General features: G+C 50.0%; 2 protein-coding genes, 1 long non-coding RNA gene and 7 other non-coding genes across 13 annotated transcripts; all 10 read left to right on the top strand.

Annotated features, from left to right (window-relative positions):
- Positions 1-9,034: 9,034 nt before the first annotated feature.
- Positions 9,035-30,161, top strand: KIF2C (kinesin family member 2C). Of its 2 annotated transcripts, XM_069735836.1 has the most exons (22): positions 9,056-9,298; positions 16,991-17,085; positions 17,925-18,032; positions 19,974-20,019; positions 21,576-21,614; positions 23,076-23,189; positions 23,284-23,388; positions 23,459-23,559; positions 23,879-23,974; positions 24,211-24,265; positions 24,344-24,506; positions 24,572-24,662; positions 24,865-24,928; positions 25,047-25,138; positions 25,229-25,371; positions 25,614-25,818; positions 26,250-26,360; positions 26,591-26,658; positions 26,944-27,055; positions 27,326-27,439; positions 27,945-28,068; positions 29,722-30,161. In XM_069735836.1, the coding sequence occupies exons 1-22, from the start codon at positions 9,238-9,240 to the stop codon at positions 29,805-29,807; spliced, it is 2,193 nt and encodes a 730-aa protein (XP_069591937.1). In that variant the 5' UTR covers positions 9,056-9,237; the 3' UTR covers positions 29,808-30,161. The 2 variants fall into 2 exon arrangements, with proteins under 2 accessions (XP_069591938.1, XP_069591937.1); XM_069735837.1 differs by lacking the exon at positions 21,576-21,614 and having other exon boundaries at positions 9,035-9,298.
- Positions 30,162-33,243: 3,082 nt separating this feature from the next.
- On the top strand, positions 33,244-44,365 carry RPS8 (ribosomal protein S8). Of its 2 annotated transcripts, none has more exons than XM_069735835.1 (6): positions 33,244-33,355; positions 35,032-35,138; positions 35,462-35,561; positions 35,801-35,976; positions 38,831-38,960; positions 44,194-44,365. In XM_069735835.1, exons 1-6 carry the CDS (start codon positions 33,352-33,354, stop codon positions 44,301-44,303), a joined length of 627 nt encoding a protein of 208 aa, XP_069591936.1. In that variant the 5' UTR covers positions 33,244-33,351; the 3' UTR covers positions 44,304-44,365. The 2 variants fall into 2 exon arrangements, with proteins under 2 accessions (XP_069591936.1, XP_069591934.1); XM_069735833.1 differs by having other exon boundaries at positions 33,348-33,687.
- Positions 34,886-34,964, top strand: LOC138648555 (small nucleolar RNA SNORD55/SNORD39). Its single transcript, XR_011315167.1, has one exon. It is a non-coding gene; the product is annotated as a small nucleolar RNA SNORD55/SNORD39 (small nucleolar RNA).
- On the top strand, positions 35,289-35,394 carry LOC138648500 (small nucleolar RNA SNORD46). Its single transcript, XR_011315113.1, has one exon. It is a non-coding gene; the product is annotated as a small nucleolar RNA SNORD46 (small nucleolar RNA).
- LOC138648556 (small nucleolar RNA SNORD38) lies at positions 36,020-36,091 on the top strand. The gene has a single exon (XR_011315168.1). It is a non-coding gene; the product is annotated as a small nucleolar RNA SNORD38 (small nucleolar RNA).
- Positions 44,366-44,408: 43 nt separating the features above from the next.
- On the top strand, positions 44,409-44,539 carry LOC138648512 (small nucleolar RNA SNORA35). The gene has a single exon (XR_011315125.1). It is a non-coding gene; the product is annotated as a small nucleolar RNA SNORA35 (small nucleolar RNA).
- A 6,647-nt stretch (positions 44,540-51,186) lies between these two features.
- On the top strand, positions 51,187-57,008 carry LOC138647045 (uncharacterized). 2 transcript variants are annotated; one of them, XR_011314849.1, is made up of 3 exons: positions 54,603-54,783; positions 56,509-56,556; positions 56,933-57,008. It is a non-coding gene; the product is annotated as an uncharacterized lncRNA (long non-coding RNA). The 2 variants fall into 2 exon arrangements; XR_011314848.1 differs by having other exon boundaries at positions 51,187-54,783; positions 56,509-57,008.
- Positions 56,297-56,367, top strand: LOC138648557 (small nucleolar RNA SNORD38). Its single transcript, XR_011315169.1, has one exon. It is a non-coding gene; the product is annotated as a small nucleolar RNA SNORD38 (small nucleolar RNA).
- On the top strand, positions 56,610-56,680 carry LOC138648558 (small nucleolar RNA SNORD38). The gene has a single exon (XR_011315170.1). It is a non-coding gene; the product is annotated as a small nucleolar RNA SNORD38 (small nucleolar RNA).
- Positions 57,009-57,033: 25 nt separating the features above from the next.
- LOC138648513 (small nucleolar RNA SNORA35) lies at positions 57,034-57,161 on the top strand. Its single transcript, XR_011315126.1, has one exon. It is a non-coding gene; the product is annotated as a small nucleolar RNA SNORA35 (small nucleolar RNA).
- The last annotated feature ends 12,534 nt before the right edge of the window (positions 57,162-69,695 follow it).

The raw sequence follows: 69,695 nt of genomic DNA, 5'->3' as shown, positions 1-69,695 counted from the left end.
ACAGCGCCCAAATTTTGCACATACACACTACTAACATTAGTAGTGTGGAATATGCAAAAAAAAGGGATATGAGATGGTTTACTGTGTGTAATCATGTCTCATATCATGTCGGGTTTAGGAAGGAGAAAGAAAAAGCCGGCAATTGAATTACCGGCTTTTCTGCTATATCGCGCTGAAGTAAATAAATAAATATATATATATATATGTGTGTGTGTCTCAATGAACGAAACCCGACTTTGGAGCGAAGATCGCTGACCTCTGACCCGATCCCACAGTGGGATCGGGTCGGGTTTCACTAAACCCGACTTTGCCAACAGTCGGCGACTTTTGAAATTGGCTGATCCGTTTCGCTCAACCCTAGTGAGCAGCTTCCGCCATCACGGTATTCTGGGAAGCCACAAGCTGGGAGACATAGGAAGCTGTGATTTCTACCGCATGCTGTCATACCAGAGCATTGCTGTATAGGGTACAAGGGGTCACACCATCACACGCTCCAGTCCCCACAGGATCCTAAAACATTCAGTAAATATATTCAACATTTTTTTTAATTCTTAAAAAATAAAAAAGATACAAAACTTGAAAAATAAGAGAATAAACAAAATAAATAAAATGTGCATGTCAGGTTCTGTCGCATCTGTAAAAGCGGCCAGAAGGCAAACACCAGAGAGAAGCAGAATTCTCCCCAAGAAAAAACTACCAAAAAATCCATAAATAACAACTTCAGCGAAAAACAACTCACAGAACCAAGGAGAAGAAAATATCAGAGTGGCCGGTCTCAGACAATGGCGACACTAACCATGTGATGTTTATTATGGGGGCTCTTCTGTTTTATGGGGCACTGTGGGGGCTCTTCTGTCTTTATTATGGGGTACTGTGGGGGCTCTTCTGTCTTTATCATGGGGGCACTGTGGGGGCTCTTCTGTCTTTATTATGGGGGCACTGTGGGGGGCTCTTCTGTCTTTAAGGTACCGTCACACTAAGCGACGCTGCAGCGATACCGACAACGATGTCGATCGCTGCAGCGTCGCTGTTTGGTCGCGGGAGAGCTGTCACACAGACCGCTCTCCAGCGACCAACAATGCCGGTAACCAGGGTAAACATCGGGTTACTAAGCGCAAGGCCGTGCTTAGTAACCCGATGTTTACCCTCGTTACCAGCGTAAACGTTAAAAAAACAACCACTACATACTTACCTTCCGCTGTCTGTCTCTGGCGCTCTGCTTTCCTCTGCACTGTCAGCGCCGGTCAGCCGTAAAGCAGAGTAGTGACGTCACCGCTGTGCTTTCCAGCTGGCTGGCGCTGACACAGGATGCAGGAGGAGTGCAGAGAAGCAGAGCGCCGGAGGACAGACAGCGTTAGGTAAGTATGTATTGTTTGTTTTTTTAACGTTTACGCTGGTAACCAGGGTAAACATCGGGTTACTAAGCGCGGCCCTGCGCTTAGTAACCCGATGTTTACCCTGGTTACCAGTGAAGACATCGGTGAATCGGCGTCACACACGCCGATTCAGCGATGACAGCGGGAGATCCAGCGACGAAATACAGTTTCAAACGATCTGCTACGACGTATGATTCTCAGCGGGGTCCCTGATCGCTGCTGCCTGTCAGACACAGCGAGATCGTAAGGATATCGCTGGAACGTCACAAATCGTGCCGTCCTAGCGATCAAAGTGCCACTGTGTGACCGTACCCTTATTATGGGGCACTGTGGGGGCTCTTCTGTCTTTATTATGGGGCACTGTGGGGGCTCTTCTGTCTTTATTATGGGGCACTGTGGGGGCTCTTCTGTCTTTATTATGGGGCACTGTGGGGGCTCTTCTGTCTTTATTATGGGCCACTGTGGGGGGCTCTTCTGTCTTTATTATGGGGCACTGTGGGGGCTCTTCTGTCTTTATTATGGGGGCACTGTGGGGGCTCTTCTGTCTTTATTATGGGGGCACTGTGAGAGCTCTTCTGTCTTTATTATGGGGGCACTGTGGGGGCTCTTCTGTCTTTATTATTGGGGCACTGTGGGGGCTCTTCTGTCTTTATTATGGGGGCACTGTGGGGGCTCTTCTGTCTTTATTATGGGGGCACTGTGGGGGCTCTTCTGTCTTTATTATGGGGGCACTGTGAGAGCTCTTCTGTCTTTATTATGGGGGCACTGTGGGGGCTCTTCTGTCTTTATTATGGGGGCACTGTGAGAGCTCTTGTCTTTATTATGGGGCATTGGGGGCTCTTCTGTCATTATTATAGGGGCACTGTGGGGGCTCTTCTGTCTTTATTATGGGGGCACTGTGGGGGCTCTTCTGTCTTTATTATGGGGCACAGTGGGGGCTCTTCTGTCTTTATTATGGGGCATTGGGGGCTCTTCTGTCATTATTATGGGGGCACTGTGGGGGCTCTTCTGTCTTTATTATGGGGGCACTGTGGGGGCTCTTCTGTCTTTATTATGGGGGCACTGTGAGAGCTCTTCTGTCTTTATTATGGGGCATTGGGGGCTCTTCTGTCATTATTATGGGGGCACTGTGGAGGGCTCTTCTGTCTTTGTTATGGGGGCACTGTGGGGGCTCTTCTGTCTTTATTATGGGGCACTGTGGGGGCTCTTCTGTCTTTATTATGGGGCACTGTGGGGGCTCTTCTGTCTTTATTATGGGGCACTGTGGGGGCTCTTCTGTCTTTATTATGGGGCATTGGGGGCTCTTCTGTCATTATTATGATATTGCAAGAGAGCTTGGCTGAGTAGATTACACAAGAAGGAAAACACACAGCAAGTCAGCAGGATCTAGGAGCAACATGGCAGATGTGACAACCTACATGGTGAGCTGCAGCATGTGCTACATGTTCACAGACCGACCAGAAGAAGAATCCAATTTCACCTGTCAGAAGTGTAGACTAGTGGCCCTTTTAGAAGAAAAGGTGCGGGGTCTGGAAGAAAGAATAGCAACTTTGAAACTCATCAAAGAGAATGAAGACTTTCTAGACAGAACAGAAGCATCTCTACTGGTCACAGAAGGTGCAAAAAGTGTCAGAGAACCTCCAAAAGCAGATGAGTGGAAGCATGTGACCAAAAGAAGCAAGAAGACCATGGAGAAACCACCAACCACACAACTGAAGAACCGATATCAAATCTTTGTAGAGGATGAAGATGGCACACCTAAGGATGAAGCAATACCAGCAAGCAAAAAAGAAAAGGGCACACAGCAACAAGTGACAGCAAAAAGTACAGCCAAGAAGCATCGAAGAGTGGTGGTGGTGGGAGACTCACTACTGAGAGGCACCGAAGCAGCCATCTGCAGACCGGACATAACTGCAAGAGAAGTATGCTGCCTTCCAGGTGCGATGATCAAGGATGTGACCGATAGGATACCAAAGCTCTTCAGCTCCAAGGACGTCCACCCATTTCTTCTGATACATGTTGGCACCAATGACACGGCAAGGAAGGACCTACCGACAATCTGCAAAGACTTTGAAGAGTTGGGGAAGAAAGTAAAGGAACTGGATGCACAGGTAGTTTTTTCTTCTATCCTTCCAGTAGACGGGCATGGCACCAGGAGATGGAACAGGATCCTTGATGCAAACAACTGGCTAAGACGATGGTGCAGACAACAAGGATTTGGATTCCTGGACCACGGTGTGAATTACTGGTATGATGGACTCCTCGCCAGAGACGGACTACACCTCAACAAACCTGGGAAACACACATTCGCCAGAAGACTCGCTACACTCATCAGGAGGGCGTTAAACTAGAAGAAGAGGGGACGGGAAGAAAAACATTAGACTTGAACAAAGACGACCCAGGAAAACATACTCAGATGGGAGGTAAGAACATTTCTAAAGCAATCCACAGTGAGGAGATTGGAACAAAACAAAATCCTCTAAACTGCATGCTCGCAAACGCCAGAAGCCTGACAAACAAGATGGAAGAACTAGAAGCAGAAATATCTACAGGTAACTTTGACATAGTGGGAATAACCGAGACATGGTTAGATGAAAGCTATGACTGGGCAGTTAACTTACAGGGTTACAGTCTGTTTAGAAAGGATCGTAAAAATCGGAGAGGAGGAGGGGTTTGTCTCTATGTAAAGTCTTGTCTAAAGTCCACTTTAAGGGAGGATATTAGCGAAGGGAATGAGGATGTCGAGTCCATATGGGTCGAAATTCATGGAGGGAAAAATGGTAACAAAATTCTCATTGGGGTCTGTTACAAACCCCCAAATATAACAGAAAGCATGGAAAGTCTACTTCTAAAGCAGATAGATGAAGCTGCAACCCATAATGAGGTCCTGGTTATGGGGGACTTTAACTACCCGGATATTAACTGGGAAACAGAAACCTGTGAAACCCATAAAGGCAACAGGTTTCTGCTAATAACCAAGAAAAATTATCTTTCACAATTGGTGCAGAATCCAACCAGAGGAGCAGCACTTTTAGACCTAATACTATCTAATAGACCTGACAGAATAACAAATCTGCAGGTGGTCGGGCATCTAGGAAATAGCGACCACAATATTGTGCAGTTTCACCTGTCTTTCACTAGGGGGACTTGTCAGGGAGTCACAAAAACATTGAACTTTAGGAAGGCAAAGTTTGAACAGCTTAGAGATGCCCTTAATCTGGTAGACTGGGACAATATCCTCAGAAATGAGAATACAGATAATAAATGGGAAATGTTTAAGAACATCCTAAATAGGCAGTGTAAGCGGTTTATACCTTGTGGGAATAAAAGGACTAGAAATAGGAAAAACCCAATGTGGCTAAACAAAGAAGTAAGACAGGCAATTAACAGTAAAAAGAAAGCATTTGCACTACTAAAGCAGGATGGCACCATTGAAGCTCTAAAAAACTATAGGGAGAAAAATACTTTATCTAAAAAACTAATTAAAGCTGCCAAAAAGGAAACAGAGAAGCACATTGCTAAGGAGAGTAAAACTAATCCCAAACTGTTCTTCAACTATATCAATAGTAAAAGAATAAAAACTGAAAATGTAGGCCCCTTAAAAAATAGTGAGGAAAGAATGGTTGTAGATGACGAGGAAAAAGCTAACATATTAAACACCTTCTTCTCCACGGTATTCACAGTGGAAAATGAAATGCTAGGTGAAATCCCAAGAAACAATGAAAACCCTATATTAAGGGTCACCAATCTAACCCAAGAAGAGGTGCGAAACCGGCTAAATAAGATTAAAATAGATAAATCTCCGGGTCCGGATGGCATACACCCACGAGTACTAAGAGAACTAAGTAATGTAATAGATAAACCATTATTTCTTATTTTTAGGGACTCTATAGCGACAGGGTCTGTTCCGCAGGACTGGCGCATAGCAAATGTGGTGCCAATATTCAAAAAGGGCTCTAAAAGTGAACCTGGAAATTATAGGCCAGTAAGTCTAACCTCTATTGTTGGTAAAATATTTGAAGGGTTTCTGAGGGATGTTATTCTGGATTATCTCAATGAGAATAACTGTTTAACTCCATATCAGCATGGGTTTATGAGAAATCGCTCCTGTCAAACCAATCTAATCAGTTTTTATGAAGAGGTAAGCTATAGACTGGACCACGGTGAGTCATTGGACGTGGTATATCTCGATTTTTCCAAAGCGTTTGATACCGTGCCGCACAAGAGGTTGGTACACAAAATGAGAATGCTTGGTCTGGGGGAAAATGTGTGTAAATGGGTTAGTAACTGGCTTAGTGATAGAAAGCAGAGGGTGGTTATAAATGGTATAGTCTCTAACTGGGTCGCTGTGACCAGTGGGGTACCGCAGGGGTCAGTATTGGGACCTGTTCTCTTCAACATATTCATTAATGATCTGGTAGAAGGTTTACACAGTAAAATATCGATATTTGCAGATGATACAAAACTATGTAAAGCAGTTAATACAAGAGAAGATCGTATTCTGCTACAGATGGATCTGGATAAGTTGGAAACTTGGGCTGAAAGGTGGCAGATGAGGTTTAACAATGATAAATGTAAGGTTATACACATGGGAAGAGGGAATCAATGTCACCATTACACACTGAATGGGAAACCACTGGGTAAATCTGACAGGGAGAAGGACTTGGGGATCCTAGTTAATGATAAACTTACCTGGAGCAGCCAGTGCCAGGCAGCAGCTGCCAAGGCAAACAGGATCATGGGGTGCATTAAAAGAGGTCTGGATACACATGATGAGAGCATTATACTGCCTCTGTACAAATCCCTAGTTAGACCGCACATGGAGTACTGTGTCCAGTTTTGGGCACCGGTGCTCAGGAAGGATATAATGGAACTAGAGAGAGTACAAAGGAGGGCAACAAAATTAATAAAGGGGATGGGAGAACTACAATACCCAGATAGATTAGCGAAATTAGGATTATTTAGTCTAGAAAAAAGACGACTGAGGGGCGATCTAATAACCATGTATAAGTATATAAGGGGACAATACAAATATCTCGCTGAGGATCTGTTTATACCAAGAAAGGTGATGGGCACAAGGGGGCATTCTTTGCGTCTGGAGGAGAGAAGGTTTTTCCACCAACATAGAAGAGGATTCTTTACTGTTAGGGCAGTGAGAATCTGGAATTGCTTGCCTGAGGAGGTGGTGATGGCGAACTCAGTCGAGGGGTTCAAGAGAGGCCTGGATGTCTTCCTGGAGCAGAACAATATTGTATCATACAATTATTAGGTTCTGTAGAAGGACGTAGATCTGGGGATTTATTATGATGGAATATAGGCTGAACTGGATGGACAAATGTCTTTTTTCGGCGTTACTAACTATGTTACTATGTTACTATTATGGGGGCACTGTGGAGGGCTCTTCTGTCTTTGTTATGGGGGCACTGTGGGGGCTCTTCTGTCTTTATTATGGGGCTCTGTGGGGGCTCTTCTGTCTTTATTATGGGGCACTGTGGGGGCTCTTCTGTCTTTATTATGGGGCACTGTGGGGGCTCTTCTGTCTTTATTATGGGGCACTGTGGGGGCTCTTCTGTCTTTATTATGGGGCACTGTGGGGGCTCTTCTGTCTTTGTTATGGGGGCACTGTGAGAGCTCTTCTGTCTTTATTATGGGGCACTGTGGGGGCTCTTCTGTCTTTATTATGGGGCACTGTGGGGGCTCTTCTGTCTTTATTATGGGGCACTGTGGGGGCTCTTCTGTCTTTATTATGGGGGCACTCTGGGGTGCTCTTCTGTCTTTGTTATGGGGCACTGTGGGGGCTCTTCTGTCTTTGTTATGGGGCACTGTGGGGGCTCTTCTGTCTTTATTATGGGGCACTGTGGGGGCTCTTCTGTCTTTATTATGGGGGCACTGTGAGAGCTCTTCTGTCTTTATTATGGGGGTACTGTGGGGGCTCTTCTGTCTTTATTATGGGTCACTGTGGGGGGTTCTTCTGTCTTTATTATGGGGCACTGTGGGGGCTCTTCTGTCTTTATTATGGGGGCACTGTGGGGGCTCTTCTGTCTTTATTATGGGGGCACTGTGAGAGCTCTTCTGTCTTTATTATGGGGGCACTGTGGGGGGTTCTTCTGTCATTATTATGGGGCACTGTGGGGGGTTCTTCTGTCTTTATTATGGGGCACTGTGGGGGGTTCTTCTGTCTTTATTATGGGGGCACTGTGGGGGCTCTTCTGTCTTTGTTATGGGGCACTGTGGGGGCTCTTCTGTCTTTGTTATGGGGGCACTGTGGGGGCTCTTCTGTCTTTATTATGGGGGCACTGTGGGGGCTCTTCTGTCTTTATTATGGGGGCACTGTGGGGGCTCTTCTGTCTTTATTATGGGGCACTGTGGGGGCTCTTGTCTTTGTTATGGGGGCACTGTGGGGGCTCTTCTGTCTTTGTTATGGGGGCACTGTGGGGGCTCTTGTCTTTGTTATGGGGGCACTGTGGGGGCTCTTCTGTCTTTATTGTGGGGCACTGTGGGGGCTCTTCTGTCTTTATTATGGGGCACTGTGGGGGCTCTTCTGTCTTTATTATGGGGCACTGTGGGGGCTCTTCTGTCTTTATTATGGGGGCACTGTGGGGGCTCTTCTGTCTTTATTATGGGGCACTGTGGGGGCTCTTCTGTCTTTATTATGGGGCACTGTGGGGGCTCTTCTGTCTTTATTATGGGGCACTGTGGGGCGTTCTTCTGTCTTTATTATGGGGCACTGTGGGGGCTCTCCTGTTTTTATTATGGGGCACTGTGGGGGGTTCTTCTGTCTTTATTATGGGGGCACTGTGGGGGCTCTTCTGTCTTTATTATGGGGCACTGTGGGGGCTCTTCTGTCTTTATTATGGGGCACTGTGGGGGCTCTTCTGTCTTTATTATGGGGGCACTGTGGGGGCTCTCCTGTTTTTATTATGGGGCACTGTGGGGGGTTCTTCTGTCTTTATTATGGGGGCACTGTGGGGGCTCTTCTGTCTTTATTATGGGGCACTGTGGGGGCTCTTCTGTCTTTATTATGGGGCACTGTGGGGGCTCTCCTGTTTTTATTATGGGGCACTGTGGGGGCTCTTCTGTCTTTATTATGGGGCACTGTGGGGGCTCTCCTGTTTTTATTATGGGGCACTGTGGGGGCTCTTCTGTCATTATTATGGGGCACTGTGGGGGCTCTCCTGTTTTTATTATGGGGGCACTGTGGGGGCTCTTCTGTCTTTATTATGGGGCACTGTGGGGGCTCTCCTGTTTTTATTATGGGGCACTGTGGGGGCTCTTCTGTCTTTATTATGGGGCACTGTGGGGGCTCTCCTGTTTTTATTATGGGGCACTGTGGGGGCTCTTCTGTCATTATTATGGGGCACTGTGGGGGCTCTCCTGTTTTTATTATGGGGGCACTGTGGGGGCTCTTCTGTCTTTATTATGGGGCACTGTGGGGGCTCTCCTGTTTTTATTATGGGGCACTGTGGGGGCTCTTCTGTCTTTATTATGGGGCACCGGTTATAAATGCACAATATCGGTTCCTCAGATGAGGCCGCTCCGCTCCGGCTCTGTCTGAGTGTCTGTCTGTGTCCTGTCCGTACCGTTCCCTAGGATGGATACCATGACTCTGCGCATGCGTTTCATCGGTTGTAGTTACGAGACGCCATGCGTCATGACGTATCAGGGGGCGTGTCTTGTTTAAAAAGTGGCGGCGGGTTTTCCGGGAGGTTACGGTGCTGCAGAGCGGCCATAGCCGTCACCGGACGAGGCAGGGGCAGGGGCAGGCGGCGGCGGACACGGTGCACGGTGTCACACGGAGCGCTCCTTGGTTCTTTCACTCTCTTCTTGCTCGCAGTTGGCGGTGTGCTGTCGGTGAGTCGTCATGGAGCTGTTGTCGAGAAGACTGGTGAACGGCCTGGTTATCAAGATTATGCGGAGCAATGGTGAGTTCTGACCGGCACCGTCTGCTCTCAGAACGGGGTGGGCGAAATTCAAACCGTGTCCCGCCCCTGTTCCCGGCGTCCATTGGCTCCCGGTGACGGACTGCAGCGCCTCTGACACCTGACTGGCTGTGCTGATACAATGGCTGCCGCCAGGTGGCGCCGTGTGCGGGAGCGGCCATAATAGGGGATACATTGTGTCCAGAGACCCCCAATAATGTGACCCCTGAGACCGGCACCTGCCCTAATAAGGGACATTGTGTCCAGAGACCCCCAATAATGTGACCCCTGATACCGACACCTGCCCTAATAAGGGACATTGTATCCAGAGACCCCCAATAATGTGACCCCTGAGACCGGCACCTGCCCTAATAAGTGACATTGTGTCCAGAGACCCCCAATAATGTGACCCCTGAGACCGGCACCTGCCCTAATAAGTGACATTGTGTCCAGAGACCCCCCAATATTGTGACCCCTGATACCAGCACCTGCCCTAATAAGTGACATTGTATCCAGAGACCCCCAATAATGTGACCCCTGAGACCGGCACCTGCCCTAATAAGTGACATTGTATCCAGAGACCCCAAATAATGTGACCCCTGATACCAGCACCTGCCCTAATAAGGGACATTGTATCCAGAGACCCCAAATAATGTGACCCCTGATACCAGCACCTGCCCTAATAAGTGACATTGTGTCCAGAGACCCCCAATAATGTGACCCCTGATACCAGCACCTGCCCTAATAAGGGACATTGTATCCAGAGACCCCAAATAATGTGACCCCTGATACCAGCACCTGCCCTAATAAGTGACATTGTGTCCAGAGACCCCCCAATAATGTGACCCCTGATACCAGCACCTGCCCTAATAAGTGACATTGCGTCCAGAGACCCCCAATAATGTGACCCCCGAGACCAGCACCTGCCCTGATAAGGGACATTGTATCCAGAGACCCCCAATAATGTGACCCCTGAGACCGGCACCTGCCCTAATAAGTGACATTGTATCCAGAGACCCCCAATAATGTGACCCCCGAGACCAGCACCTGCCCTGATAAGGGACATTGTGACCAGAGACCCCCAATAATACATAGTAACATAGTTAGTAAGGCCGAAAAAAGACATTTGTCCATCCAGTTCAGCCTATATTCCATCATAATAAATCCCCAGATCTACGTCCTTCTACAAAACCTAATAATTGTATGATACAATATTGTTCTGCTCCAGGAAGACATCCAGGCCTCTCTTGAACCCCTCGACTGAGTTCGCCATCACCACCTCCTCAGGCAAGCAATTCCAGATTCTCACTGCCCTAACAGTAAAGAATCCTCTTCTATGTTGGTGGAAAAACCTTCTCTCCTCCAGACGCAAAGAATGCCCCCTTGTGCCCGTCACCTTCCTTGGTATAAACAGATCCTCAGCGAGATATTTGTATTGTCCCCTTATATACTTATACATGGTTATTAGATCGCCCCTCAGTCGTCTTTTTTCTAGACTAAATAATCCTAATTTCGCTAATCTATCTGGGTATTGTAGTTCTCCCATCCCCTTTATTAATTTTGCTGCCCTCCTTTGTACTCTCTAGTTCCATTATATCCTTCCTGAGCACCGGTGCCCAAAACTGGACACAGTACTCCATGTGCGGTCTAACTAGGGATTTGTACAGAGGCAGTATAATGCTCTCATCATGTGTATCCAGACCTCTTTTAATGCACCCCATGATCCTGTTTGCCTTGGCAGCTGTTGCCTGGCACTGGCTGCTCCAGGTAAGTTTATCATTAACTAGGATCCCCAAGTCCTTCTCCCTGTCAGATTTACCCAGTGGCTTCCCGTTCAGTGTGTAATGGTGATATTGATTCCTTCTTCCCATGTGTATAACCTTACATTTATCATTGTTAAACCTCATCTGCCACCTTTCAGCCCAAGTTTCCAACTTATCCAGATCCATCTGTAGCAGAATACTATCTTCTCTTGTATTAACTGCTTTACATAGTTTTGTATCATCTGCAAATATCGATATTTTACTGTGTAAACCTTCTACCAGATCATTAATGAATATGTTGAAGAGAACAGGTCCCAATACCGACCCCTGCGGTACCCCACTGGTCACAGCGACCCAGTTTAGAGACTATACCATTTATAACCACCCTCTGCTTTCTATCACTAAGCCAGTTACTAACCCATTTACACACATTTTCCCCCAGACCAAGCATTCTCATTTTGTGTACCAACCTCTTGTCGCTATAGAGTCCCTAAAAATAAGAAATAATGGTTTATCTATTACATTACTTACCGTATTTTTCGGACTAAAAGACGCACTTTTTCCCCCCCAAAAAAGGGGGGAAAATGGGGGGTGCGTCTAATAGTCGCAATGCAGGCTTACCTAGGTGGCAGAGGTGCGGTTGCGGGGGTGTGGCGGCAGAGGAGGCGCAGTAAGCGGGGTCCCTATCCCCGGTATGGTGATGCAGCAGGCCCGGTATGCAGCAGAGCCGGGTGAATCCTCTTATCGGTGGTGGCGGCCATTTTCCGGAGGCCGCGCGTGCGCAGATGGAGCGCTCTGCTTCCCGGGGCTTCAGGAAAATGGCCGCCGCGATCTCCATCTGCGCACGCGCGGCCTCCCGCGGCCATTTTCCTGAAGCCCCGGGAGCAGAGCGCTTCATCTGCACACGCGCGGCCTCAGGAAGATGGCCGCGCCCACAGATAACAAGAGGATTCACCCGGCTCTGCTGCATACCGGGCCTGCTGCATCACCATACCGGGGAAAGGGACCCCGCTTCCTGCGCCTCCTCTGCTGCCACACCCCCGCCACCGCACCTCTGCCACCTAGGTAAGCCTGCATGGTACGCCAGGGACCCCTCTCACGCCATACCTCTCACTGCACCTCCTGATCCCAGCACCTCCTGATCCCAGCACCTTCTCATCCCAGCACCTCCTCATCCCAGCATCACCCCACCTTGCCTCCTGTGACCCTGCTCTGCCACCGCCATAAGATACTGTAAATTCGGACAATAAGACGGACCCCCATGTTATAAAAAAATCTTTTTTTCTGCAATTTTCACCCCAAATTTGGGGTGCGTCTTATGGTCCGGTGCGTCTTATAGTCCGAAAAATACGGTAGTTCTCTTAGTACTCGTGGGTGTATGCCATCCGGACCCGGAGATTTATCTATTTTAATCTTATTCAGCCGGTTTCGCACCTCTTCTTGGGTTAGATTGGTGACCCTTAATATAGGGTTTTCATTGTTTCTTGGGATTTCACCTAGCATTTCATTTTCCACCGTGAATACCGTGGAGAAGAAGGTGTTTAATATGTTAGCTTTTTCCTCGTCATCTACAACCATTCTTTCCTCACTATTTTTTAAGGGGCCTACATTTTCAGTTTTTATTCTTTTACTATTGATATAGTTGAAGAACAGTTTGGGATTAGTTTTACTCTCCTTAGCAATGTGCTTCTCTGTTTCCTTTTTGGCAGCTTTAATTAGTTTTTTAGATAAAGTATTTTTCTCCCTATAGTTTTTTAGAGCTTCAATGGTGCCATCCTGCTTTAGTAGTGCAAATGCTTTCTTTTTACTGTTAATTGCCTGTCTTACTTCTTTGATTAGCCACATTGGGTTTTTCCTATTTCTAGTCCTTTTATTCCCACAAGGTATAAACCGCTTACACTGCCTATTTAGGATGTTCTTAAACATTTCCCATTTATTATCTGTATTCTTATTTGAGGATATTGTCCCAGTCTACCAGATTAAGGGCATCTCTAAGCTGTTCAAACTTTGCCTTCCTAAAGTTCAGTGTTTTTGTGACTCCCTGACAAGTCCCCCTAGTGAAAGACAGGTGAAACTGTACAATATTGTGGTCGCTATTTCCTAGATGCCCGACCACCTGCAGATTTGTTATTCTGTCAGGTCTATTAGATAGTATTAGGTCTAAAAGTGCTGCTCCTCTGGTTGGATTCTGCACCAATTGTGAAAGATAATTTTTCTTGGTTATTAGCAGAAACCTGTTGCCTTTATGGGTTTCACAGGTTTCTGTTTCCCAGTTAATATCCGGGTAGTTAAAGTCCCCCATAACCAGGACCTCATTATGGGTTGCAGCTTCATCTATCTGCTTTAGAAGTAGACTTTCCATGGTTTCTGTTATATTTGGGGGTTTGTAACAGACCCCAATGAGAATTTTGTTACCATTTTTCCCTCCATGAATTTCGACCCATATGGACTCGACATCCTCATTCCCTTCGCTAATATCCTCCCTTAAAGTGGACTTTAGACAAGACTTTACATAGAGACAAACCCCTCCTCCTCTCCGATTTTTACGATCCTTTCTAAACAGACTGTAACCCTGTAAGTTAACTGCCCAGTCATAGCTTTCATCTAACCATGTCTCGGTTATTCCCACTATGTCAAAGTTACCTGTAGATATTTCTGCTTCTAGTTCTTCCATCTTGTTTGTCAGGCTTCTGGCGTTTGCGAGCATGCAGTTTAGAGGATTTTGTTTTGTTCCAATCTCCTCGCTGTGGATTGTTTTAGAAATGTTCTTACCTCCCTTCTGAGTATGTTTTCCTGGGTCTTCTTTGTTCAAGTCTAATGTTTTTCTTCCCGTCCCCTCTTCTTCTAGTTTAACGCCCTCCTGTGACCCCTGATACCAGCACCTGCCCTAATAAGGGACATTGTGACCAGAGACCCCCAATAATGTGACCCCTGATAGCAGCACCTGTCCTAATAAGTGACATTGTATCCTGAGACCCCCAATAATGTGACCCCTGAGACCGGCACCTGTCCTAATAAGTGACATTGTATCCAGAGACCCCCAATAATGTGACCCCTGAGACCAGCCCTAATAAGGGACATTGTGACCAGAGACCCCCAATAATGTGACCCCTGATACCGGCACCTGCCCTAATAAGGGACATTGTGACCAGAGACCCCCAATAATGTGATCCCTGATACCGGCACCTGCCCTAATAAGGGACACTGTGACCAGAGACCCCCAATAATGTGACCCCTGACACCGGCACCTGCCCTAATAAGTGACATTGTGACCAGAGACCCCAATAATGTGACCCCTGAGACCGGCACCTGCGCTAATAAGTGACATTGTAACCAGAGACTCCACCCCCTATAATGTGACCGCCCCTCCAATACGGTACTTGCCCTAATAAGTGATACACTGTAGCCAGAGACCCCTAATGTGACAACCCCTGATACCAGCACCTGCCATAAGTGACACATTGTAACCAGAGAAAAATAGTGGATTCTCCAGCAAAACGTCCTCCAGTAAGTAAAGCTTCAAGATTATTTTACAAAAACATTAAAAGCAGGAATAGTAGCAGACCAGACGACAGATGAAGCCAATGACTAGTTTCCGCCTCAATCATGGTCATCAATAATGTTTAGTGACCAAATAGCACATACAAGGGACCAATACAGCCTCACCATGGCTGGACCGCGTTACCACCACATAGTGACCGAATACTACAATACTGATCATTAATAAAAAAATACAATACTAAGTGCGATTATACACAGGAGCTCTGTATATAGTGTCCGTGCACAGGTAATACAGTGATCACCAGTGACATTATACACAGGAGCTCTGTATATAGTGTCAGTGTACAGGTAATACAGTGATCACCAGTGACATTATACACAGGAGCTCTGTATATAGTATACAGGTAATAGTGATCACCAGTAACATTATACAGATTAGCTCTGTATATAGTGTACAGGTAATAGTGATCACCAGTGACATTATACACTGGAGCTCTGTATGTAGTGTCAGTGTACAGATAATACAGGGATTACCAGTGACATTATACACAGCAGCTCTGTATATAGTATCAGTGTACAGATAATACAGGGATTACCAGTGACATTATACACTGGAGCTCTGTATATATTTTCAGTGTACAGATAATACAGGGATTACCAGTGACATTATACACAGCAGCTCTGTATATAGTGTACAGGTAATATAGTGATCACCAGTAACATACACAGGAGCTCTGTATATAGTGTCAGTGTACAGATAATACAGGGATCACCAGTGACATTATATAGTGTACAGGTAATACAGGGATCACCAACGACCTTATACACTCTGCATAATGTCTTATGTGAAGAGGCCTGCTTTTTTGTACAGACTGCACATCTCCGTGAAGTCTTGGACTTGCTTCCTGGTGCAGGTTCCTTGTCCCCCTACAAGTAAAGGGGAGAAGGAATAACCAGGCTCTAAAACCTGCACACAGGGAATGGATGCCCAGTGCCAGAGTACTTACTGGGATCTGCAGATGCAGAGCGAGAGGAACCTGACATCTCCATGCTACCACCATACAGGGTTGGTCCTACCTTAAGGTACCGTCACACATAACGATATCGTTAACGATATCGTTAATGAAATCATTATGCGTGACAGCGACCAACGATCAGGCCCCTGCTGGGAGATCGTTGGTCGCTGGGGAAAGTCCAGGACTTTATTTCGTCGCTGGATCTCCCGCTGACATCGCTGAATTGGCGTGTGTGACACCGATCCAGTGATGTCTTCACTGGTAACCAGGGTAAACATCGGGTTACTAAGCGCAGGTCCGCGCTTAGTAACCCGATGTTTACCCTGGTTACCATTGTAAATGTAAAAAAACAAACACTACATACTCACATTCCCGGTGTCTGGTCAGGTCCCTCGCCTTCAGCTTCCCGCACTGACTGTGAGCGACGGCCAGCCGTAAAGCAGAGCACAGCGGTGACGTCGCCGCTCTGCTTTACGGCCGGCGCTTAGTCAGTGCGGGAAGCTGATGGCGGGGGACCTGACCAGACACCGGGAATGTGAGTATGTAGTGTTTGTTTTTTTACATTTACAATGGTAACCAGGGTAAACATCGGGTTACTAAGTGCGGCCCTGTGCTTAGTAACCCGATGTTTACCCTGGTTACCCAGGGACCTCGGGATCGTTGGTTGCTGGAGAGCGGTCTGTGTGACAGCTCTCCAGCGACCAAACAGCGATGCTGCAGCGATCGGCATCGTTGTCGGTATCGCTGCAGCGTCGCTAAATGCGACGGTACCCTTAGATGTCTTCCTTGTCCAGGGCTCTTATATAGGCGACCAGACCTTGGCATCTGTCCTCTCATTAGAGGATCTCCTCCCCCTCGATGTCCAGGTGTGGGGGGCCGCCGACGCCTATCTACGCTGTAATCTCTGATGCGTTGTAGCGTGGAACGCAAGAATCCCTGCATCCGGTATAGTGAAGCCGGCGTGTGACGTCTCTTCCTGTCGCCGGCCTCAGACCTGGAAGTTCTCCTGCACGCGCCCAGTGCGACACTGGATACCGCAATGCCTGAGACGAAAGGAGGCTGGAGAGCTCTGAGAGGCCTCCAGCCGAAGAATCCCCCCAGACCTTGCCCAAAGTACAATTGTTTATTTTACTCTTATGTCGCCATTAATTCCACAGCTTCAGTCATCAGCACTGTCCCCATCGAGGCTCACAATCTACATTCCCTATCAGTATGCCCATGGCTAGCCCCTGAGCCACCGTCCAGGCAGGGCTACTTGGAATGTGTCTTCCTGGGCAGCAGACATCCCCGGAGACCCTCGTGGTCATCAGTCTGGGGGCCCTCTGCACGTCGGCCCTGACTGCAGTGTGGTCGAGGATTTCCTGCGATCTTTCTTGCCTCCACTTTGGTCACGTGTTGTCTCTTCTGTATTTCAGGGGCCGTTCACAGCGCAAACATCACATCTGTTGACCCGGACCGGCTGTCTGTGCACGTGGAATGGAAAGAAGGCAGCGCGAGTAAAGGGAAGGAGGTGCGTGTGCTGCTCAATGGCGGCCGGCGTAGTCACGGCCGGTGTAGTGCAGCAGGTTATACTGGACTCTCACAATTTCCCCGTATCCCCAGAGAGGGGTCTCGCTGCTGTAGTGTCTCATTGTGGTCATCAGCAGCTCCAGTCTTCACCAGTGTGAATGGCAATAAACTGTTTCTTTATATGACCTCTGTGACCCCAATCCTAAGACTAATGATGGGGGAAGGTTTACTGGACCCCATTCAACCCCCCCTTCCCCCCCGGGGCAGGATAAAAACAGTGAAAGGGTTCTAAAAAGCAGCGCCACAGTGTCAAAGTGCCCAGCGCCCTACAGTGTCAGCGCTGCACTGCTCCGGAGACCTCCTTTATTGTGTAGTGTACATGGACATGCAGCAGTCAGAGATTGAGCTGGCACCGCAGTGTAACTTCACTCCTGAGCTCGTGCCATACCCCCCCAGTGATGAAAATGGTCGACTGTCATTAAAGGGCACTCGCCTGTGTATCAGGAGCCGTGACGTCGGCCACCTGTGCAGGAAGCCTTTCAGGGGCAGAGTCCGTGCCCCGTGTGATGTCGGGGTGTCTGAGCGATGCTTCCTGAAATAACTGGAGGTAACAGGACACCTGCCGCGTCTCGGTTAGTTACAGATGTACTAAGATTAGCCGCCCGGATCGGAGTCCTGCGGGTGCAGAGCTGCAGACCCCGCTCTAGGGATGACTTGCCCCAACCTGTGACCCCAGGTTTATTTTCTATTTTGGAGGAACCGTCCCTGCTTTTTTTTTTTTTTTTTTTCCCTCTCTTCACCTTAGCTCCTTGGATGTTTAAAATCTTCCTGTTCTTGCAGATCTCATTTGTGGATGTGGGGAAAGTGAACCCGGAGTTACTGGAAGCGATGTACGAGCTGCCCAGTGTGAAGGAGAACATGGCCCCGCAGAGGAACGAGGCCTCCCAGGTAGAGATGCTGGTTTCAGGGAAGGTTGGTAACGTGCACGCTGTGGGGGCCACAGGGGCCAGAACTACTGTAATCTCATATTCTGTATGCAGCATCTCCTGGGGGCCGCGGGAGTACCCCCTGTCCTTTACCCTGCAGGTTCCTCCAGGTGTTGGATATAATGGAGACTCCTCATATTGGAGTATGAAATATGGGGTGATGGCAACAAGCACGGTCCGCCATTGTGAGGGTCTGTGGCTGCGCTGTAGTGGAGGCGTCCTGCTTATTCCTACATCGAGCAGAACCTAATGGAGCAGATGTATTAATACTGGGCACCATGTATGGGGGGCAGCGCACCGGTGTTCGCTCTTAGGGGGAAGGGGGCGTATGGCGCTCCAGTATTCGCCCTTGTAGTGGGGGGGGGGGGGGGCGCGGTGCGCCGGTTTTCCCCTTATTTTTTTTTTTTTTTAAATCGGATACATCTTTATTTGACCAAATTCAAGGTGCAAGGCAATAAAACAAAAATCACAATGAGAAGATTAGCAATGGTCATTAGTTTTAGAAATTCTCCCCCCCCCCCATTACATACAAGAGCAGCGAATAATGCAGGTTATAACCTAAGTTCAGGGTCATCTTCTCTCCACCCAAGGTGTCCAGTGTCTCAAATGTTCTTATGCCTTTTCTCTAACATAAATGTTTTTTTTTTTTTTTTTTTTTTTTTTATATTCACAATAGTCAGACTGTCTGAAAAATTCCCTCAACGTCAGCGGATCTTCATTTATCCAGTATCTGGCGATTAGTTTCTGTGCAATATATAATAATCTAGCTATTGCCACCTTATATTTATGTACCCGGACCTCCTCCACATATCCCAGTATACACACCACAGGATCCCTCAATTCTACAGCCATACGCTGCTCCTATGGCATTAAGCACCGCTGTCCAGTATGGGTTCAGACTCGGACACTGCCATAACGTATGGAGAATTCCAGCCCCCGGCCCCGAGGACACTCCGAAGTCTCTCAGACCCGCTCTATACAGCCATTCAGGAGTCCTATATACTCTATGGAGCACATATATCTGCGAGAGTCTGCCCGGCTCACTCAGCGATAATTGGGGTATATATTCCATAATCACTTCCCATTTATCTTCCTCCATCCTCCCCAACTCCTCCTCCCATTTCCCCTGTGCTCTAATAGGATAATTATTTATAAAAGTATGCATTAGATCCTTATAAATGCCCGACACTACCCCTTTTATTCCCCCCTCTGCGCAGACATAATCAATCAATATATCGTTGTGAATCTCCATATTCATCGTCTTGCTCTGCGTAACATAAAGCATGCCGAGACTGCCCAATTGAAATCTGCAGACCTCCGGGAGCCCATAATCCTCCTGCAACTTTCCAAAGGGCACCGGTCCCTGCACCTGAACCATGTACTGTATTCCCAGTCTCATACAACTTTTAAATTCTCCCATTTTTAACAAATTCCGGTAGTCTTTTTTTTTTGCCATATTGGGGAAAAATTTGTCAAGTGCTCCAAACCCCTAATCTTTTTAATTGCCTCCCAGACTCTATGTATCAGTGCTAAAGTAGGATACACCAAACCCATCTTCCTGCCTCCAATCCCTGAACCAAGGGATCCCTCCCCATCACCTGGACCAAGACCCTTTGTATTGAACCCGCCCCAGACACATCCCTCCACCCCCTCATCTGTTGGCTCTGAGGAGCTAGGTGTTCCCCCTTGGAGGGGGGCGGTGCGCCGGTGTTCCCCCTTGGAGGGGGGCGGTGCGCCGGTGTTCCCCCTTGGAGGGGGGCGGTGCGCCGGTGTTCCCCCTTGGAGGGGGGCGGTGCGCCGGTGTTCCCCCTTGGAGGGGGGCGGTGCGCCGGTGTTCCCCCTTGGAGGGGGCGGTGCGCCGGCGTTCCCGCCCTGCTTCTAAGTGTCACTTTCTTTTCTACAGAATTCTAAAAGAAAAACCATTTCCCGGATTCCTGCGCCCAAGGAAGGTGAGCTCTGTGCCCGCTGTCAGTCAGTTGACAGCTGTTGCTTTCATCATGGAGGGTTCCCCTTTATCCTGTGATATTTGGGGGGGAGGGGGAGGCATGGTCAGTATGGACTGCAGGCTGCTTATTGTGGACGGCTGACATCACTGATCCACTGTAACAGACCCTCAGAAGTCTTAGTGTTGAGGGTGCACAAGATTATTTTAACAGCTGCAGAATTTTGATCTGCTAACTGCAAACAGATCTTGAATTTGACAAGTTGCGGAGCGCAGTACTGATTATATCCTCCCTGCATCGGGCTGAGATTTGCCACCATTTTCACTGTGGATCCTGATTTAGTGCACGGAACCCGCTGGGCCCATTGGGTCACCTGTAACTATGGTGTCCTACCAGAGCGAGCCAGCAACAAATTCAGAAATGGCTCCTGACCGCTCTTTGCCTGGTGTTCACTGGAGCTGCAGTACCAGATATGGCCATGGGCGAGGGGGCGCCATTTCTGGGAAGATTCCAGGTAAGCCCCAGCCAGCCCCTGTAGCTTTACATGGAGATCAGGAAACAGGCAAATGGGAAAAGCCCCTTTATAGAAGACCCTGAGACTCTCCTGCTGTCCGGGGTGTTGGGACGTCTGTCTGACACTGCTCCTGTTTGGTCTGATGTCTCTGCACCCGGGGGAGGCAGCCGCTCTCGTCCTCGCACCAGGTGGTGTTGTGGGGGCTGCAGTGCTTCCGGTTCTCTCCGTCCCTCGTCTCGTGTGTCCAGGTTATAAATAGGTGTTTCTTGACTGCTTCCCCATTAAAGGCGCTGGCTGTGCTGGCCCCGCTGTTTGTCGTCACAGGTTGTCCCGAATCTATAGATTGTGGCAGAATGTGGTGACATTTCGGGGTGCTGCCCCCCATCCCCCGTTACCCTGAGCCATTAGAATCGTAACTGAGGAAATCCACTCGTTGTCTCTTCCTGATCAGGTGTTCGTACAGGTTTCAGAAAGCTGGGTGACCGGCAATATAGCCGCCATGGATGCTCCCTCAGGGGTCGTTGCCCCGATTTTAGACTCAAATCTGTCTAAACACAAGTTGGGACTGCTAAAAAGCTGGGTGCTGGGAACCAATATGGCTGCCAGTCAGTGGTCTGGGTGGGTGTGCAGCTAGTCTTCCATTATGGGGGCTAAGAACGTCCTTTCCTACAAAACTCGGTGACAAGTAATATGGCTGCCATCCGGCACCTTTAGAGGGGTCGTCACCCAGCTTTCCCACATTACTAGATGGGCTGGCACACAGGGTGATGGCAATGGTTCATCAACAGGGAAAGCTGGGTGAGGGGCAGTAATGGTGGCCCAGTGATCTAATTACGAGACAGGTGCGAGGAGCTCTGAGGCGGCGAGCACTGATTAGTGACCCAGCTTTCCCAGGCACAAATATGAAGCTTATACTTGGCAGAAGGTGGCACCTTATATAAATTCCCTTCCTGGGTTAGGGCCCCCATTGTTGTCCCATCTCCACCCCCGTATACAGTGACGAGTGGATATTTCATGCCTCTGATCTCCCCTCTGTTTATCCCTGAAGTGTCTGCACAGAACTCTGTGGCGAGTGGAGCACCGACAGGTAACGGGGTCACTGCGGCCGCTCCTCACCCCGCCGCCGCTCCTCACCCCGCCGCTTATCCAGAACCGCCCTGTACTGGGTATATAATGGCGACTCTCTGTTGTTGCCCTGAGCTGCGGCTGCAATGTCTGAGGCTTCCGGGCTTCGCTGCGTAGCATTGATCACATGTAAAGAGGACTTGACGAAGACCCCAGTGATCCTGAGAGGTGACCCGACCGCATGGCCGGGGGACCCTGACCGCTAGGACGTCTCTATTGGGGGGGTTCTGGATAATGCTCCGGCCGCTCCTTCCCCACCAGTCGCCCATCAATCTGTTGGGACTGAACATTTTTATTTTGTGGCTTTTTTTTTTTTTTTTTTTTTTTTTACTTCTGATTCTCGTTTTATCTGTAGCTTTAATATACCCAGAATCCTCTGCAAACCTTGTACTGACCCTGGGGTCGGAGCATCCCAGCATGCACAGTGCCTGGATTGAGACCCCTGTACTGCACTGTCCCCCATAAGGTGCCTTCAGGGCAGGATACCTGGGATGGGGCGCAGCACAATCTCTGGAAGGGGAAGAAAAGCCTGAGATGTGCACCATCCAGCTGCACTGCAACCCTTTCATGGGGTCACTCTAATCACATCCAGAGCTGCATTCACAATTCTGCTTTTACATTTATATTTTTTTCTGTCACCTCCTGTTTGACCCCAGAGAGTGATACACACAGCTCCTCTATGGAACACAGCTGATGTAACAAACTATCTAACAGCAGCTCTGGATGTGACTGGAGGATATGACATATGTCACTGGCAGGGTTCGGAGAGCAGCTCTGGAGGGTATGGCACCGGGCAGGGTTGAGGGCGCAGCTCTGGAGGGTATGGCATCGGGCAGGGTTGGGAGCTCAGCTCTGGAGGGTATGGCACTGGGCAGGGTTGGGAGCGCAGCTCTGGAGGGTATGGCATCGGGCAGGGTTCGGAGAGCAGCTCTGGAGGGTATGGCACCGGGCAGGGTTGAGAGCACAGCTCTGGAGGGTATGGCATCGGGCAGGGTTCGGAGAGCAGCTCTGGAGGGTATGGCACCGGGCAGGGTTGAGAGCGCAGCTCTGGAGGGTATGGCATCGGGCAGGGTTGGGAGCTCAGCTCTGGAGGGTATGGCACTGGGCAGGGTTGGGAGCGCAGCTCTGGAGGGTATGGCATCGGGCAGGGCTGTGAGCGGAGGCAGCGTCACTCTGGTTCAGTACAAGGACTTGTTGGATTCACGTTGGTCCCTGCTCCTGTAATCACAGAATCACTAATGGCGTCCGTCTCCTCGCTGTTTGGGACTTACACTTTTCTACACCTCTTAATCTCGGTCTACTCCCATGTGCTGCCATGTCTCTAATCCGGTGTCCCATCCCCCACCACGGTTCTCGCGTTTCTTGCTGGTGTCGGAGCACTTGTCTACATGTAATGTGTTAATTGTCCACGGTGGTGTTTCAGCTCTGCGAGGACGCTCCAGTAGGATGACCGCCATTCCGGAGACTCTCCTGGCGGACCAGGAGATGGAGGTGGAGGCGACGCCGCAGCCCGCCAAGCAGCCCAACCTCAATGCTGGTGAGTCGCGTTCGGTCTCCAGCGTCATTGCGGTAAAGCTGTTGGGTATTTTCAGCAATCGCGCTGTGCGTGATGTCTGGATCCTCACCCCCAGGTGTAAGAACACGATCCACCAAGCTGAGCAGCATCGGCGAGCAACGGCTTCTACCGCGAGTGACTGAGGCCGAGTCCACCTGCTCTAATGCGAAGAACAATCAAGGTGACAATCGGGAGCCGTGAGATGGAGGCGCCTGCCGGGAAATCAACAAATTTATGTAATTTTTTTCCAGGTAGAAGAAAATCCAATATAGTGAAAGAAATGGAAAAAATGAAAAGTAAACGAGAGGAGCAGCGAGCGCAGAACACCGAGCTGCGGAGCAGGCGTGCACAGGTGCGGTGGCTGCAGCACGGCGGGGGACGACTATTAACATTAGATTATCTCCCCTCCCCCACACCTGACACTTCCAGCGACACTGATCTCGGGGTAGTTTCATATAAGACAGAAAAATTCTCTGTTCCTACTGATGAGATGGTAGATTTGCGGTGTGTGAACGGTCACCAGCGGGAGGGGTGTATACATGACCGTACAGCGGGCATCCACCATCATGACCGTACAGCGGACGTCCACCATCATGACCGTACAGCGGGTGACCACCAGGCCTGGACGTCAACGATGCACTCATCTCATGTCACTGCTTTCTTGTGCACAGGATTATGACACCAGTGTCCCAAACTGGGAATTCGGGAAAATGATCAAAGAGTTCAGAGCAACTCTAGATTGTCAGAGACTCAGCATGGACGACCTGGTAAGAGCAAACGGCGGCGCTGCCCCCGGAACACAACTGTACATCACATGCCTGCACTGCTCAGACCCCTCTATACCTGTATGATACCAGCCCCTCTTATAACACTCCAGTCCTGATATAACCTGGGGGGCTGCAGGCTTGTTGCGGACGTTCCTTGCTTCCATCCTCTGGCCTCTTCTGCGCTGTGTGAATACCGCCCGTCTCTCTGCATCTTGTGATCTGATCGTTTCTTTCAGGCAGATGAACGTCGTATCTGTGTTTGCGTAAGGAAGCGGCCACTAAACAAACAAGGTCGGTGCCTTTTCCTTGCCGTGGACATGGTGGTCTTGGTTAGATCACTGCTGATGACCTTCCCTTTGTTTTCCCCAGAACTGGGTAGGAAGGAGATCGATATCATTACTGTCCCCAGTAAAAGTGTCGTCCTGGTGCACGAGCCAAAGCTGAAGGTGGATCTGACCAAGTACCTGGAGAACCAGGCCTTCCGCTTCGACTACACATTCGACGAGAGCTCTTCTAATGACATGGTGTATAGGTAAGATGGCGCAGGCGGCCGGCCCGCTACCTGTGACCTGGAAGTCACACGTCTGTCGCCTCCAGGTTCACAGCTCGACCTCTGGTCCAGTCCATCTTCGAAGGAGGGAAAGCCACTTGTTTTGCTTACGGCCAAACTGGGAGCGGTAAAACGCATGTGAGTATGGACTCCACCTTGTAAGCGGAGGCCTGCCATGTGCATGTCGGGTGGGAGGTGGATGGTGAGGGGCACGCACGAGGTCTTCTTGGCAGGAGCATGGACCCTCAGGCGTCGGTGGTCCTGCAGCTCCACGCCACCAGATCTGTCCCAGGAAGAGAAGAAAGGTCCTTTTCATGTTGACTTGTTCCCTTCTCTGTAGACAATGGGAGGCGACTTCATGGGGAAGAGTCAGAATGTCACCAAAGGCGTCTATGCGTTCGCATGTAAGTGCACAAACTTAATGATTCGCGTTCCTGAGTTTTGCACTCTGAGGGGTAGTGCATGCTGGGTATTGTAGTCCTGTCAGTTGTGAACTGAGCCTCATTCTGTGCTTCTCTGCAGCACGAGATGTCTTCCTCCTGCTCTCTCAGCCCCGGTACAGGGATCTGGATCTGGGGGTGTTTGTGACCTTCTTTGAGATCTACAATGGAAAGGTGGGTTGTTAGAGGGGTCTTGCCGTTTCCCGTCAGTCTGCTGTTCCTTTGGATCTTTACTTCAGGTGACCGGAAGCTTTTGTACTTCAGGTGTTCGATCTTCTTAATAAAAAAGCGAAGCTCCGGGTCCTGGAGGATGCAAAGCAGGAGGTGCAGGTGGTGGGACTGGTGGAGAAGGAGGTCGCCTGTGCAGAGGACGTCTTCAAAATGCTAGAAATTGGCAGTGCCTGCAGGTGAGCGCCATGTGAGACAGAATGCCTTAACATTGCAGAGAATTGCATAAGTGATTTTTTTTTTTTTTTCTTCCTTCCTCCAATGTTGCACCACCTCACACAAGGTTCAGGCTGATAGCGGCCTGTGGTGTCAGTCCGCAGATTGTAGACTTGTCCCAATATTACAGAACTGCTCCTGGTGCAATCCCTGAACGTTGGATGCTCCTGCTCAGTGATGGATTCTGACATTTCCTTTTTCACAGAACTTCCGGTCAGACATTTGCAAACAGCAGCTCCTCGCGCTCCCATGCCTGCTTACAGATCATCCTGCGGAGAAGGGGACGGCTCCACGGCAAGTTCTCTCTGGTGGATCTGGCTGGGAACGAGCGAGGAGCCGATACATCCAGCGCCGACCGCACCACCCGCATGGAAGGAGCGGAGATCAACCGTAGCTTACTGGCACTGAAGGTAATGAAACAACGGAGACTATATATTTAGGGGGCCGTGTATGGTGGATTTAAAGGGCCGGTCAGCCTCGTTTAGGCTACGTTCACATTTGCGTTCTGTCGGGCGCAGCCTCGGCGACGCATGCGCCCCTATATTTAACATGGGGGCGCATGGACATGCGTTTGCATGCGTTTTGCGATGCATGCGTTTTTTTGCCGCAAGCGTTAGGCCGCAGAGGACGCAGCAAGATGCTTTTTTTTTTTTCGTCCAAAATCCGGCAAAAAAAGACTCATGCGTCGCAAAAATATGCGTTTTGCATGCGCTCTTGTTTGCAATGTGCGTTGCCGACGCAGCCCCGCACAACGCAAATGTGAACGTAGCCTTATCTGCTGCTCTGCGGTTTTGTGCTCGGGTCACTGTTTTCTGTGACTTACCGCTGCCATTTCTTGCAGGAATGTATCCGAGCTCTGGGACAGAATAAAGCGCACACCCCATTCCGAGAGAGTAAACTCACCCAGATCCTGCGCGATTCCTTTATTGGAGAGAACTCTCGGACCTGCATGGTAAGAGACGCCCGTCTGATACTGCGGCCATCACTGATCTGATGAGGCCTCATGTGGGCATTAAAGGGACTTTCTGCAGCTTGGGCTGCATTGCACATGCCTGCATCAGCCCACGGTCTCACTGTTTTCAGGAGCTCTGCTTGCTGTCAGTGAGGTTTTCCTCAGCTGCCATAACTTTTCTTCTCATGTTAGTAAAGCAGTATACATGCACCTCTCCTTTTTATTTTCAGATAGCGATGCTTTCTCCTGGGTTTAACTCTTGCGAGTACACACTGAACACACTGCGATACGCTGACAGGTAAGCGCTCTGCGTGTAGATCAGATGATGGCTTTCATATCCTTGTGTGAGCAGATGGCAGAGGGACTGCAGGATATTGCTTGTGCTTTATCCATAGGTTTTGCAGCTTTGTTCCTTGCACTGAGCTAATTTTGCTTCTCAGATATATGCAGCAATCATTGGGAGCAGTATAGTCCTCCTGCAGGGAGCGCCCCCAACTGGCAGCTGATGTCTGCCCCTCTGTTGGACACCTCCCCACAGCATCAGTGCACAAAGGTATTAATCACAGAGTACTTTCCTACCCAGAGTGAAGGAGCTGAGTCCACACAGCGCAGACGATGCCAATAATCCACAGATGGAAACTGAGAACGGAGTCGACTCTCAATCCAGACTGGAGGAATCCGAGTGCTCGGACAACGTGAGTGACGCTGAGCGTCATAATGAGAATCTCCGGAAGTGTTCGGCCGACTTCAGATGTTGGTGACGTCTCAGATACAGTGTATGAGACTGATGCAGCAAGGAGTGTAAACCTGACACTTGTGGGGTTTTTGGAATTGGTACAAATGTCTTGTATGTTGTGACCCAGCTCTACGAGGGTTCTGCATCTGCTTGGTGTGGATGGATCGTTGCACAAGCAGGCAAATCTCTTCTAGATTCGGTTTTTGGTGATTTACGTTCTCTTTTTTAGCTGTCGCTGAACGATGAGGAACTTTCATCCCACATGAACAGTTTCCAGGCAGCGATGAGCCGTATCGGGGAGCTGGAGGAGAAGACGGTGGAGGAGCTGAGGGACATGATGCAGGTATGTTCCCCCCCCCTTACTGGGATACACTGACCCGTAAACTAAAGGGATGGCTGAGGGAACAACTTCTGGCACCTGATCTTAGAACTCGTGGTCCCCAATGCTGCATCCCATTTTATAATGTATTCTGCTGCATTCAGGTGTAGATCCCTGCACAGCTGTGCTCCTTGGGTTCCCTTGGCTATGCACCTTCATTGCTCAGACCCCAAGCTTTTCCCAGAGATCTGTAATCAATGGAGAAGTCTCCCTGCAAGTTTTCAGCTTCCCTGTAGCGCCCCCACAGGGTAAACTAGGCAATACATTGAGGCTTTTCATATGTATACGCTGTAATGCAGGCCGAGCCCTCCGGAGTAAGGGCCGCTCTGTGCGCCCCCTCTACACTCGGCCAGGAGATGACGTTTCTGCTCTTGCATATGTATAAAGCGGTCTCCCCTCGGCAGCACATGCAGCGTGGCACGGTGGTCTGTCTGTCTCCATGCTAATGTTCAGCTGCGTCTCATTGCAGAAAGGACCAGAATGGTCTAAACTGTTGGAGATGACGGAGCAGCCGGATTACGACATGGAGGCGTTTGTGTCACAATTAGAATATCTCCTCCAAGAAGGCACCAAGGTGTTCATGGCACTCAGTGGTAAGTCTCACAGGGTCCGAGAGACATCTGTACAACCTGCAGTGTTGGTTCATGTATGGGGGGGGTCTTATTAAGGGTCTATTAGACCTTGGCTTAAATATAGTCCTGAAAATCTGAAGTCACTGTGGACGCTGCTTGTTTGCTCTATTCTCCAGTCCCCCAATTTCAGCCTGCAGTTTAAAAGAATGGAGGTTTGTCGCTAGTGACCATGGCTACTCAATGTAGCTGAAAACGTCAACTTACAATGTTACAAATTGTCAGCAAAATGTAACGGGATCAGTGAATGAATAAGAAATAAACACAATGATTGTGTATACGTGACCTTGGCCGCAGCCATTGGAGCCAGAATGAAAATCTCCCATTCTTTGCACTGCAGGCTGCCTTTATAGAACTGGAAGTCGGAGCAGCCGATCTTAGGCTATGTTCACACGCTGCGGATTTTGCTGCGGATCTTCAGCGGTTTCCCATGCGTTTACAGTACAATGTAAACCTATGGGAAACGCAATCCGCAGTGCACATGCTGCAGTAAAAAACACGCAGAAACGCCGCAGTTTACAATCTGCAGCATGTCAATTCTTTGTGCGGAATCCGAAGCGGTTTTACACCTGCTCCATAATAGAAAACCGCAGGTGTATGTGGAAAACCAGTGGAATCCGCACAAAAACCACGGTAAATCTGTGGAAAAATCCGCAGAGGATCATTCTACGTGTGCACATACCCTTATACTGCAAGTGCGTAAATCACCAGCTTAAAGGGAGGCGGTCACGTTACCTGGTGTCTGATCCGCAGGAGCTGAGCACATCCACATTTTGTAGGAACACATGGGGTAAAATGTTCATGTTTCAGTGGTTGACAGTCTTGGCTGCGACACTGCATGTAGAGATGGCTGTCAGTCACGAATAGGACCGCCCACTGGACTCCTATGTGTGCAATGAAGGATTTAAATGAATAAAATAAGTTACTAATAAGTACTAGTAAAAAACTGCAACTTTGCAGTCTACCCTTTCTTAAAAACTTTGAAGATTGTTTAATAGGGTTTTTTAATTCTATAATTTACAGTGTTACCTAGGTTACTGGCCACCTCTGCAGTCTTCCCAGTGCCAAGGAGTGCAGCATTTACAAGCTATATAGAAAAGAGTGCTGCCCTGGCCGGATCTTTGATGCTGCAAAGTCAAAGCTGCCCCTCCTTATAGCATCAGAGCCCACTGCCTCGGAGACCAAAAATACCCCCCTGTATAAGGGAATTGGAGAATGAACTCTAAACACTTTTCATTAACCTTTTGTTGTCCTGAGTGTCATGACTCGCTATTCTCCATTCACATTTAAAGCTGCAGTCCAGATTTTGCAGTTTCTGGATAGACCTCAGTGCATTGTGGGAGCTTTGAGGGTCATGACAATCCTTGAGCTGAGCGGTCAGTCCCACCACTTGCCAGAACTGTGACCGGAATTGTCAATTTCCATAATAAAACTGCTGTGAATGTGGACTATGTAGCTTTTAAAATGAGAATATGAAAGTACCGGAGCTGTAAAGCAAAAGTTTTAATAGTTAGGATCTAAAACCTGAGCTGTTGCTTGACTACAATTGCCGACCTGTCCGGAGAAGTTCACTGCCGCCCCGTACACTGATAATTTGCACTTTGTCATCTTCCACAGAGAATGTGGCGTCGCTGCGTTTAGCAATGCAGATGGAGGAACTGGCCAGCAAGCAGATCTGCAGGAAGAGGAAATCGACGAAATAAAAGTGCTGCCCTCGGACCCCTGTAATATCGTCCTGATTATTAATGGCATGTGGCCTACTTTAATGTTTCTAATGAGTGCATAGACCCCACTGACTGCAGATCCCCCTACAATGCTCTGACCGCTGGGTGGGATGACGCCGGGTAAGCTGCTTCCAGATGTGGAGCTTTTTTTTTTTTGTAGCATTGTAGTGCTCCCTGTGTTCAGGATCTGCAGTCATATGGCCACTATCAGGGGCAGGTCAGGCCCCAGGGTTCCTTGGTGTTTGGACTATAATGTACAGTTTTTAAGTTGTCTATCTGACTAGTGACACCAGAATATTTTAATAATATTGAACAATAAAAATTTGAATATTACTGATGTCATGTCTTATGGAAAAATGTGACCGTCCCTTTATCTGTCTGTCCACTGCCTCATAAGGAGATGGAGAAGGGATGGAGGATCTGAGTGTGGAGACCCCAGCTCCAGCGGGACAGTCCGCTAAGTCAGCAACTCACTGCACCTCTCAACCATTACCAAACAATGACCTCCTTTCTTGCAGGGGCTGTGGACTGAAGCAACAGAGTGCACCGGCTTCAATCGCTTCCCTGGACATTGAATGTCTGACCACGATGCTCCATTTAAAGGGAACCTAAGCCCACCGTCATCAGGGGCTTATCTACCGCATTCTGTAATGCTGTAACCTGAAATATGAGAAAGAGATTAGATTATACTCACCCAGGGGCGGTCCCGCTGCGGTCCGATCCAATGGGCGTTGTGGTCCAGTGCCTCCCATCTTCATAGGATGACGACCTCCTCTTGTCTTCACGCTCCGGCGCAGGCGTACTTTATCCTCCCTGTTGAGGGCAGAGCAAAGTACTGCAGTGCGCAGGGAAAGGTCAGATGTCTGGCGCCTGCGCACTGCAGTACTTTGCTCTGCCCTCAACAGGACAGATCAGTACGCCTGCGCCAGAGCCGCAGCGTGAAGACAAGAGGGCGTCATGCTATGAATATGGGAGGCCCCGGACCGTGAGGCCCATCGGATCGGACTGCAGCAGGACCGCCCACCCAGGTGAGTATAATCTAACCTCTTTTTCTCATCTTTCAGGTAACATCGGGGGCTTATCTACAGTATTACAGAATGCTGTAGATAAGCCCCTGATGCCGGTGGGCTTACCTCACCTTTGATTTTGGGGGTGACAGGTTCCCTTTAATGTCACTCCATTCATTTTCCAGCTGACATAAGGAAATGGTCTGAGAAGCCACCACTCAGGTGCCCAGACTGGAAAATTGCCATAAAACAGGGTGGGTGCACAACTCTTTTTTGGGGCAAAGACCAATATTGGTTCAGAAACCCAATCTGGGGCCACCCTAAAAATTTAAAGGGATATTACCTTCTGTGGCACATGACCTTCTGTGGCACATGACCTTCTGTGGCACATGACCTTCTGTGGCACATGACCTTCTGTGGCACATGACCTTCTGTGGCACATGACCTTCTGTGGCACATGACCTTCTGACAATAAATGTCAACAATATAGTTGGGGGGGCCGCAGGTCCTGCATTGTTCCTCAGTGCCCCGCTACACCGGATTAGTCCTGTGAAGGATGAGAAATAAGTTTAGTCTGATTATGAAGTACAATAAAACGCCCCATTGTATTAGCTGGAAAAATCCATGGAACCACTTCTCTGCCTAAAGACAAGTCTCCTTGGCGTGACCCCTTTATTGGCTAGCCAGGAAAGTTATATCTGCAGCTTTCAGAGCACAGCGGCCCCTTCTATAAGTTGTGATGGGGGAGGTGAGAGCTGTGGACTCTGCTGCGCCTCTATATTGGGGCTCACACACAAAGCATTAGTGGTCGGCCCCAAACCCACCGGTGACTTGTGACTAACTGATCCCATCTGGTCAGAGCAGGAACCTGTGAACTTGTGCACCCTGGCTTAGAGGGGCTGTCCATAGAAGAGCAGCGTGGCCCTCTTACCCCAGTATAACAGCGCAGTGTTAATTCCCGTAACTGCTGAACGTAGCACTCACCAGCCCCATAGGAAATGTCTGACTCCATCATCCAGGAGCGCGGCTGCTCTGAGCGGAGGATCCGAGGGCCCCATGGCTGAGGCCCCGATTCTCCCCATTGGGCTGGCTGCTCCGGTTCTGACAATGTACAGCACACATGGAGACCCTACCTCTATCCTACCACATTCATCGTGTCTGCTCACAGCTGAGTGGTCGTTACAATGTATCTGTGCAGTAAGGGTAAGTTCACACTGGGCGTTTTTGCTGCTCTTTTTTTTTTTCTGCAGCAAAACCTGATCATCTTGGCAGGAAAGAAAGAGAATCTGTGGCAAAGATGCAGGTGTAGGTGCGGTTTTGGTGTGTTTTTTTTATTGCAAATTTGGTGCTTTTTTTTCTTTTGGTGCGGGTTTTTTCCTCTTTGTAAACGCTAATGTCCTTGACTTTTCTGCAGCAAATAATGATACCTGCGTTTTTGCACCAGCCATCCAAGTCCATGGGTGAAAAACGCTGAAAGAAGTGTCACGCTCTATGTCTAAAAAACGCAGCAGAGCACAAAATCCTGATCACACAGAAAACAGTGTGCAGATTTCTGAAGTCTCATAGGCTCTGCTGGTTCTGTAAAAAGCAGCTGAAAATTAGCATAAAAAACGCCCTGTGTGAACTTACCCTAAGACTTCACCTGAAATAAATAGTAAAATCTCAGGTGCATCACTTCAGCAGAAATATGTTTTATCATGTGCTACAACATGCATAACAAGACAGGAAAAAAGAGACCACTGCATAAACATGTGCACCCCTGTTATATGCCGAAGAAAAATATAGACTTTATTATAACAAAGACACATGAACAAATGTAAACGTGCGATGAGCCCACCCTCCCGCATGTGTGGTATCAGGATGATAATCCCCTGCATTTGTTCATGTGTCTTTGTGATAAAGTCTATATTCTCTTTGGCATATAGCAGGGGTGCACAGATTTATGCATTGGTCTCTTTTTTCCTGTCTTCACCTGAAATCGAGGACAACCGAATTTGTGGCGCAAAGAAAGAACTGCAGCACTGACTACTGAAACACTGTGCCGGCCCCTCCTCTGTGAGCACTGGGTGCGAGTGGTTCCAGACGGCGGGCAGGCTCCGGCGCGATATGCCCGATCATGCACTAGAGACCACCTCCCCATGTGCGGGGCTGAAATCTGGGGCCATGAGCAGTGACGTCCCGACGCCGTGCACCGAGCCTGGCTGCATTAGTCTCCGGCTGCAGACGATCACTGGCGCCTTCACAATCTGAATAAAAACATTCGGTCATTAAATGGGGGCACAGGTCAGACCCCTCAATCTAAGAGCTGGTGTAATAAATGACGTCAATGCTCCTATCGCCCCCCCCCCCCCGAGCACGGGATTTTACGTGTTTTGTCTCCCGCCAGCCACCGTACTCCCTTCTGGCGGCGTCGCTGTTGCTATGTATGACGTCACATCCTTTTTCTCGCGAGATTTACAGGCTAACAAAGTTTCCCGAGAGCCTTTGCGTTTCCTCTTTCCTGCCAGCGCCTGAGAATGGGTATGTCATGGCTGCTCCGCCGTCTGTGCGGGTCTGCCCCGCAATCCGCCTCCATCTGCCCGCGCCGAGTCTCGTGACCCCCGGTTCTTGCCAGGAGATGTCGGTTATCGTCTGAGGTCACTAATCCGGGTCTTATCTGGGAGATATTTAGCTGCTGAGTGTGGACCCCGGGTGGTGATGTATACGGGACCCAGGCCCGACATAGACGCCGCCATACTGCAGTGTAGCCGCACTCGTGGCCACCACTCCCTCCGCGTGCTGCGCCCCCCACCCGAGCGGATGGTACAGTCCGTGCATGCGCCCTGGTATTAGCGGAACCCCTGTGCTCTACAGTAAGTGGTCCCTGCGCCCTCTGACCCTGGGCAGTGTCCTGCGCCCCCTGTTATTTGCAGGACCCCTGTACTCTACAGTAAGCGGTCCCTGCGCCCTCTGACCCCGGGCAGTGTCCTGCACCCCCTGTTATTTGCAGGACCCCTGTACTATACAGTAAGCAGCCCCTGGTGTGGTCCCTGCGCCCTCTGACCCCGGGCAGTGTCCTGCGCCCCCTGTTATTTGCAGGACCCCTGTACTCTACAGTAAGCAGCCCCTGGTGTGGTCCCTGCGCCCTCTGACCCTGGGCAGTGTCCTGCGCCCCCTGTTATTTGCAGGACCCCTGTACTATACAGTAAGCAGCCCCTGGTGTGGTCCCTGCGCCCTCTGACCCCGGGCAGTGTCCTGCGCCCCCTGTTATTTGCAGGACCCCTGTACTCTACAGTAAGCAGCCCCTGGTGTGGTCCCTGCGCCCTCTGACCCTGGGCAGTGTCCTGCGCCCCCTGTTATTTGCAGGACCCCTGTACTCTACAGTAAGCAGCCCCTGGCGTAGTCACTGCGCCCTCTGACCCCAGGCAGTGTCCTGCACCCCCTGTTATTTGCAGGACCCCTGTACTCTACAGTAAGCAGCCCCTGGCGTAGTCACTGCGCCCTCTGACCCCAGGCAGTGTCCTGCACCCCCTGTTATTTGCAGGACCCCTGTACTCTACAGTAAGCAGCCCCTGGCGTGGTTCCTGCGCCCTCTGACCCCGGACAGTGTCCTGCTCCCCCTGTTATTTGCAGGACCCCTGTACTCTACAGTAAGCAGCCCCTGGCGTGGTCACTGCGCCCTCTGACCCCAGGCAGTGTCCTGCACCCCCTGTTATTTGCAGGACCCCTGTACTCTACAGTAAGCAGCCCCTGGCGTGGTTCCTGCGCCCTCTGACCCCGGACAGTGTCCTGCTCCCCCTGTTATTTGCAGGACCCCTGTACTCTACAGTAAGCAGCCCCTGGCGTGGTCCCTGCGCCCTAACTTGGCTCCTGTGCCCCCTGTTGTTAGTTCCCCTGTATCGTAGCGGCCGGTGCCTGGCATTATCTGGGCATTATTCTAGCTCCCGTTCCCCTGTATCTTATAGCGGCTGGTGCCTAATATTGTCCTTGTTCCCTGGAGGCTGCAGATTTTCCCCTGGAATGGGTGTGCACGGCTCTTGTGCTGCAGACCTGGTGCCAGGCTCTGGGCAGAGTGCATGTGATGACCTTTTCATGCTGCGAATTTCTGAACTTGCAATGTGGAAAACTCCCTTGGAGAGCTGAGCACTCTGCCCATCCTGCCACTGAATGTTGGGGGTCACTTATTTTGCTCTCATTGTAACTGTTTTATCCCACAGGTATCTCAAGGGACAACTGGCACAAGCGCCGCAAGACTGGAGGCAAAAGGAAGCCCTACCACAAGAAGAGGAAGTATGAGCTGGGCCGCCCAGCTGCCAACACAAAGGTTCGAGATCGGCATCTATTAGTGGGATTATCTGGGACTGTAATAACGGGGGGGACGTTTTCTCACCAATGGCTACGCGAGATGTCGGCTCCATTAGTGGCAGCACTGCTCTGCCCTCGCACATCTGTGGGTGGGGGTCCATAGATCAGCAGCGCGTGTGATGAAATGTTACCCTTAGGGCGGCAGTGGTGGTCGTTTTGGCCTCCGTTTATGCTGCCGGCCGATGAAAGGATCGTCATAGTTACTCTGACGCGTTGCTCTAATTGTAATGAAGGTTTCAGCATTTTATGTTTTTAACTGAGGACGTAGTTTTCTTGCTGCAGATTGGTCCTCGTCGTATTCACACTGTGAGAGTCCGCGGCGGGAACAAGAAATACCGCGCCCTGAGGCTGGACGCTGGCAACTTCTCCTGGGGTTCTGAATGTAAGTGATGCCCTGAACGTTGCTGTGCAGATCAGTGCTGTAAGCCAGGGAAGATGGGGTAGATGACAGGTGGTACGTGTGATGAAAACTGAGACCTTATGTGAAGGCCTTACGGTCATTCTGACTTGTGGGCCTCACCATGATAGGATCTGTCATAGTGCTGACCGTGCCATGACTTTCTGCTCAGTGCTCGTGAACGCATCTGTTCTCATGTTAACGTAATGTTTCTTTCCTGTAAGGTTGCACTCGCAAAACCAGGATCATAGACGTTGTCTACAATGCCTCCAACAATGAGCTGGTCAGAACCAAGACCCTGGTGAAAAACTGCATTATTCTGATAGACAGCACCCCCTACAGACAGTGGTATGAAGCGCACTACGCCACACCGCTTGGACGCAAGAAGGGAGCCAAGCTGGTAAGTCTTATGCTGCTCCGCCATAATCTCACCTTCCCCGTGTCTTCCAGTGATGATAATTTTGTCCAGTTCTGCTACTGAATGGAAAGAGATGATTCCTATATATCTGAGGAAGACAAAAATCTGCCTACGTGCAGAGCTGATCCTCCTGGCGATTGGCGATTTTCTGGGGGCGCTCGTTCCAGAGACCTGCTGCAGTAGGACAGAGGGAAACCTGTGATAGTGACCACCGCTCCAATCATGTGACACGTCTGATCAGAATCTGCTCAGGCTGCAGGCTCTGCCACCTGCTGACTTTATACCCCTAAAGGTACCATTAAACTAAACGACTTACCAACGATCACGACCAGCGATATGACCTGGCCGTGATTGTTGGTAAGTCGTTGTGTGGTCGCTGGGGAGCTGTCACACAGACAGCTCTCTCCAGCGACCAACGATCAGGGGAACGACTTCGGCATAGTTGAAACTGTCTTCAACGATGCCCGGGTAACCAGGGTAAACATCGGGTTACTAAGTGCAGGGCCGTGCTTAGTAACCCGATATTTACCCTGGTTACCATTGTAAAAGTAAAAAAATAAAAAAACACTACATACTTACATTCTGATGTCTGTCACGTCCCCCGCCGTCAGCTTCTCTGCACTGTCAGCGCCGGCCGTAAAGCAGAGCACAGCGGTGACGCCACCGGTGTGCTCTGCTTTACGGCCGGCGCTGACACAGTGCAGGGAAGCTGAAGGCGGGGGACGTGACAGACATCAGAATGTGAGTATGTAGTGTTTTTTATTTTTTTTGCTTTTACAATGGTAACCAGGGTAAATATCGGGTTACTAAGCACGGCCCTGCACTTAGTAACCCGATGTTTACCCTGGTTACAGGTGAACACATCGCTAGATCGGCGTCACACACGCCGATCTAGCGATGACAGCGGGTGATCGGCAACCAAAAAATGGTCCTGATCATTCCCCACGACCAACGATCTCCCAGCAGGGGCCTGATCGTTGGCCGCTGTCACATATAAAGATATAGTTAGCAGGATCGTTGCTACGTCACAAAAAGCGTGAAGTTGCAACGATATTAACGAAATCGTTGTGTGAAGGTACCTTAAGGTTCAGGCAGCCGGTACTGGACCCTGTGGTGGTCCGCCTGCAAGACGCAGTGACTGCCTGAGCCTCCTGTAGGGCTTTTTAAGTCTATGGATAGTGAAAGGTTCTGACACTTTTTAATCTGAACACAGTAGAGATCTTGAGAATGGTGAGATAGTACTTGTAACATTATATTCTGGAGACCTGCAGATTGCAGACTTCCGTTACCTGAGGGTTCTAGTTGTTTCATGTCAGACAGAAGAGCTCTGCCTGCATCGGGCGCAGCAGTAACAAACCTTCAGCTGTGAGCAGGGAGATCTGTGTTCAGCCTCTAAGATGCAAACGTTTTTCTGTTCAGTGTCAAAAAATCCGATGGTGAAGTATTCCCACCTTAATGGGTTAAGACAATTTCCAGCGTCTGCTCGGTGTAAGGGCTCGCTCACACTGGCGTATAACACGGCCGAGTGCTATGTGATGTTTTTATGATCGCCTCTGCCCAATCTTATTCTGTGAGGCAGTGCAGATTTGCAATTCTTATCTCACGCCAATTCGGCAGCATTCTGGGAGTGACTCCAAAATTAAAATCACATGCCCAACCATACAAATCTATGGGTGCGTGTGACACATGGGGCTGCGCTCGGATGGAATCAGTGTGCCATGCAACATCCGCAGACTCACACAATGGAGAAATTACATTCTCCATCTTCTCCGCACCTGGGCTGCGATTCACTCATGCAGAATCGGATCACAGTAAAGCAACGCTCGGTCAGACAAGTTGGAGCCGAGTGTCATTAGCATCGGCTGATTCTCTCGCTAGAGAACACACATCAGTGTGGCTCCGGCCTTGGTGAGAATCGGGGATTGGTTTTGGACACAACAGCTGTATATAAGTGAGGAAATCCTTCCATGTGGATATTGGGCAGTGAGCCGACACTGGAGTCCATGGCTGGCCCTGTCTGGTGTGCATTATGGGCTCGAATGGTATATTGGGGTAAATGTACCTGTGCAGAGAACCCCGACAGTGTGCGATGGTGTCCCTGGTCATCTTGGGTTTATACTCGCCAGTCCCTCACCTCCACCACTCCTGTTTCAGTGCTGCTCGGTTCCTGCACCATTTTCTTTAAGGACACTTCACTGGCAGCAGCGGTGACAAGGACACTGCAGCTGCCAGTGATTGTCTGCAGCGATCATGTGTCTGGACTTTAGGCGTTGGCATAACCTGATCGAATGGTTTGGAGAACTGAGGCGTTTCTCCTTTTATTACTGATCATTTTGGAAGCTGTTGAGTCAGAAAGGTGTCTGCCTGTCTGTTTGTCTGCCTGTCTGCTGGGGCTTATTAGCTGAACACCGGCCCATCAGGAGCGCTGAGGTCTGTACGTGATCCAGCACTGGTCCTGGTCAGTGAATGTCTCCTCCATCGTGTCTGACGTCGGTCATCTGATAGGAATTCTGATTAACCTAATGGGCCATAGAGTAATGTCTCCCATGGTCTCATGTGGCTTTATGGCCAATTTTCCTTCTACATGGACAGATGGCAGCTTAGATGCCAAGACCCATGTGGCCATTGCCTATCTCGCCACCAACAACATGAACACTTTTCCGTTTTGCGTGCCAGCGCATCTTCTGTTAGACCACGGATGCATTTGGGTCAGACACTGCAGGCACAGAGGAGCATGATGGCGGTGGATAAGGAAGGTTGTGACCATGTTGATCAGGTCGGCTCTGCCCTAAATTAAGTTCACATTTGGAATTACTTTCTTGCTTTTTGCTTTCAGACCCCAGAAGAGGAGGAAATCCTGAACAAGAAAAGATCCAAGAAAACGCTGAAGAAATACGAAGAGCGCAAAAAGACCGCGAAGATTAGTGCTCTGCTGGAGGAGCAGTTCCAGCAGGGAAAACTCCTTGGTGAGTGGTCGGTGACCGGCGGCGTCGCCCCCCAATCTTCTAGTCAGACCTGTCTGCATCAAGAGGGATTCCATATTGTTTGTTGTAGTTCTGAGCGCGACCTCATGGTAACATAATGGGAGCGAATGTTCCCTCCAGTGTCTTCATTAAAGGGGTTGTCCACTACTTGGACAATTCCTGCTCATACCCCTCGCTTGACCCCACCTTATACTTGCTTCTTATACAGGTGCTGCTCCCACGGTGGCTGCACTCGCTCTCCCAGCGGCTCCTGTGCGGCTGTATGATGACACGTAACCCCGGCGCCCGATCAGCGCTGGCGTCAATTTAACCGCCTTTGGATAAATTGAACATTAAGAGGAAATTTGAGATCAGCCCAGACTTCAGGTTCAGTTTGTCCAAAGATGATAAAATTGACGTCAGCGCTGATTGGGCACCAGGGTCACATGTTCTATATCCGCACGGGAGCCCCTGGGAGAGCGAGTGTCACTGCAGGCACGGCGCCAGCATGTGGGGAGGGGGAGTATAGGCTTTATATTTTGGTGGGGCCAAGCGCGCGGTATAAGGAGTTGTTCAAGTAGTTAACAACTTCTAGTGTCTTGGTTTTCTTAAAGGGGTCATCCGTTTTCTCTCTGCAGCTTTATCCCACTTTTCAGCACTTCTGTCCATACAATGTCTGATCTCATTCTCCTCAATCTGCCTCCAATTATATAACATCTTGCATGGGAAAGACTTTCATATTGGAGGCTGCTGGGCGGCCTGGTCACATCTCCTCCATCAACCATTGTATGAACAGATGAGCTAGTGAGTCTTAAGGAAAGCTACAAGAACATCCCTTTAAAGTGAACCTGTCACCCTCCCAGGCATTGGTAACTAAAAGAGCCACTTTGTGCAGCACTAATGCTGCATTCTGACAAGGTGGCTCTTTTAGTTCTTGTTCGTTGCACTGCAGAAATAATCGCTTTTTAAATTTGTCCCTCATATTCAAATCGCCACGAGGGCAGGTCTTTCCCCCCCTAATCCAGACGCAACACATCTGTCATTCTGTGAGACGGGCACCACCTCCTTGGCGTTATTCTATTCTCCAGGCGCCTGCGCTGTCATATTCTGCCTTGGACATGCGCAGTTCGCGCTGCCAGACCACTGCCATCACTTGATGACTTGCTTACTGCGCCTGCGCGCACGTGCGGCCCGAGATCCCGCCCCACGCTCTTATGATTTATTCACACTGCGGGGCGGGATCTCGAGCCGCACAGTAAGCAAGACATCAAGTGTTGTCAGTGGTTGGGCAGCGCGAACTGCGCATGTCCAAGGCAGAATATGACAGCGCAGGCGCCTGGAGAATTGAGTAACGCAGAGGAGGTGGTGCCTGTCTCGCACAATGACGGATGTGGTGCGTCTGGATTAGGGGGGAAAGACCTGCCCCCGTGTCGATTTGAAGGTATGAGGGACAAATTTAAAAAGCGATTATTTCTGCAGTGCAACGAACAAGAACTAAAAGAGCCACCTTGTCAGAATACAGCATTAGTGCTGCACAAGATGGCTCTTTTAGTTACTAACGCTGGGGGGGGTTCAGGTTCCCTTTAAAGGGAGCTATCTCCATCGAATATGATTAGTTATATTTCAGTAGGGGGTCAAGTAAATCTTATTAACCCTGCTGTTCTGTTCGGTCTGGGGAGACCTATTTTGAACTTTGGTATTTTTTGGGGTGTTCAAGATGCGGTTCTGAAACTTGTGGTTGATTGACTTAAATGAGGATGGGTCGGTCGGCCACGGGTTTCAGAGCCGCATCTTGAATATTTTAAAGAATATTGAAGTCGGTCATTTTTGACCAACAGAACAGCAGGGTTAAACCTGGATAAATTCACCTTTGGAAACATAATGACTGAATATAGTCATTATAGCATCCCAAGTACAGGCCATGAGAGCAGCCATCTTGAGACTGGCAGCTTGGCATGCTGTTCTAATGACATGTCCCCGGATTCCAGGCTTGTAGCTAGGCAGCGCCTCCGGTCAGCAGCGGTGTGTCGCTAGGCAGCGCCTCCGGTCAGCAGCGGTGTGTCGCTAGGCAGCGCCTCCGGTCAGCAGCGGTGTGTCGCTAGGCAGCGCCTCCGGTCAGCAGCGGTGTGTCGCTAGGCAGCGCCTCCGGTCAGCAGCGGTGTGTCGCTAGGCAGCGCCTCCGGTCAGCAGCGGTGTGTCGCTAGGCAGCGCCTCCGGTCAGCAGCGGTGTGTCGCTAGGCAGCGCCTCCGGTCAGCAGCGGTGTGTCGCTAGGCAGCGCCTCCGGTCAGCAGCGGTGTGTCGCTAGGCAGCGCCTCCGGTCAGCAGCGGTGTGTCGCTAGGCAGCGCCTCCGGTCAGCAGCGGTGTGTCGCTAGGCAGCGCCTCCGGTCAGCAGCGGTGTGTCGCTAGGCAGCGCCTCCGGTCAGCAGCGGTGTGTCGCTAGGCAGCGCCTCTGGTCAGCAGCGGTGTGTCGCTAGGCAGCGCCTCTGGTCAGCAGCGGTGTGTCGCTAGGCAGCGCCTCTGGTCAGCAGCGGTGTGTCGCTAGGCAGCGCCTCTGGTCAGCAGCGGTGTGTCGCTAGGCAGCGCCTCTGGTCAGCAGCGGTGTGTCGCTAGGCAGCGCCTCTGGTCAGCAGCGGTGTGTCGCTAGGCAGCGCCTCTGGTCAGCAGCGGTGTGTCGCTAGGCAGCGCCTCTGGTCAGCAGCGGTGTGTCGCTAGGCAGCGCCTCTGGTCAGCAGCGGTGTGTCGCTAGGCAGCGCCTCTGGTCAGCAGCGGTGTGTCGCTAGGCAGCGCCTCTGGTCAGCAGCGGTGTGTCGCTAGGCAGCGCCTCTGGTCAGCAGCGGTGTGTCGCTAGGCAGCGCCTCTGGTCAGCAGCGGTGTGTCGCTAGGCAGCGCCTCTGGTCAGCAGCGGTGTGTCGCTAGGCAGCGCCTCTGGTCAGCAGCGGTGTGTCGCTAGGCAGCGCCTCTGGTCAGCAGCGGTGTGTCGCTAGGCAGCGCCTCTGGTCAGCAGCGGTGTGTCGCTAGGCAGCGCCTCTGGTCAGCAGCGGTGTGTCGCTAGGCAGCGCCTCTGGTCAGCAGCGGTGTGTCGCTAGGCAGCGCCTCTGGTCAGCAGCGGTGTGTCGCTAGGCAGCGCCTCTGGTCAGCAGCGGTGTGTCGCTAGGCAGCGCCTCTGGTCAGCAGCGGTGTGTCGCTAGGCAGCGCCTCTGGTCAGCAGCGGTGTGTCGCTAGGCAGCGCCTCTGGTCAGCAGCGGTGTGTCGCTAGGCAGCGCCTCTGGTCAGCAGCGGTGTGTCGCTAGGCAGCGCCTCTGGTCAGCAGCGGTGTGTCGCTAGGCAGCGCCTCTGGTCAGCAGCGGTGTGTCGCTAGGCAGCGCCTCTGGTCAGCAGCGGTGTGTCGCTAGGCAGCGCCTCTGGTCAGCAGCGGTGTGTCGCTAGGCAGCGCCTCTGGTCAGCAGCGGTGTGTCGCTAGGCAGCGCCTCTGGTCAGCAGCGGTGTGTCGCTAGGCAGCGCCTCTGGTCAGCAGCGGTGTGTCGCTAGGCAGCGCCTCTGGTCAGCAGCGGTGTGTCGCTAGGCAGCGCCTCTGGTCAGCAGCGGTGTGTCGCTAGGCAGCGCCTCTGGTCAGCAGCGGTGTGTCGCTAGGCAGCGCCTCTGGTCAGCAGCGGTGTGTCGCTAGGCAGCGCCTCTGGTCAGCAGCGGTGTGTCGCTAGGCAGCGCCTCTGGTCAGCAGCGGTGTGTCGCTAGGCAGCGCCTCTGGTCAGCAGCGGCGTGTCGCTAGGCAGCGCCTCTGGTCAGCAGCGGCGTGTCGCTAGGCAGCGCCTCTGGTCAGCAGCGGCGTGTCGCTAGGCAGCGCCTCTGGTCAGCAGCGGCGTGTCGCTAGGCAGCGCCTCTGGTCAGCAGCGGCGTGTCGCTAGGCAGCGCCTCTGGTCAGCAGCGGCGTGTCGCTAGGCAGCGCCTCTGGTCAGCAGCGGCGGTGTATAACAAAGTTTCTCATTCCACTTCTGCTGAACTTTCATGGGTTCTGTCTGGATCCCCTAAAAACAGGACTGTGATGAAATGAGTTAAAATGAGCTCCATTTGTGTGTTTTTTCTTAACATACAAGACAAGTGAATCCGCTACCTTTCTCTGCCCATCTGATCAAGTGGCTATGTTCAGAGAAAAAACAGACATGGACTTATAGTATACACATTCAGCACATGCACCGCTAAGGCTACTTTCACACTGGCGTTTTTTGCCAGACGTCGCAATGCGTCGTTTATGGCAAAAAACGCATCCTGCAAAGTTGTTTGCAGGATGCGTTTTTGCCCCATAGATTAACATTTGCGACGCTTTGCCACACGTCGCAACCGTCGTGCGACGGTTGTGGCGGACCGCCGGGAGCAAAAAAACGTTAAGTGTAACGTTTCTTGCTCCTGACGGACCGCTTTTTCCGACCGCGCATGCGCGGCCGGAACTCCGCCCCCACCTCCCCGCACCTCACAATGGGGCAGCGGATGCGCCGGAGAAATGCGACGCTAGTGTGAAAATAGCTTAACATAGTATACACATTCACTCACATACTTGGATGATATAGAGAAATTGGTGCAAAATAAGACCATAAAAAAATAATTCAACAAAGTCCTAAATAGAAAGAGGGGCACTTTAAGTACATAACAACCAACGGATTAGCATGTAGAAAGGGGGAAAAGAGGAAGAGATCCACCAGTAAAATTAAAAATATAATTATTCTGAAGAGATTTAAAAAAAAAAAAATTATAAAAAGAAAACACTTGATACAGATAGCGAAGATACTGCAGGGGACACAGGGCTAATAAAGCAGGAACAGGGAATGTTATAAATGTTATAAATTGTAGGAAGAGATTATACAGAGCATCAATCGGAGCAAATGCAAAATGAATCACTTCCAACCTCATGAACTGACCAATGCCCAGATTGTATTATAGGAAAGGTTTAGAGGCAGCCAAGGTCTGACCCTAATCTCCTAGCGAGCAATGGATCTAAAGTGAATGCAGTAATGGCCAATAGGTAAACGTCATCTGTCCATCCACAAGTACATGACTGGTAATTACCTGATGTTGCCTCAGAACCGGAGCCCCAGCGTCCCTCACCCGGACGGGCGTTTCTCCGCCAGCGTCTTCCATGCTGGGTGTTGTAGTCTTGGAACAGATGGAGACTAACAGCCTGGAGATGACGGGTGTAGGGTATAAGCTTCGCAGCGTGTAACCTGCGTCCATTGTCTTCACAGCCTGTATCGCCTCCAGACCCGGCCAGTGCGGCAGAGCTGACGGATATGTACTCGAGGGCAAGGAATTGGAGTTCTACCTGAGGAAGATCAAGGCGAAAAAAGGCAAATAAACGTGTTCCCCAACTGTTCTCTCCATGTAACCGAAAGTGTAATAAACAGACGTTTAGTACAAGGCTCTGCTCTGTGTGGCTTATTCTCTGCCGGCTCACGTCACTGTGCACTGATAAGTGTCCCCTCAGTCTTCACCTTGGCTTTGGGGTCTCATTCCAGTGCTAGAACAAATCCTTTCCTGCAGAAAGGCCGGGGCCCTGCAATGTCCCGTCCTTCCCGATGGCTGGGTACAAATGTCATTGCTCTGTATGTGGATGATGCACAATAATCGGTCTGCTGTGATTTGTGTCCTCGTCATATTGGGCTGTTTGGGGGGGATGTGCTGCTGGTGCTTGTATGAGAAGGTTTGCATTGCTATGAAAGACCCTCATGTAAAGGTAAAGTAGCGATTTTATCTGAAGGGAACTTGTCATTCAGCAAATGCTGCATAAATCAGACCGGGGCTGTGCAGCTGCTGAAACCTACTTTGTGTGCTGTGCAGCATGGCCCCAGCGGCTTCTCCTAGTAAAGCTCCCAGGACTGACAAGTGTACACTGCCATAGAAGCCGCTGATCGGGGACATCCCTCGCAATACTTGGCAGAGACGCATCGTCCCCAGCTGTTGTTTTTTTTTCAGAGAACATTGCCATGTACGACCTGGCTGCGGTAGTGCAGTAGGATTTATGCTGCCTGTGGGGTGGACAGTCGGTTGTAATGACTGGTTCCCTTTAAAATGTGACTACAGTGTATTATAGGGTGAGCTATGAAGACTGCTGGGGAGCACCTAGTGCACATGTGGGAGCTGAGTGATGGTTGAGCCATGATGTGGTAATGGCTGCAAGAGACAAGTTGTGTGCAAGGCAACAGTGTGTGGGGTGAGATGTAGAGCAGAGGGCCGCTAACAGGTCATGTTTTCCGGATTTCTTTGTATTGCACAGGTGATAATTTAATCACCTGCGCAGAATGATTCCAGCACCTTGTGCAATGCTAAGGAAATCTTGAAAACGCGCATGGTTTGAGGCCCTCGAGGAATGCAGTTTGACACCCCTGGTGTAGAGGGACCAGACACGACAACTGTGTGCGGTAAACATCTGCCATGGAGGACAGAGCAGAGTTAGGGTTGTCTGCTGCTGAGGACACAGGTATCCTGCTCTGTGCAGAAGGTATCGCAGCACATCTAATGCCAAGCATGGAGCGTGCACACACTAGCATTTCATAAACTGCAGCTATCCATTGTGCTTGTGTTTGCTACCGGAAGTCTGCGTTGAGTGCAAGTTCTCCTTGAGTCTACGCCCCGCAGGTTGCAGGGTTACAGCCAAAAAACATTCAAGGAGTGCTAGGCAATCATGCTTGTTTTGTTGTTTTTCTGTGCTAACTGCTGCGAAACATGCGTGGTGGTGATTTAAGCATGTCACTCGAGCACCATGATACTCTGCAAGGCTTGAGTAGTGAGCACTTAACACTAGTTTCTGCATTTACAGCCATGAGCTTTTCTTATGCAGAACAGGAAATGTTTCGGTCCATGCTGTGATGTATTTAATAAAACGGTGAGTTTCCACCAGCTGTGTAATGTGATTTCTCAGTCCTTGTATGAAACAATAAAGTTCAGCATCTCCTCCTGTTACATGTGAGGAGCTCCTGTTACATGAGCTGAGTGTGTCCTGAGCGTAAGTGTGGACGGCGCAGAGCGAGTGTGAGCGAGCTGAGTGTGACCAGAGCGTAAGTGGACGGCGGTAAGTGTGACTTGTGAATCAGTGACTTTGGAGTCAGGGAGTTTTCAGGGGAGGAATTACTGAATTGCTGTCTGATTTTTATTAATACTTTGTATTTATTTATTTTTTTTATTGAACTGTTCTGTCTGGTGCAATCCCCATTAGGAAATGTGCTCCACGATTGTTAATGCCATCCAGTGCACATCTTGCCACATGTATGCAGTCCTTGAGCAGCCGATCGAGGGTGCATACTGCTGTGCGAGATGTGAGCACGTTGTGCATTTGGAAACCCAGATTCTGACTCTAAATGTGCAGCTGGCAACACTGAGATCCATAGACAATATGGAGAGGAGTCTTCTGCTCACGGAGCAGACGCTCAATGGGACAGATGAGGGGGGGGATGGTGGGATGGAGCTGCAGGACAATGAAGTAGCAAGCTGGGTGACAGGAAGCGGGGTAGAGGGAAGAGTGCCAGGGAGGCTAGTCCTGATCTGGAACACCCCAATAAGTTTGCTAAGTTGGCAGATGAGGGGGGTGCCAGTACAGGGGTAGCACTGCTGCAGCCAGGCATGTCCTCTGAAAGCCGGAGGAGTGACTGCTCCAGTAAGGAGGGAAATAGGAGAACAGGGCAGGCCAGACAGGTGCTGGTAGTGGGGGACCCAATTATTAGGGGAACAGATAGGGCAATCTGTCACAAAGACAGGGATCGTCGAACGGTGTGCTGCCTACCTGGCGCTCGAGTCCGACACATCGCTGATCGGGTGGACAGATTATTGGGAGGGGCTGGTGAGGACCCAGTGGTCATGGTGCACATTGGCACTAATGACAAAGTTAGAGGTAGGTGGAAGGTCCTTAAAGATGATTTCAGGGAATTAGGCTGCAAGCTGAAAGCAAGGACCTCCAACGTGGTATTTTCCGAAATACTGCCGGTACCACGTGCCACGCCAGAGAGGCAACGGGAGATTAGGGAGGTTAATAAGTGGCTCAAGAATTGGTGTAGGAAAGAGGGGTTTGGGTTCCTGCAGAACTGGGCCGACTTCTCAGTTGGCTACAGGCTCTACGCTAGGGACGGGCTGCACCTCAATGGGGAGGGTGCAGCTGTGCTGGGGGAGAGAATGGCTAGAAGGTTGGAGGAGTGTTTAAACTAGGAATTGGGGGGGAGGGTATTCATTTTATAGGAGGGGAAGATAGTGCAGACAGAGTCCTGGGCACAAATAAGGAAGTTGGGGGTGGCGGTGGCATGGGGGGTGGGGTCAGAACAGTTAATAATTTAAGAAATAGAAGTACAGAGAGGAACATAAAGTGCATGTATACTAATGCCAGAAGCCTCGCCAACAAAATGGACGAATTAGAACTAATGTTGTTGGAGCATAATTATGACATGGTGGGGATATCTGAGACGTGGCTGGATGAGAGCCATGACTGGGCTGTTAACTTGCAGGGCTATAGCCTGTTCAGAAATGACCGTACAGATAAGCGGGGGGGAGGGGTGTGTCTATATGTAAAATCGTCATTAAAACCCATCCTGCGCGATAATATAGGTGAATTTAATGAAAATGTAGAATCCCTGTGGGTGGAGATAAGGGGAGGGGGAAAAAATAATAAATTACTGATAGGGGTTTGTTATAAATCTCCAAAAATAATGGAAGCAATGGAGAATATCCTCGTAAAGCAAATAGATGAAGCTGCGACTCAAGGAGAAGTCATTATTATGGGGGACTTCAACTACCCTGAAATAGATTGGGGAATAGAAACCTGCAGTTCCAGCAAAGGTAATCGGTTTTTGACAATTATGAGAGACAATTACCTTTCACAACTGGTTCAGGACCCAACAAGAAGGGGGGCACTGCTAGACCTAATATTAACCAACAGGCCAGACCGCATATCAAATATAAGGGTTGGGGGTTACTTGGGAAATAGCGATCACAAAATAATAAGTTTTCATGTATCCTTTAAAAAGATGTGTAGTAGAGGGGTTACAAGGACACTAAACTTCAGGACGGCAAATTTCCAACGGATGAGAGAGGATCTTGGTGCAATTAACTGGGACGATATCCTGAGACACAAAAATACACAGAGAAAATGGGAGACGTTTATTAGCATCCTGGATAGGACCTGTGCACAGTATATACCGTATGGGAATAAACATATTAGAAATAGGAGGAAACCAATATGGCTAAATAGAGCTGTAAGGGGCACAATAAGGGACAAAAAGAAAGCATTTAGAGAATTAAAGGAAGTAGGTAGTGAGGAGGCATTAAATAAATACAGAAAATTAAATAAATTCTGTAAAAAGCAAATCAAGGCAGCAAAGATTGAGACAGAGAGACTCATTGCCAGAGAGAGTAAAAATAATCCTAAAATATTCTTTAACTACATAAATAGTAAGAAACTAAAAAATGATAGTGTTGGCCCCCTTAAAAATAGTCTGGGTGAGATGGTGGATGAGGAAAAAGCCAATATGCTAAATGACTTTTTTTCATCAGTATTTACACAAGAAAATCCCATGGCAGACAAAATGTCTAGTGATAAAAATTCCCAATTAAATGTCACCTGCTTAACCCAGCAGGAAGTGCGGCGGCGTCTAAAAATCACTAAAATTGACAAATCTCCGGGCCCGGATGGGATACACCCTCGAGTACTGCAGGAATTAAGTACAGTCATTGATAGACCATTATTTTTAATCTTTAAAGACTCCATAATAACAGGGTCTGTACCACAGGACTGGCGTATAGCAAATGTGGTGCCAATATTCAAAAAGGGAACAAAAACTGAACTCGGACATTATAGGCCAGTAAGCTTAACCTCTACTGTGGGTAAAATCCTGGAGGGCATTCTAAGGGACGCTATACTGGAGTATCTGAAGAGGAAGAACCTCATGACCCAGTATCAGCACGGGTTTACTAGGGACCGTTCATGTCAGACTAATTTGATCAGTTTCTATGAAGAGGTAAGTTCCGGATTGGACCAAGGGAACCCAGTGGATGTAGTGTATATGGACTTTTCAAAAGCTTTTGATACGGTGCCACACAAAAGGTTGATACATAAAATGAGAATAATGGGGATAGGGGAAAATATGTGCAAGTGGGTTGAGAGCTGGCTCAGGGATAGGAAACAAAGGGTGGTTATTAATGGAGCACACTCGGACTGGGTAGCGGTTAGCAGTGGGGTACCACAGGGGTCAGTATTGGGCCCTCTTCTTTTTAACATATTTATTAATGACCTTGTAGGGGGCATTCAGAGTAGAATTTCAATATTTGCAGATGACACTAAACTCTGCAGGGTAATCAATACAGAGGAGGACAATTTTATATTACAGGATGATTTATGTAAACTAGAAGCTTGGGCTGATAAATGGCAAATGAGCTTTAATGGGGATAAATGTAAGGTCATGCACTTGGGTAGAAGTAATAAGATGTATAATTATGTGCTTAATTCTAAAACTCTGGGCAAAACCGTCAATGAAAAAGACCTGGGAGTATGGGTGGACGACAAACTTAAATTCAGTGGCCAGTGTCAGGCAGCTGCTACAAAGGCAAATAAAATAATGGGATGCATTAAAAGAGGCATAGATGCTCATGAGGAGAATATAATTTTACCTCTATACAAGTCACTAGTTCGACCACACTTAGAATACTGTGCACAGTTCTGGTCTCCGGTGTATAAGAAAGACAGAGCTGAACTGGAGCGGGTGCAGAGAAGAGCGACCAAGGTTATTAGAGGACTGGGGGGTCTGCAATACCAAGATAGGTTATTACACTTGGGGCTATTTAGTTTGGAAAAACGAAGACTAAGGGGTGATCTCATTTTAATGTATAAATATATGAGGGGACAGTACAAAGACCTTTCTGATGATCTTTTTAATCATAGACCTGAAACAGGGACAAGGGGGCATCCTCTGCGGTTGGAGGAAAAAAGGTTTAAGCATAATAACAGACACGGATTCTTTACTGTAAGAGCAGTGAGACTATGGAACTCTCTGCCGTGTGATGTTGTAATGAGTGATTCATTACTTAAATTTAAGAGGGGACTGGATACCTTTCTGGAAAAGTATAATGTTACAGGGTATATACACTAGATTCCTTGATAGGGCGTTGATCCAGGGAACTAGTCTGATTGCCGTATGTGGAGTCGGGAAGGAATTTTTTTCCCCAATGTGGAGCTTACTCTTTGCACATGGGGTTTTTTTTGCCTTCCTCTGGATCAACATGTTAGGGCATGTTAGGTTAGGCTATGGGTTGAACTAGATGGACATATAGTCTTCCTTCAACCTTAATAACTATGTAACTATGTGTAAAGATCTATTAATTTCTGATTCCTACCGTCTGCCTGGATCGCTGGAGACCGTGGGTGAATGTGGGGAAAATGTCTGACGCTCCCAGGTGGAGAGAGACAAAGGAAATGTAAATCCAACAAGATTATTTCCATGCATAGTGCAGCCTTATCTGGCGGGGTTTAATGTCTGCACATTCTGCTGTAGAACTTCAAGAACAAGCTTCTCCCCCTCACATGAAAATTCTTTGTGCCCAGCTCCATAGTTTGCATTTTTTTTCAAGCTTTTACTTTTTTCTATAGTAAATTATTACACATTTTTATAGCGCCATTTATTCCATGGCGCTTTACAGTCATGGCCAAAAGTATTGACACCCCTGCAATTCTGTCAGATAATGCTCAGTTTCTTCCTGAAAATGATTGCAGTCACAAATTCTTTGGTATTATTATCTTCATTTAATTTGTCTTAAATGAAAAAACACAAAAGAGAATGAAGCAAAAAGCAAAACATTGATCATTTCACACAAAACTCCAGAAATGGGCCAGACAAAAGTATTGGCACCCTCAGCCTAATACTTGGTTGCACAAACTTTAGCCAAAATAACTGCGACCAACCGCTTCCGGTAACCATCAGTGAGTTTTTTACAATGCTCTGCTGGAATTTTAGACCATTCTTCTTTGGCAAACTGCTCCAGGTCCCTGATATTTGAAGGGTGCCTTCTCCAAACTGCCATTTTTAGATCTCTCCACAGGTGTTCTATGGGATTCAGGTCTGGACTCATTGCTGGTCACCTTAGCATTCTCCAGTGCTTTCTCTCAAACCATTTTCTAGTGCTTTTTGAAGTGTGTTTTGGGTCATTGTCCTGCTGGAAGACCCATGACCTCTGAGGAAGACCCAGCTTTCTCTCACTGGGCCCTACATTATGCTGCAAAATTTGTTGGTAGTCTTCAGACTTCACAATGCCATGCACACGGTCAAGCAGTCCAGTGCCAGAGGCAGCAAAGCAACCCCAAAACATCAGGGAACCTCCGCCATGTTTGACTGTAGGGACTGTGTTCTTTTCTTTGAATGCCTCTTTTTTTTTTTCTCCTGTAAACTCTATGTTGATGCCTTTGCCCAAAAAGCTCTACTTTTGTCTCATCTGACCAGAGAACATTCTTCCAAAACGTTTTAGGCTTTTTCAGGTAGGTTTTGGCAAACTCCAGCCTGGCTTTTTTATGTCTCAGGGTAAGAAGTGGGGTCTTCCTGGGTCTCCTACCATACAGTCCCTTTTCATTCAGATGCCGACGGATAGTACGGGTTGACACTGTTGTACCCTCGGACTGCAGGGCAGCTTGAACTTGCTTGGATGTTAGTCGAGGTTCTTTATCCAACATCCGCACAATCTTGCGTTGAAATCTCTTGTCAATTTTACTTTTCCATTAACATCTAGGGAAGTCAGCCACAGTGCCATGGGCTTTAAAGTTCTTGACACTGTGCACAGTAGACACAGGAACATTCAGGTCTTTGGAGATGGACTTGTAGCCTTGAGATTGCTCATGGTTCCTCACAATTTGGTTTCCCAAGTCCTCAGACAGTTCTTTGGTCTTCTTTCTTTTCCCCATGCTCAATGTGGTCACACAAGGACACAGGACAGAGGTTGAGTCAACTTTAATCCATGTCAACTGGCTGCAAGTGTGATTTAGTTATTGCCAACACCTGTTAGGTGCCACAGGTAAGTTACAGGTGCTGTTAATTACAAAAATTAGAGAAGCATCACATGATTTTTCGAATGGTGCTAATACTTTTGTCCACCCCCTTTTTTATGTTTGGTGTAGAATTATATCCAATTTGGCTTTAGGACAATTCTTTTTGTGTTTTTTCATTTAAGACAAGTTAAATGAAGATAATAATACCAAAGAATTTGTGTTTGCAATCATTTTCAGGAAGAAACTGAGTATTATCTGACATAATTGCAGGGGTGTTAATACTTTTGCCCATGACTGTATATGTGAAAATGGGGCAAATAGACAAGTACATTAAAAATGTGTGTGATCTGTTAATTTGTTGCAGAAGTACCAGCATACAGTAATCACTGGGTGGTGGACGAGCCGGGAGAACATTTGCGTAAAGATTTGCAATCTTTAAAAAGTCTAAACTGATGGTCTGAAGTGTGGAAGCCCTGAGCTCCCACACACAGGGCGAAAACGAATGGCAAACAAATGGAATAATGTTGGAAAAATATTCCCTATGCCTCCACATTACCCCCTGTTCACCTTCCTGAAATTTTTGCATCGAATGTCACTTTTCTGATTATTTTTATATAGCACCAACATATTCCGCAGCGCTTTACAGTTTACACACATTATCATCGCTGTCCCCGATAGGGCTCACTATCTAGAATCCCTATTGGTCTCTGGAATGTGGGAGGAAACTGGAAAACCTGGAGGAAACCCACGCAAACACGGGGAGAACATACAAACTCTTGGCAGATGTCGTCCTTGGTGAGATTTGGACCCAGGACTCCAGCGCTGCAGTGCTAACCACTGAGCCACCGTGCTGCCCTGGTAAATGCCTTGAAAGACCCAAACGGACCAATGAGTCGTTTTCTCTGGAAATGGCGCAGCCGAGGTGATGTAGCTGAGGTGATGTGACCGAGGAGCCGGTATGTGGTGAGGCCGCTCCGCCCGGGGTGAGGAGACCACGGAGCCGGTATGTGGTGAGGCCGCTCCGCCCGGGGTGAGGTGACAATGGAGCCGGTATGTGGTGAGGCCGCTCCGCCTGGGGTGAGGAGACCGTATGTGTCGGTGCCGTTCCGCCCGGGGTGAGGAGACCGCGGAGCCGTTATGTGGTGAGGCCGCTCCGCCCGGGGTGAGGAGACCGTATGTGTCGGTGCCGTTCCGCCCGGGGTGAGGAGACCGCGGAGCCGTTATGTGGTGAGGCCGCTCCGCCTGGGGTGAGGAGACCGTATGTGTCGGTGCCGCTCCGCCCGGGGTGAGGTGACTGCAGAGCCAGTATGTGGTGAGGCCGCTCCGCCCGGGGTGAGGAGACCACGGAGCCAGTATGTGGTGAGGCCGCTCCGCCCGGGGTGAGGTGACAATGGAGCCGGTATGTGGTGGGGCCTCTCCACCCGGGGTGAGGTGACAATGGAGCCGGTATGTGGTGAGGCCGCTCCGCCCGGGGTGAGGTGACAATGGAGCCGGTATGTGGTGGGGCCTCTCCACCCGGGGTGAGGTGACAATGGAGCCGGTATGTGGTGAGGCCGCTCCGCCCGGGGTGAGGAGACCGCTCTGCCCGGGGTGAGGAGACCACGGAGCCGGTATGTGGAGAGGCTGCTCCGCCCGGGGTGAGGTGACAATGGAGCCGGTATGTGGTGGGGCCTCTCCACCCGGGGTGAGGTGACAATGGAGCCGGTATGTGGTGAGGCCGCTCCGCCCGGGGTGAGGAGACCGCGCAGCCGATATGTGGTGAGGCCGCTCCGCCCGGAGTGACGAGACCGCAGAGCCGGTATGTGGTGAGGCCGCTCTGCCCGGGGTGAGGTGACAATGGAGCCGGTATGTGGTGAGGCCGCTCCGCCTGGGGGTGAGGAGACCGCGGAGCCGGTATGTGGTGAGGCCGCTCCGCCCGGGGTGAGGTGACTGCAGAGCCAGTATGTGGTGAGGCCGCTCCGCCCGGGGTGAGGAGACCACGGAGTCGGTATGTGGTGAGGCAGCTCCACCCGGGGTGAGGTGACAATAGAGCCGGTATGTGTCGGTGCCGTTCCACCCGGGGTGAGGAGACCGCGGAGCCGGTATGTGGTGAGGCCGCTCCGCCCGGGGTGAGGAGACCGCGGAGCCGGTATGTGGTGGGGCTGCTCCGCCTGGAGTGAGGAGACCGCTGAGCCGGTGCCGTTCCGCCTGGTGTGAGGAGACCGTGGAGCCGGTATGTGGTGAGGCCGCTCCGCCCGGGGTGAGGAGACAATAGAGCCGGTATGTGGTGGGGCTGCTCCGCCCGGGGTGAGGAGACCGCGGAGCCGGTATGTGGTGAGGCCGCTCCGCCTGGGGTGAGGAGACCGTATGTGTCGGTGCCGTTCCGCCCAGTGTGAGGTGACCCTAGAGCCGGTATGTGGTGAGGCCGCTCCGCCCGGGGTGAGGAGACCGCGGAGCCGGTATGTGGTGAGGAGCCGGTATGTGTCGGTGCCGTTCCGCCCGGTGTGAGGTGACCGCGGAGCGGCGGTGACACTGCGATCTCTTTCCGGGCTTCTATGTCGTGACCCAAACACCAGTGGAGAAATGAGCTCCGTGATTAGCTAGGAACCTTCAGAGCCTGATAATCAGGGGAATTGATAATGCAGTCACCGCCGGAAGTGACAGCAGTGGGGAAAGAGTTGAGTGTGACACAGAGCACGTGACGGAGCGGAGCTGGGCTCCAGAATGATGGCCGCCGTCTCGTTGTGGGCGGGGACTGAAGAAATCACGCGAGGTTGGGGGCTTATATAAGACTCGGATGCCGCTTGTTCTGTCTTTTTCCGGCATGATCGTCAGAGGAGACTGTGAGGTATGGAGGGCTGTGCACCGGGGAGGCCGCAGTGTATCCGGAGGGTCCTGTGTATCGGGGGCAGCAGTGCGGGGGTGCTTCCTATATATTGGCTGTGTATCGGTGATCTGTAGGAGGATATTCTTTAGGGGCTCCCTGTGTATTATGGGGCCCTCTAGTCTAGTACAGGGGTCCTCTGTGTATTGGGGGTCCCTATCTGTTGGGGTGCTCTCTAGTCTAGCATGTGGGGGTTTCTATGTATTGGGGTGCCGCCTAGCACGGGGTCCGCTGTTTATTGGGATCCCTATATATTGGGGTGCTCTCTAGCCTAGCATGAGGGTTTTCTGAGTATTGGGGGGGCTCTTTAGCCTAGCACGGGGGTCTATGTATTGGGGCTCCCTCAAGCTTTGCACATGGGGGTCCCTGTGTATTGGGGATCCCTATGTGTTAAGGCACCCTCTAGCCTAGCATGGGGGTCCTCTGTGTTGGGGTGCCCTCTAGTCTAGCACGTGGGGGTCCTCTGTATTGGAGCGCCCACTAGTCTAGCTCGTGGGGGTCCCTATGTATTGGAGCGCCCACTAGTCTAGCTCGTGGGGGTCCCTATGTATTGGGGCGCCCTCTAGTCTAGCTCGTGGGGGTTCCTATGTATTGGGGCGCCCTCTAGTCTAGCACATGGGGGTCCCTATGTATTGGGGCGCCCACTAGTCTAGCACATGGGGGTCCTGTGTATTGGGGCGCCCTCTAGTCTAGCACGTGGGGGTCCTGTGTATTGGGGCGCCCTCTAGTCTAGCACGTGGGGGTCCTCTGTGTATTGGAGTGCCCTCTAGTCTAGCTTGTCGGGGTCCCTATGTATTGGGGCGACTACTAGTCTAGCACGTGGGGGTCTTTATGTATTGGGGCGCCCACTAGTCTAGCACGTGGGGGTCCTCTGTATACTGGGGTGCCCTCTAGTCTAGCATGTGGGGGTTCCTATGTATTGGGGCGCCCTCTAGTCTGGCTCGTGGGGGTCCCTATGTATTGGGGCACCCTCTAGTCTAGCATGTGGGGGTCCCTATGTATTGGGGCACCCTCTAGTCTAGCTTGTGGGGGCCCCTATGTATTGGGGCACCCTCTAGTCTAGCATGTGGGGGTCCCTATGTATTGGGGCACCCTCTAGTCTGGCTCGTGGGGGCCCCTATGTATTGGGGCACCCTCTAGTCTAGCTTGTGGGGGTCCCTATGTATTGGGGTGCCCTCTAGTCTAGCTCGTGGGGGCCCCTATGTATTGGGGCGCCCTCTAGTCTAGCACGTGGGGGTCCCTATGTATTGGGGCACCCTCTAGTCTAGCATGTGGGGGTCCCTATGTATTGGGGCACCCTCTAGTCTAGCTTGTGGGGGTCCCTATGTATTGGGGCACCCTCTAGTCTAGCATGTGGGGGTCCCTATGTATTGGGGCACCCTCTAGTCTAGCTTGTGGGGGCCCCTATGTATTGGGGTGCCCTCTAGTCTAGCACGTGGGGACCCTGTGCTTGGTTAGTGGCTCCCGTGTGACTGATCTTCCTGTGATGAGACCTTTGTCCAGTTCTGCTACTGATGAGCTGCGATGACATCTCTACTTCTGAGGAAGTCCGGTCTGTAGAGCGTTGGCTCTTGAGCCCGGTGAGGTCGGGGGTCCGGGCTCCTGCAGTGCTGCCTACGCTCAGTCTTGTATGTGATCCCTGGGGGTCTCGGGTGGTGTCTGACGCTCTGATGGTTTCTTCTCTTGCAGGTTCCTGTGGCCAGATGTCTGGATGTTGGCGGCAGAGCGCGGTGAGAGGTAAGCATGTGGCGGTGCTGTGGTCCCTCGGTCCGTAACCCTCACCAGACGTCTTCTAGTGATGAGATCTTTGTCCAGTTCTGCTACTGATGTTCAGCGATGACATTGGCTAATCTGAAGCGGATGCCTCTGGTGGGGCACAACCTCTACTACATTTGTCTTATTGCTCCTCACTGCAGAGTGTTTGTTACAATGTCACAGCAGCACATTTTCCCTGTGCTGACCTTTAGCTGTCAGTTCTTAGAATTTCTGTGGGGTGACTGGCTAGTCTCCTCCACAACCTCTGGCTTTCTGATGCCCTGTATCTGAGCTCGGGGTGGACCTGGGGACGGTGACTTGACTGCACTTCTCTAATCCGTGTCTTGTTTGTCCACAGGTTTCCGGGGATGAAGATTATGGTTGGTTTGTAATGTTGTAGTTTTGTCTTTTTAATAAAGTTTTGTTCAACTGTCCGCCGCCTTGGTCATCATTTATTGTCCGCACTGCAGAGAGTCTCCTGGTCTCTCCAATGACCCTGGGGTCTTATTCCAGTGCCAAAGTGACCCCTTCCTGCAGAATGGCTGGGATCTGCTGTGACCCAGTCACTCCGATGGTCGGGTACAAGCCTCGCGTTCTCATCTTTGTGGCTAGTCTTTCATGGGTGCGATGTCCAGGACTGGCATGGGGCGGACTATGGGCCCTTGTGTTCCTTTCGTGTCTGCAAACTGGCTCTTTAGAGAGGGCTAGCACTCTATTGCCACCTGTAGGGATCAGTGATCCTAAAAGTAACCAATGACCCTTCAACTAGCCTCATCACCTGACTTGGATGAAAAGCAATGTCATGTGACAAGGCTCGATAGAGGGGTCGATATTGAGTGTTATGGTTGCTGCTTCTGAGTTCTAGTCCTCTATGAAGACACAATTTGCCTATTTTCCTGAGGAGCTCATAATAAATAAAAACCACACTGGTGAAATCCCTTGTCCCATTACTTGCCGTCCCTTCACCAGTAGGCACATAAATGCTTTACAGCTTCAATCATGGAGAGTCGGGTCTGTGCTGGATCAACATGAAAGGTGGACTTGTAATGGCGGCTCAGGGTATCACGACGGATTGGATACATGACCTGAGATACAGGGCTCCTGAGTTGATGCTTTTTCTTTCCTGTAGTTACATCTGTGCTGCTGGCAGTGGCATCTCGGGGTTAAACATGGCAAAGGGCCCCCTGTCTACCCCTGCCCCCAGGTATCGGGTGACCCCACCTGTGTCCGGTTAGTAACGGCTGCACCGGCTCCTTTCACACCACTTCCTCTACACCAGGGGCTTTGTTTTTCTCGCGTCTCATTTGTTTCCAATCTTTACTATTAACCCCTTAGTGACGGAGCCAAATTTTTAAAATCTGACCAGTGTCACTTTATGTGGTAATAACTCTGCAACGCTTCAACAAATCCCAGTGATTTTGAGATTGTTTTTTTTGTGACACATTATACTTTATGATAATGGTAAATTTTGTTCAACCTTTTTTGTGTTTATTTATAAAAAAAAAATCAAAATTTGAGAAAAATGTTAAAAAAATTAGCAATTTTCTAAATTTGAATGATTATCCCTTTAATCCAGATAGTCATACAACAGCAAACCATTAATAAATAACATTTCCCACATGTCGGCTTTACATCAGCACCATTTGTAAAATGTTATTTTATTTTGTTAGCATTTTAGGAGGTTTAAAAATGTAGCAGCAATTTTTCATTTTTTCAAAGAAATTTACAAAATTTATTTTTTTTAGGGACTTATCCATGTTTGAAGTGACTTTAGGGGTCTCATATATTGAGAAACCCACAAACGTGATACCATTTTAAAAACAGCACCCCCAGACATATCAAAAGTTGCGGTCAAGGTAGTTTATTAACCCTTCAGGTGCTTTACAGGAATTAAAGCAAAGTGGTATGACAGAAATGAAAATGTGTATTTTTACCACCTAAATGTTGCTAACTTCTAAACAGATTACTACAGCCGTCAGACTAAGGCCACTATTTGGTCATGAATTGCCATGGCAAACATCAGGACCACAGAATCATGATCTGAGGGCACCAATTGGGACAAAGAAGAAGCCCCCACACTCTGTTAACCATTTATAATGATGTAGTCACTATTGACAGCAGCATCTAAGGGGTTAAACAGATTTAGATGGTGCAAATACTGATCGTGGCTGGTACAGCAAGTTGTCAGCTATAGTGGACAGCGACAGCTGCTGGATTGTCATCTGTATGGGGAGGATATTCTCATATCTAAGGTCAGTTAAAAGACGTATTGACGGTCATTAAGGGGTTAAATAGTCGGTAACAGAGTAGTGAAGTGTCTGATATGTCTGTTCTCCATAGCCTTGAATGGATGAGTCTTGTCCGACTCGCAGAAGCCAGTGAGCGCTGCAGAAATACTCTATGGGCCGAGTGCTGGCCGGGTATTAACCAGGTATTAACCATACAGGCAGCACGCAGACCGCCATGACCATTGTGTGAATGAGGCCTGAAAAGGAAACTGATCAATATAAAGCTGAATGGTTAAACTCTGACTTCTGATACCTGTTCCCTAAATCTGGAGCGATCCGGTGTTCTTACAATTGGTCATCGAGTTTGTCGGCCGCACGTTCAAAGGTACTGTCTGCATTAGAGCCAGTGTGGGCACAGCCGACGGCACCAAGTCCGGCTGCACTGGCGCCTGCATGTTTTCTGGCCGTAGAGGGGAAATGAGTGGCTGTTACGATGCGCCGGGTGCGTGTAATTAACTTTTATAGCGCCTGCCTAATCCCCAGCACTGTACAAATTTAGCCCTTGTAGGAGCAGTCACTCTGCCAACAGACTCCCTTTAATAAAACTCCAGCCTTCGCTCCTCCCTGTGAGGGGTGAATGTTCCTGACGTCTGGACCTCGCTGTCTGCACACTGCTGATCGGCCTCCAAGGTACACTGGCCAAGGACTGACGCGTCCGGCTGTACCGCACTGGGTGGTGCTGGAGGTAATGCCGCGTGTAGTGGCCCTGACCATTGGGGCAGCAGAGGCGGTGCCTGACCTGAAGCACATGCCCTAAGGAACAAAGCCGGGTACTCTGTAGCGGTGTGGTATGGTGGCCGGATACTCTGTAGCGGTGTAATGCTGCCGGATGCTCTGCAGCTGTGTGGTATGATGGCCGGATACTCTGCAGCCAGGGCCGGCTCCAGGTTTTTGAGGGCCCTGGGCGAAGTCTCAGTGGGCCCCCCCTTTAACACATACCACGACTCAAGATCGCATATAACACAGCCACATAGTCTATAACAAATCCACATAGTGTATAACACAGCCATGTAGTATACAGCACAGCCCCCCCTCCCCCCAAGAATGGTCCCATAGTCCAGTACTCACTGTTGGTTACAAAGAAAAAAAACACTCATCACCTCAACGTGCCCGCGACGCACTGCTCAGGTCTCGGCGCGTTGAGGCGGAGTGGGGAATGATGGGAGAGGGAGCGTCGGGTGACGCTCTCTCCATAATTTGCTTTGAACTTTACCGGCAGATGCCGATATAGTTCAATGTGGCAGGGGAGCTGGCGACAGGCAGGCCCCCCTGCCTCACAGAGGCCCCATAGCAGCTGCTGACATGCCGCTAGCTGAGGGGCCCTAAGCAGCTGCCTTCCCCGAACGCCAGCCCTGAATTGACCCCCCTGTCTTGCCAGGGCCCCGGCACTTGCCTGGGTGCGGACGTCGGCCCTGTGCAGAGGTGTGGTAATGCCACCAGGTACTCTGCAGTGGTGTGGTATGGCTGCTGGGTTTGCTGCAGTGGTGTGGTATGGCCGTCGGGTACTCTGCAGCGGTATGGCGACCGGGTACTCTGCAGTGGTGTGGTATGGCTGCTGGGTTTGCTGCAGCGGTGTGGTATGGCCGTCTGGTACTCTGCAGTGGTGTGGTATGGCCGTCGGGTACTCTGCAGTGGTGTGGTATGGCGACCGGGTACTCTGCAGCGGTGTGGTATGACGACCGGGTACTCTGCAGCGGTGTGGTATGGCTGCTAGGTTTGCTGCAGCGGTGTGGTATGGCGACCGGGTACTCTGTAGCGGTGTGGTATGGCTGCTGGGTTTGCTGCAGCGGTGTGGTATGGCCGTCGGGTACTCTGCAGCGGTGTGGTATGGCGACCGGGTACTCTGTAGCGGTGTGGTATGGCTGCTGGGTTTGCTGCAGCGGTGTAGTATGGCTGTCGGGTATTCTGCAGCGGTGTGGTATGGCCGTCGGGTACTCTGCAGCGGTATGGTATGGCGACCGGGTACTCTGTAGCGGTGTGGTATGGCTGTCGGGTATTCTGCAGCGGTGTGGTATGGCGACCGGGTACTCTGCAGTGGTGTGGTATGACGACCGGGTACTCTGCAGCGGTGTGCTATGGCCGTCGGGTACTCTGCAGCGGTGTGGTATGGCGACCGGGTACTCTGCAGTGGTGTGGTATGGCTGCTGGGTTTGCTGCAGCGGTGTGGTATGGCGACCGGGTACTCTGTAGCGGTGTGGTATGGCCGTCGGGTACTCTGCAGCGGTGTGGTATGGCGACCGGGTACTCTGCAGCGGTGTGGTATGGCCGTCGGGTATTCTGCAGCAGTGTGGTATGGCCGTCGGGTATTCTGCAGCGGTGTGGTATGGCCGTCGGGTATTCTGCAGCAGTGTGGTATGGCCGTCGGGTATTCTGCAGCGGTGTGGTATGGCCGTCGGGTATTCTGCAGCGGTGTGGTATGGCTGCTTCCCTATCAGTAGTGTTGTCTTGATGTCTGAGCTGAAGATGGAGGCACAGCACAAATCCAGTGTATTTGTGCATCATCCATACTATCCATGTGTAATATCGATCTATCCATCCATACACTTCTAGTGTTGTCTTGTTACAGTTTATAAATCCACTGCTCAGTGCAGATCTCTATTCTGTGCCCTGGGGGTCTCGCAGGTAAAGGCGCTGGATTCAGTGATTCTACGGGAGATCCACCCATGATCAGTACAGGGGCGTCCTGTGCTGCTGAGGTCTGTATAGGGTTTGTTTGGACATTATGGCTGGTGAGCCAGCAGGGGGCGCAGTGTGCAAGTCCAGATGTAGTGCAATGTAGGCAGCTCTGATATATATAATACTAGATGGGGGCCCGATTCTAACGCATCGGGTATTCTAGAATATGTATATAGCAGCCACATAGTATATAGGAGTACTATGTGGCCTGTAGTATATACCATGTGGCTGCTATATACATACATATTGTAGAATACCTGATATGTTAATATAGGCCACGCAGTAAATAACACAGCCCACATAGTATATAGCACGCAGTATAGAACACAGCCACGTAGTATATAACACTGCCTATGTAGTATATAGCAGCCACATGGTATCTAACAGCCCACGTAGTTTTTAGCAGTGTGGACACCATATCTCTGTTAAAAAAAAAATAAGTAAAATAAAAAATGGTTATATACTCACCCACCGGCAGGATCCAGCGAACCTCTGGCGATTCACGCGCAGCTGCCGCCATCTTGCGTTCCCAGGATGCATTGCGAAATTACCCAGATCACTTAGCGGTCTCGCGAGACCGCTAAGTCTTCTGGGTAATTTCGCAGTGCATCTCTGGGAACGGAAGCTGGCGGCAGGCAGGAGCGCATCGTCGGACTAGAGAACGTGAGAATAGCAGGTTTTTTTTTTTTTATTATTATTTTTAACATTAGATCTTTTTACTGTTGATGCTGTATACGCATCATCAATAGTAAAAACTTGGTCACACAGCGTTAATTGCGACGGTAACGAAGCGAGTTACCCACGGCATAACACGGTCCGTTACCGCTGGCATTAACCCTGTGTAAGCGGTGACTGGAGGGGAGTATGGAGCGGGCGCCGACTGCAGGGGTGTAGGGAGGGACTAACCGGACTGTGGCCGTCACTGATTGGTCGCGGCAGCCATGACAGGCAGCTGGCGAGACCAATCAGCGACTTGCATTTCCATGACAGACAGAGGCCGCGACCAATGAATATCCGTGACAGACAGACGGAAGTGACCCTTAGACAATTATATAGTAGATTCACATCACACTACTGAGACTGATAATTATGAGGTTGGTGCAATAAGATCTAAAAACCACAAATCTCCAAATACTGCATGAGAGAACCTTGCATCTTGACACGCTGAATCTGCTGGATTATTAGCAGTATTTCCCCAAATTACCACACGTGCAGAATAATTGTGCATCTCAAGCATAATGCTCATCGGTGCAGGATCAGTAATGTATGTACCCAGTGACTGCACCAGCAGAATAGTGAGTGCAGCTCTGGGGTATAATACAGGATGTAACTCAGGATCAGTAATGTAATGTATGTACCCAGTGACTGCACCAGCAGAATAGTGAGTGCAGCTCTGGAGTATAATACAGGATGTAACTCAGGATCAGTAATGTAATGTATGTACACAGTGACTGCACCAGCAGAATAGTGAGTGCAGCTCTGGAGTATAATACAGGATGTAACTCAGGATCAGTAATGTATGTACCCAGTGACTGCACCAGCAGAATAGTGAGTGCAGCTCTGGAGTATAATACAGGATGTAACTCAGGATCAGTAATGTATGTACCCAGTGACTGCACCAGCAGAATAGTGAGTGCAGCTCTGGAGTATAATACAGGATGTAACTCAGGATCAGTAATGTAATGTATGTACCCAGTGACTGCACCAGCAGAATAGTGAGTGCAGCTCTGGGGTATAATACAGGGTGTAACTCAGGATCAGTAATGTAATGTATATACACAGTGACTGCACCAGCAGAATAGTGAGTGCAGCTCTGGAGTATAATACAGGATGTAACTCAGGATCAGTAATGTATGTACCCAGTGACTGCACCAGCAGAATAGTGAGTGCAGCTCTGGAGTATAATACAGGATGTAACTCAGGATCAGTAATGTAATGTATGTACCCAGTGACTGCACCAGCAGAATAGTGAGTGCAGCTCTGGAGTATAATACAGGATGTAACTCAGGATCAGTAATGTATGTACCCAGTGACTGCACCAGCAGAATAGTGAGTGCAGCTCTGGGGTATAATACAGGATGTAACTCAGGATCAGTAATGTAATGTATGTACACAGTGACTGCACCAGCAGAATAGTGAGTGCAGCTCTGGAGTATAATACAGGATGTAACCCAGGATCAGTAATGTAATGTATGTACGCAGTGACTGCACCAGCAGAATAGTGAGTGCAGCTCTGGAGTATAATACAGGATGTAACCCAGGATCAGTAATGTAATGTATGTACACAGTGACTGTACCAGCAGAATAGTGAGTGCAGCTCTGGGGTATAATACAGGATGTAACTCAGGATCAGTAATGTAATGTATGTACACAGTGACTGCACCAGCAGAATAGTGAGTGCAGCTCTGGAGTATAATACAGGATGTAACTCAGGATCAGTAATGTAATGTATGTACACAGTGACTGCACCAGCAGAATAGTGAGTGCAGCTCTGGGGTATAATACAGGATGTAACTCAGGATCAGTAATGTAATGTATGTACACAGTGACTGCACCAGCAGAATAGTGAGTGCAGCTCTGGAGTATAATACAAGATGTAACTCAGGATCAGTAATGTAATGTATGTACACAGTGACTGCACCAGCAGAATAGTGAGTGCAGCTCTGGGGTATAATACAGGATGTAACTCAGGATCAGTAATGTATGTACACAGTGACTGCACCAGCAGAATAGTGAGTGCAGCTCTGGAGTATAATACAGGATGTAACTCAGGATCAGTAATGTAATGTATGTACACAGTGACTGCACCAGCAGAATAGTGAGTGCAGCTCTGGAGTATAATACAGGATGTAACCCAGGATCAGTAATGTATGTACACAGTGACTGCACCAGCAGAATAGTGAGTGCAGCTCTGGGGTATAATACAGGAGGTAACTCAGGATCAGTAATGTAATGTATATACACAGTGACTGCACCAGCAGAATAGTGAGTGCAGCTCTGGGGTATAATACAGGGTGTAAGTCAGGATCAGTAATGTAATGTATGTACACAGTGACTGCACCAGCAGAATAGTGAGTGCAGCTCTGGGGTATAATACAGGAGGTAACTCGGGATCAGTAATGTATGTACACAGTGACTGCACCAGCAGAATAGTGAGTGCAGCTCTCGGGTATAATACAGGATGTAACTCAGGATCAGTAATGTAATGTATGTACACAGTGACTGCACCAGCAGAATAGTGAGTGCAGCTCTGGGGTATAATACAGGATGTAACTCAGGATCAGTAATGTAATGTATGTACACAGTGACTGCACCAGCAGAATAGTGAGTGCAGCTCTGGGGTATAATACAGGATGTAACCCAGGATCAGTAATGTATGTACACAGTGACTGCACCAGCAGAATAGTGAGTGCAGCTCTGGGGTATAATACAGGATGTAACTCAGGATCAGTAATGTAATGTATGTACACAGTGACTGCACCAGCAGAATAGTGAGTGCAGCTCTGGGGTATAATACAGGATGTAACTCAGGATCAGTAATGTAATGTATGTACACAGTGACTGCACCAGCAGAATAGTGAGTGCAGCTCTGGAGTATAATACAGGATGTAACTCAGGATCAGTAATGTAATGTATGTACACAGTGACTGCACCAGCAGGATAGTGAGTGCAGCTCTGGGGTATAATACAGGATGTAACTCAGGATCAGTAATGTATGTACACAGTGACTGCACCAGCAGAATAGTGAGTGCAGCTCTGGAGTATAATACAGGATATAACTCAGGATCAGTAATGTAATGTATGTACACAGTGACTGCACCAGCAGAATAGTGAGTGCAGCTCTGGGGTATAATACAGGATGTAACTCAGGATCAGTAATGTAATGTATGTGCACAGTGACTGCACCGGCAGAATAGTGAGTGCAGCTCTGGGGTATAATACAGGATGGTTAACATATGTATTTAGAGATAATATCCTCTGTAGAGGAATACATTCGGTCAGTAAAGGTACCTTCACACTGAACGATATCGCTAGCAATCCGTGACGTTGCAGCGTCCTGGATAGCGATATCGTTGTTTGACAGGCAGCAGCGATCTGGATCCTGCTGTGCCATCGTTGGTTGGAGCAGAAAGTCCAGAACTTTCTTTCGTCGCTGGATCTCCCACTGACATCGCTGGATCGGCGTGTGTGACACCGATCCAGCGATGTCTTCACTGGTAACCAGGGTAAACATCGGGTTACTAAGCGCACGGCCGCGCTTAGTAACCCGATGTTTACCCTGGTTACCAGCATAAACGTAAAAAACAACCACTACATACTTACCTACCGCTGTCTGTCCCCGACGCTCTGCTTCTCTGCACTGTGAGCGCCGGCCGGAAAGCAGAGCACAGCGGTGACGTCACCGCTGTGCTTTCCGGCTGGTTACCCGGGGACTTCGGCATCGTTGGTTGCTGGAGAGCTGCCTGTATGACAGCGACGCTGCAGAGATCGGTATCGTTGTCTGGATCGCTGCAGCGTCGCTAAATGTGACGGTACCTTTTAGAGTTTACTTCAGCCGTCTGTGTCCTTTCCGTGATCCCCGTACATTCTGCGGTTCCGGAGCAGGTTGCTGACACTTTCCCCTCCATGGAGTCATTTTCTGGCTTCCTCGGCCGCGCTGCCTTTAGGGTTGCAGGATGGTGACGCCTTAGTTTGTCCCTGGGATGAGCCGCTTGTCACCATATTCCGGGTGCGGCTCATATCTTGGCCATAGATTTCATAAAGAGGAAGTTTCCTTCACTTAGATTTACTGCCCCGATAACTGCGAGAGCAAATATTACACCCCAACGAAATCTAGAGCTCCCTGCTGGGAACCGGACAGGATCAGATACACAGGAGTCAGTATCACACAGGAGAGGATTAGATACACGGCTCAGCAGTCAGTATCACAAGGGAGAGGATTAGATACACGGCTCAGCAGTCAGTATCACAAGGGAGAGGATTAGATACACGGCTCAGCAGTCAGTATCACAAGGGAGAGGATTAGATACACGGCTCAGCAGCCAGTATCACATGGGAGAGGATTAGATACACGGCTCAGCAGTCAGTATCACACAGGATAGGATTAGATACACGGCTCAGCAGTCAGTATCACAGGAGAGGATTAGATACACGGCTCAGCAGTCAGTATCACAAGGGAGAGGATTAGATACACGGCTCAGCAGCCAGTATCACATGGGAGAGGATTAGATACACAGTTCAGTAGTCAGAATCACACAGGAGAGGATTAGATACACGGCTCAGCAGTCAGTATCACACAGGAGAGGATTAGATACACGGCTCAGCAGACAGTATCACACAGGAGAGGATTAGATACACGGCTCAGCAGACAGTATCACACAGGATAGGATTAGGTGCACGGCTCAGCAGTCAGTATCACACAGGAGAGGATTAGATACACAGCTCAGCAGACAGTATCACAGGATAGGATTAGATACACGGCTCAGCAGTCAGTATCACACAGGATGGGATTATACACGGCTCAGCAGTCAGTATCACACAGGAGAGGATTAGATACACGGCTCAGCAGTCAGTATCACACAGGAGAGGATTAGATACACGGCTCAGCAGTCAGTATCACACAGGAGAGGATTAGATACACGGCTCAGCAGTCAGTATCGCAAGGGAGAGGATTAGATACACGGCTCAGCAGTCAGTATCACACAGGAGAGGATTAGATACACGGCTCAGCAGTCAGTATCACACAGGAGAGGATTAGATACACGGCTCAGCAGTCAGTATCACACAGGATAGGATTAGGTGCACGGCTCAGCAGTCAGTATCACACAGGAGAGGATTAGATACACGGCTCAGCAGTCAGTATCACAAGGGAGAGGATTAGATACACGGCTCAGCAGTCAGTATCACACAGGAGAGGATTAGATACACGGCTCAGCAGTCAGTATCACACAGGAGAGGATTAGATACACAGCTCAGCAGTCAGTATCACACAGGAGAGGATTAGATACACAATCATCTGACCACTGCCCCTTATTGCACCTCTGTTATGTCCTCTTGTACTGATGTGCTACTTGACCATTTTCTTTGTTACTACCTCTGCTTGCTTTCAGTAGTGGGAAGGTCTTCGTGTTCTTTCAGTGGCTGACATGAGTCCTGAGCTGTTCCAGGTTTTGTAGCTACATTGATTTTTCTGTCTGCTTCGTCCACGAGGGGGCGCTCATGGGTGCTGGGTGAATTCATCCTATAACAGGATCTCTGACAGCAGACTGAGCTCTGAGCGCCCCCCTGGACCCCATAATGGGGGATTAATCTGTACAGAGATCAGTATATAAAGTAAGTACCAGTGACTCCGAGAAATCATCATCCTGTAATCAGGCCGATGTGCCCACGCCGTATCATTTTTACAGTATTAAAATCAGCATCGTGGAGTAAATGTGAAATACAAGGGTCGGTGAGCAGGACGGCGACGCGTCCCACCATACAGCTCAGAATACAGGGACGGCCACACGTCCCACCGTACAGCTCAGCACACAGGGACGGCCACACGTCCCACCGTACAGCTCAGAATACAGGGACGGTCACACATCCCACCGTACAGCTCAGCATACAGGGACGGCCACACGTCCCACCGTACAGCTCAGAATACAGGGACGGTCACACGTCCCACCGTACAGCTCAGAATACAGGGACGGTCACACGTCCCACCGTACAGCTCAGAATACAGGGACGGTCACACGTCCCACCGTACAGCTCAGAATACAGGGACGGCCACACGTCCCACCGTACAGCTCAGCATACAGGGACGGCCACACGTCCCACCGTACAGCTCAGAATACAGGGACGGCCACACGTCCCACCGTACAGCTCAGAATACAGGGACGGTCACACATCCCACCGTACAGCTCAGCATACAGGGACGGCCACACGTCCCACCGTACAGCTCAGCATACAGGGACGGCCACACGTCCCACCGTACAGCTCAGAATACAGGGACGGCCACACGTCCCACCGTACAGCTCAGAATACAGGGACGGTCACACGTCCCACCGTACAGCTCAGCATACAGGGACGGCCACACGTCCCACCATACAGCTCAGAATACAGGGACGGCCGCACGTCCCACCGTACAGCTCAGCATACAGGGACGGCCGCACGTCCCACCGTACAGCTCAGAATACAGGGACGGCCACACGTCCCACCATACAGCTCAGAATACAGGGACGGCCACACGTCCCACCGTACAGCTCAGAATACAGGGACGGCGACGCGTCCCACCATACAGCTCAGCATACAGGGACGGCCGCACGTCCCACCGTACAGCTCAGAATACAGGGACGGCCACACGTCCCACCGTACAGCTCAGAATACAGGGACGGCCACACGTCCCACCGTACAGCTCAGAATACAGGGACGGCCACACGTCCCACCGTACAGCTCAGAATACAGGGACGGCCACACGTCCCACCGTACAGCTCAGCATACAGGGACGACCACACGTCCCACCGTACAGCTCAGAATACAGGGACGGCCACACGTCCCACCGTACAGCTCAGAATACAGGGACGGCCACACGTCCCACCGTACAGCTCAGAATACAGGGACGGCCACACGTCCCACCGTACAGCTCAGAATACAGGGACGACCACACGTCCCACCGTACAGCTCAGCACACAGGGACGGCCACACGTCCCACCGTACAGCTCAGAATACAGGGACGGTCACACATCCCACCGTACAGCTCAGAATACAGGGACGGCCACACGTCCCACCGTACAGCTCAGAATACAGGGACGGCCACACGTCCCACCATACAGCTCAGAATACAGGGACGACCACACGTCCCACCGTACAGCTCAGCACACAGGGACGGCCACACGTCCCACCATACAGCTCAGAATACAGGGACGGCCACACGTCCCACCGTACAGCTCAGAATACAGGGACGGTCACACATCCCACCGTACAGCTCAGAATACAGGGACGGCCACACGTCCCACCGTACAGCTCAGAATACAGGGACGGCCACACGTCCCACCATACAGCTCAGAATACAGGGACGGCCACACGTCCCACCGTACAGCTCAGCATACAGGGACGGCCACACGTCCCACCGTACAGCTCAGAATACAGGGACGGCCACACGTCCCACCGTACAGC

This window comes from Ranitomeya imitator, chromosome 8, assembly GCF_032444005.1.
Source record: "Ranitomeya imitator isolate aRanImi1 chromosome 8, aRanImi1.pri, whole genome shotgun sequence".
Classification (NCBI taxonomy): Eukaryota; Metazoa; Chordata; class Amphibia; order Anura; family Dendrobatidae; genus Ranitomeya; species Ranitomeya imitator.
This window is presented reverse-complemented; position numbering and strand designations above follow the sequence as displayed.

What these genes read in the sequence shown, in the direction of transcription:
- KIF2C (XM_069735836.1), top strand. Translation starts at nt 9,238, where the DNA reads ATGGAGCTGTTGTCGAGAAGACTGGTGAACGGCCTGGTTATCAAGATT. An exon ending in GAAATTGGCAGTGCCTGCAG is followed by an intron (nt 25,372 to 25,613) that starts GTGAGCGCCATG and finishes CCTTTTTCACAG; the next exon opens with AACTTCCGGTCAGACATTTG. An exon ending in AATCCGAGTGCTCGGACAAC is followed by an intron (nt 27,056 to 27,325) that starts GTGAGTGACGCT and finishes TCTCTTTTTTAG; the next exon opens with CTGTCGCTGAACGATGAGGA.
- RPS8 (XM_069735833.1), top strand. Translation starts at nt 33,651, where the DNA reads ATGCGCCCTGGTATTAGCGGAACCCCTGTGCTCTACA. An exon ending in CTTCTCCTGGGGTTCTGAAT is followed by an intron (nt 35,562 to 35,800) that starts GTAAGTGATGCC and finishes CTTTCCTGTAAG; the next exon opens with GTTGCACTCGCAAAACCAGG. An exon ending in CCAGCAGGGAAAACTCCTTG is followed by an intron (nt 38,961 to 44,193) that starts GTGAGTGGTCGG and finishes TTGTCTTCACAG; the next exon opens with CCTGTATCGCCTCCAGACCC.